The sequence below is a fragment of the Nyctereutes procyonoides genome, unplaced genomic scaffold (genome assembly GCF_905146905.1).
Source record: "Nyctereutes procyonoides isolate TBG_1078 unplaced genomic scaffold, NYPRO_anot_genome, whole genome shotgun sequence".
NCBI lineage: Eukaryota > Metazoa > Chordata > Mammalia > Carnivora > Canidae > Nyctereutes > Nyctereutes procyonoides.
In genome coordinates this window covers 7,826,437-7,898,525 of record NW_026575148.1, presented here as the reverse complement: position 1 = coordinate 7,898,525, position 72,089 = coordinate 7,826,437, and the positions used below count along the sequence as shown (strand labels likewise).

Here is a 72,089-nt window from a genome sequence, read left to right as displayed (position 1 = left end):
TCAAATAGGATCATGACCTAATTGTTCTGCGCATGGCTAGAGTACAAGGGTAGTTAGAGAGCTAGATGTTTTAGGGCAGATAATGCTTAAAACTGAAAAACATCAAGAAAAAAGAAAATATTCTTCAGAGATATGGAAATAACATGAAGGAAAAAATCCTAAAAGCTGAGAACATAGAAAGGGTTGTCTTGGAGGAGAAGGAACGGGGATAGACGGAGGAGGGCTGTTCAGGAAAGCCTAGCAAGCAGAGGTAGTTGATCTACCTATGTACACAACTTGCTACAAATCAGACTTTAGACATTTTTAAAGGCACCATTTTTTTCACTATTTATCTAAAGGGCCTACGTCTAAGGAATAGTTGCATTTTGTAAGTGGTAGATGATTCAGTTAAGCAGCAAAGAGAAAGTCTATGAAGGTCTCTGCTGGCCCACCTTTTCTGATCAGTGATGTGACTGACCTTTGTGTCCCTGTGTCTTAGACCAGAGTTCTCCTTCATGTGTATGTAGTAACTGGGGCAGGCTCTAGATATTGAGAGTTTCTGGGTTGATCCTGCTGGAGGGGATGAATCCACCAGAACTTCAAGAGTTTGCACACTTAGAGAAGCACATCCAAACATTCACAGCTTGTTCTGATGTGAAAAGGTATCAAAGCAGCAGAAGAACCTATAGTTCTAAGAATTCATGTAAAGATGTCACGGTCAATAGGGGACAGGGAACCAGTTTGCATTCCAGCTAGCACAGTGCTTGGTACTTGATTAAAGCATAATAAATGTTTGTTGAATGAATGAAACATAGGCAGTTGCTTTTTGCACAGCTGTCAGGTCTGCATATGCCAGAGTAAAATATTTGGTTATTTGCTTGTCTTTCTTTAAATCTACTAAGGCAAGGAACCAGATACAATCAAAAGCCCAAGAGAAATAATTACAGAGACATTTTGTGCACAAATTCTCCTGTTCCATTTGGAGTTAAACTTAGGCCTTTAAGATTTATAGTCTACACACCCAGTGTCGCAGTAAGTAGAGCAATAGTTTTCAAAATGACTTTCTTTATTAAGGCACTCTTATTCCATGAAAATATTCAGAGAGATGCTCTGGGCTGATTCCTGGCCCTGCACCTCTGCACAGTCAGAATGGCCCTGGGTTGTTTGGGGTTTTTTAATCTTTTTTAATATATGAGTGTTCCATCCAGAACAAAATCTTTACTGCTTAAAATATTCAAAAACCAATGATGCAGGAATGTGCTGCTCTCGTAGAGCAGGGTTCAACTTCTTGTTGAATCTTTTTGGGAGAGATTGGAAAGGATATGGGATCTACCACCCAATGGACAGCATTTGAGCCACTTTAATGAGAATCTCAAAGGACGGAACTCCTCAACTCACACCCAGGTTTTATATACATGTGCACGTTCATACACACACACACACATACATGCACGCACACACACACACACACACACACACAGGCCCCTGAGTAGGCACCTAATAGGTAAAATACAGCTTTATTTAACAAAAAATAATGTAATTTTCTATCATAAATCCACATTTCCTTCTAAAAGCAGAAAAATCTGATCATATTTTCCCAAGTAAACTCAGTAAAATTAAGGCTCCATTATTTTAATTTCAAACTCAGGCAGTTTTTAAGATACTACCCTTCTCCATTTTCTTCCCTAAATCTCATTTAAATTCCAAAGAGGGCTTGTGCAGGTGTGTGTGTGTGGTGGGGGTGTGTCCGTGTGTACTGAGTGTATATGGCCAATAGGCATTCTTTGCTCTCTGCTGGCATCAGCTGCTATTTAAATTGTCTCATCTACCCATTGGAAGTTGGTCCTTATGTCTGCTACCTCCACCGCTGAGATCCTAACAGGGGTTCAAGCTTCTTAGAGCCCACTGGTGCTCTCAACTACTTCCAACCCCCTTGGGGCTGCTTTCAGAAGTCTGAGAGAAACTCAGGGGTATATCATGTTTTCTTATTCCTTGGCTCATTTTATTTAATTCTTCCCTCACCACTGTCCTGTGAAACACATGTACAAGGGTGCCATCACCCTGAATTCTCAAATGGGAACTAGGCATTATTCTCAGTAATACGCAGGTCTGTCCAGGTCTCTGTCCAGGTCTGTTATTCAGCCAACAGGCACCAAAATGATCATTTGGATTGATTGGGTAACTCTTCTTCTTTTTTTTTTTTTTAAGATTTTATTTATCCATTCATGATAGACAGAGAGAGAGGGAGGCAGAGATACAGGCAGAGGGAGATGCAGGCTCCACGCAGGGAGCCCGACGTGGGACTCGATCCCGGGACTCCAGAATCGTGCCTCGGGCCAAAGGCAGATGCTCAACCACTGAGCCACCCAGGGATCCCCAGGGATCTCTTCTAATTGGCCAATATTTGTGCTATTCTGGCTGTTAAGTATTTAGAATGTTGACTCTACTCTTAAGTCCCCAAAATGATGGAAATCTCAGTCACCCATTCTCTCTCCTAGTTGTTAGTCTGATGGGGACAGGAGCTGAAGTCCCATGTCCGTATATTACTGTTGCTCTTTCTTCAGAGTGACCTGTCCCCTCCTAGTCAAGGCAAACTTCACCTGGTCTCCAGAATAAGGCACTGTGACTCTATCTATTCTCTTTCTATTCTACTGTTTATAGTACAAATTTCATGCCTGACTTCCTTTGGGGCTTGGACTCCTGAAGATAAAAACAAAACAAAACAAAACAAAACAAAAACCCTGAATCTTGAATTTCAATACCCTTGACTTCACTGATTACCTTCTCTGCAGTAAGGTTTAAATTTTATTTTATTAATTTCTTTTTTATTTTTTAAGTAATCTCTATGTCCAACATGGGTCTTGAAATCAGACCTTGAGATCAAGAGTCGCACACTCCACCAAGTGAACCATCCAGGACCCCCTAAACTTTATTTCTAAAGATTCCAAAGTTGAGCACTGACTGTTGATTTGTGTGTGTTGTGTTCTTGGTATAAAATCCTACACTCTCTGAAACAATGCTTGTTACAGACTAAGTTGGAGAGGAAGTGAGTATCTCAAAATTTCATCCTGCCACACTCATAAGAGTGATGTGTCTACACAGTCCCTCATTTTTTTTTTCAAATGCAGAAGCAAGCCCAGAAATTATAGAGAAGCAACTGGCCATGGTACCCTTCAAAGTCAGATTAATGATGGAGCAGTTTGTAACGTAACCTATAGTCAATAAGCAGACAGTTCTGGTACCATAATAAAATCAATTTAACAGGGCAGCCCAGGTGGCTCAGCAGTGTAGCGCCGCCTTCAGCCCAGGGTGTGATCCTGGAGACCCAGGATCAAGTCCCATGTTGGGCTCCCTGCATGGAGCCTGCTTCTCCCTCTGCCTGTGTCTCTGCCTCTCTCTCTCCCTCTCTGTGTCTCTCATGAATAAATAAATAAATAAATAAATAAATAAATAAATAAATAAATAAATAAATATTTTTTAAAAAATCAAGTTAACAAGAGGAAGATAGGTTTCTTATGGAGAATCAATGAGAGATTTTGGCAGGAAAGTAAAACTAGCAGTTCTATGATGTCCTTCTGGATACTTAAAATTATTCTGCAATTCCAAATACAATCCCAGCAACTCTTACCCCTACCCTAGCTTCACACACAGCAGTGGGACGTGGGCCCATCATTCCTAGAACCCAGTATCAAAAAAGGCAGAGAAGAGATTGCCTGACACCTGCAAAAAAAAGTCAGGAGCTTGAGGAAGTTTATAAGACAAAGACTGAAATGGTAATGGGAGGATTGCAGAGCAAGAAGATGAATGTTCCCAAAATGGAGAGAAGAGTGGAACTTCAGGTGAGAGGATGGAGTTTACAAGAGGAGTAGACTGTAAGAGGTAGAGAGAAAAGGAGGTGAGGCTGAAGAAATAGGAACAGTTGAAAGCAAAGCCTTTGGAAGTCTAATGAGAATTCAAAAGGGAGCCATGTCTCGTCTGGCAAGGCAGCCAGTTCTCTTCTGCAGGGCAAACAGACAAGGCAACTATATACACCTACATGCAGCCTGTTTTTCAATCCTCCACTAACCTTACTCTGTATGTTTTGAATTAACTACCAGAAATCCATATGTATGTTCAGTCTAGGGACCAGTGGCCAGGGTTACTTAAAAGAGGAAGGGAAGAGTTTCCTTCCTCAGGGGACATTGGTAAATGTGTACATTGTGGAGCTCAAGACTAGAGAGAACAATCCCCAGGAATGAGGAAACTGCTAATACTGTCTCTAGTACCCTAATGCAACCCCCAAGGAGAACTAGTGACATGTTCCTTGGGATTTCAAAGAAGAGAATTTCATATGGGTTATGGATATACACTTTTTATTTTACAGAAATTAAATCATACACTATAAATTTTGCCTATTAACTTTGTAAAATAGGCTGTGGCCAGCCTGCTTGTGGAGACCCACTAAACACGCATAAATGGAAGATTCCCATAATTTAGGTGTAGAATAAAGTAAATTGCATAAGTGTTTCGCAAAAAACATCTCTGGATCCAGAACCTGGACAAAGCCAGACCACAGCCACACCACAGGATTACTAATTTACAGAATTTTTATGTTACATGATGGGAAGATATGTTTCTGGGCTATGAATCAGCTTGAAAAGCAGGAAAGAAAACAAGCCTGACCACTCTTTGCCCTGAGCCTCTCAGACTTGTCAGATTTCTCACCTTCTTAAGCTGCTGACCACTGTGTTGTTCCTGGGGGAAGAGGAGGAGCACCAGAGGCTAAGCTTGATCAGAGGCATCCTTGTCAATATTTGTTCTCATACTGTTTTGATGTATGAGATAGCTTGTGAATAGAAATTATTGGTGCCTATAAGTTCTATTTCTGTCATTTTTGAACCCAATTTTAGTTTCCTCAAATCAAGACCAAAGACATTGTGACCTTGAGGAAATTTCTTAATCTCTCTGAGCCTCAGTTTCCTCATCTATAAAATGTATAAAATAGTAGCTTCCTTACAGATTGTGTGTGTGTGTGTGTGTGTGAGAGAGAGAGAGAGAGAGAGAGAGAGAGAGAGAATATATGGAAAACTCTATTACAGTCCTTAGCAGAATGATGAGGACAGAAAAAGTGCTCTGTTAGCCACTGTGATTAATGTTTATTAACCTGTCACTTTCCACATGGAAATCAAGGTTTCCATGTCAATAACAATATTCATTGGCATCACTTCTAATGATTGAAAAGTTTTCTATTATATGACTGCCTTGTGGTTTATTTAACCAACCAAATATCGGGGGTCATTTAGATTGTGTCTACTTGTTTGGTTGTCATACTTCCAAGTAAAGTGAGCAGATTAAATATATGTGCCGACACTTAATCCCTCCCAAAAGCTCTCAAAAACTACAATAAAGGGATTTCTTAAAAGCATAAACTCAAAAACAGAATAGAAGTGGAAGCAAGAGTGAGAAATTTGTGGAAGCAGAAAAGCAAATAGTTTAGTAGACCTAAGAAAAGGGAATTTTAATTTTAAAGAATAGCTTTAAAAGAAAGCCAGTTTCTGCTAATGAGGGAAAAGCAGCAATGTGAGTGAAGAGCCCAACAGAAGAGTAAGGTTGCAAAGAGTAGCCAGACAGGTGCTGAAGTCACCGTAGACTCAAGGGACCACACATGGAACCGAAACTGTTCTACTTGCCTCCCCTCCGTATCCACCTCAGGCCCCTGATCAATTGTTATAAATGTACCTACTCCTCATGTATCTGACCACACTTGTTTTATACGGTCCCAATAGTGGATGAGCCAGGCTCTATTCTTTTTTCCCCCAAGATAGATAATACATGGGTTCTTACACAACTGAAAATCAATTGCTTTTACATGTGACAAACCATTTGAGACAGGGTGAAACTCTCTTTGTTTTGCTGTTGTTGATTAGTAATGCAACATCTTTATTTATTAATTTTTCCTTTTTACTCCTTTCACACATTTCTCCCACCCTGAACCCCTACTGTTCTCTGTATCTATGTGCTTGTTTTTCATTGCTGTTTATTTTGTAGATTCCATGTATAAGAGAGATCATACAGTACTCGTCTCTGACTTATTTCACTTAGCATAACACGCTCAAGCTTCATCCATGTTGCCACAAATGGCAAGATTTCATTCTTTTTATGGCTAAATAATATTCTAATGTAGACATACCACAATTTCTTTATCCATTCATCCACTGGTGGGCACTTAGACTATTGGGTCCAGTATTACAATATTGTAAATTGTAAATAATTGTACATAATGCTATTGTAAATAATACCACAATAAACATGGGGATGCATATAGATTTTCAAGTTAGTATTTTCATTTTCTTTGGATAAATATCCAGAAGTGGAATTACTAGATCATATGGTTCTATATTTAATTTTTTGAGAAATTTTCACAACGGTTGCATCAATATAGATTCCAATGAACAGTGTGCATGAGGGTTCCCTTTTTTCCACATTATTGCCAACACTTGTTATTTCTTCTCAGTTTGATAACAGCCATTCTAACAGGTATGAGGCAATCTCTCATTGTGGTTTTGATTTACATTTCCCTGACGATTATTATGTCAAGCAAGTGTTCGTATATAGGTCTTCTTTGGAAAAATGTCCTTTTAATTTAAATTTTTTACAAAATGTCTTTTTAGATCCTCTGCCCGTTTTTTAATCAGATTGGTTTTTGCTGTCGTTGTTTGGTTTTGTTATTGAATTGTATTAGTTCTTTACATATTTTGGCTATAACCCATTTATCAGATATATGATTTGCAAATATCTTCTCCCATTTTGCAGATTGCCTTTTTTATTTTGTTAATGGTTTTCTTTGGCTATGCAGCTTTTTAGTATGATGTAGTCCCACTCATTTATTTTTGTTTATGTTGCTTTTGCTTTCGGTGTCAGATTCAAAATATCTTCACTAAGATCTATGTCAAGGAGCTGATTGCCTATGTCTTTATCTAGGAATTTTAAAGTCTCAGGTTTTACATTCATGTCCTTAATCCTTTATTTTTTAAAAGATGGTATTGGATTTATTCAATGATTCATGAATCAAGCAGCATCTCATCTAATAGAAAAGAGTGCTGATGAAGAATATAAAATGAAAGAATTTTATAGGTAGAAGGGGTAAGTCTTTAATTCATTTTGATTAATTTCTGTGTATAGTATAAGATAGTGGTCAAGTTTCATTCTTTTGGATGTGGCCATTCAGTTTTCCAAACATCATTTATTAAAGAGATTGTCCTTTCTCCATTGTGTATTCTTGACTTCTAGGTTGTAAGTTAATTGACCATATATGTATGGGTTTACTCCTGTGGTCTCTATTCTGTTCCACTAATCTTTGTTTCTGTTTTTATTTCAATACCATAGTGTTTTAACTACTATAACTTAGTAATATGGTGTGAAGTCAAGATGTGTGATGCCTCTAGCGCTGTTTTTCTTTATCAAGATTGTTACGGCTATTTGGATTTTTTTGATAGTGCCATACAAATTTTTGGATTCTTCAATTTCCTTGAAAAATTACATTGGAAATTTGATAAAGATTGCATTGAATCTGTAGATTGCTTTCAGTAGTAGGGATATTTTAACAATATTGATTCAATCCATGAGCATGGAGTATCTTTCCATGTATTTAGGTCTTCTTCAATTTTATTCATTGATGTCTTGTAGTTTTCAATAGACAAGTTTTTCATCTCCTTGGTTAAACTTATTCTTAAAATATTTTTCGACACAATTATAAATGGAATTTTTTTATTACCCTAATAGTTCATTATTGGTATATAAAAATGCAACAGATTTTTGTGTGTTGATTTTGTATCAACTTTACTGGATTCATATATTAATCCTAATAGTTTTTTGATGGAGTCTTTAGGGCTTTCCATTATTATTATAAGTAATTTCTGCAAATAGTAATAGTTTAACTTCTTCCTTTCCAAAAGAATGCTCTCTCTCTCTCTCTCCCTTCTGCCTAATTCCTCTGGCTAGAACTTCCAAAACCATGTTGAATTAAAGTTGTGAGAGTGGGTATTCTTGTGTTGTTCCCGATCTTAGAGGAAAGGCTTTAACCTTTCCCCATTGAGAATGATATTAGCTATGGATTTGTCATATATGGCTTTTTTCTCATGTTGAGGTACCTTCCCTCTATATCCACTTTGTTTAGAGATTTTATCATAAATGAATGCTGAATTCTGTCAAATGCTTTTTCTGCATCTATTGAGATGATATGATTTTTATTCTTAATGTTAATATGGCATCATTGGAATAAATCCCACTTGATCATGGTGTATAATCTTTTTCATGTATTATTAAATTTGATTTGCTAATATTTTGTTGAGGACTTTTGCATGGATATTCACCCATCACTTTCTTATGATATCCTTATCTGATTTTGGTATCAAGGTCATGTTGATCTCCTAAAATGACTCTGAAAGAGTTCCCTTCTATATTCTACTGTTTGGAAGAGTATAAGAAAGACTGGTATTAATCATTCTTTGAATGTTTTGTAGAATTCACCAGTGAAGTCATCTGGCCCTGGATTTTTTTTGTCAGGTGATTTTTGATTACTGATTCAATCTCCTTACTAGTAATTAGTCTGTCCAGATGATGTATTTTGTTATGATTTAGTCTTAGAAGATTGTATGTTTCTAGGAATGCATCCATTTCTTCTAGGTTATTCAATTTGTTGGCATGTAATTGTTCACAGTAGTATTATGATCCTTTGTATTTTTGTTGTGTCAGTTGTAACATCTCCCCTTTTATTTCTGACTTAATTATTGGAGTTTTTCTTTTGATCAGTCTGATTAAAGGTTTATCAATTTTATTTATTTTTGCACAGAGCCAGCTATTAGTTTCACTGAGTTTTTTTTTTTTTTTTGTCTCTATTTCATTTATTTCCACTTGGATTTTTTTATTTCCTTCCTTCTACTTACTTTGAACTTTGTTTTTTCTTTTTCTAGTTCCTTAAGCTATAAAGTTAGGTTGTTATTTGAGACTTTTGTTATTTCTTAAGGTAGGCTTTTATTACCACAAACTTCCCTTTTAGAACTACATTTCCCTGCATCCTACAAATTTTGGTATATTTCCATCAATGTATTTTTTATTTCTTTTGGTTTCTTCTTTGACTCACTGGTTTTTTTTAGTAAAATTTTGTTTAATCTCCACATATTTGTGAATTTTCCAGTTTTGTTCATGTAATTAATTCCTTTTTTTTAAGGATTTTATTTATTTACTTATTTTTAGAGAGAGTGAGAGCATGCAGGAGCAAGCATGGGAGGACTAGAGGGAGAGGGAGAGAGAGACTCTCAAGCAGGCTCCACACTGAGTAAAGAGACCAATGCAGGGTTCAATCTCATGACCCTGAGATCATGATCTGAGCTGAAATCCAGAGGCAATTGCCCAATTGACTAAATCACCCAGGTGCCCCCATATAGTTATTTTCTAATTTCATACAATTGTGGTAAAAAAAAATGCTTGATATGATTTCAGTCCTCTTAAATTTATTGAGATTTGTTTTGTGGCCTAACAAATGATCTACCCTGAAAAATCTTTCATGTGCACTTGAGAAGAATGTGTATTCTGTTGTTTTTGAATGCAATGTTCTGTATATATCTAGTAAGTCCATCTGGTCTAATGTATCATTTCAGGCTGATGTCTCCTTGTTGATTTCTGTCTGGATAATCTATCTATTGATATAAGTGGGATATTAAAATCCTCTACTATTATTCGGTTTATTTCTCCTAAATCTGTTAATATTGTTTTATATATTTAGGTCTTCCTATGTTGGATGCATAAATATTTACAAATGTTATAGCCTTTTGTTGGACTGACCTCTTTATTATTATGTAACATGCATCTTTGTCTCTTTTTCCGATCTCTGCTTTAAAGTCTATTTTGTGTGTATAGTTACTCCAGCTTTCTTCTTCCTTCTGCATGGAATATCTTTTCCCGTCCCTTTACTTTCAGTCTGTATGTGTCCTTATGTCTGAATCAAGTCTCTTATAGGCAGCATATAGATGGATCTTTTGGGATGCCTGGGTAGCTCAGCAGTTTATCATCTGCCTTGGGCTTAGCACATGATACCGGGATGTGGGATCGAGTCCCACATCAGGCTACCCTTAGGGAGCCTGCTTCTCCCTCTGCCTATGTTTCTGCATCTCTCCCTATGTCTTTGATGAATAAATAAATAAATCTCAAAAAAAAGACGGATTTTTTTTAAACCATTCACCCACTTTATGCCTTTTGATTGGAGAATTTACTCCCATTTACATTTAAAGTAACTAATGATAGATATGCACTTACTGCCATTTTGTTAACTATTTACTGGCTGTTTTTGTAGTTCCTCTGTTCTTTTTCTCTTGCTCTCGTCTCCTGTGCTTTAATGACTTTCTTTAGTGATATGTTTATATTCCTTTCTCCTTATCTTTTGTGTTTTTACCATAGGTTTTTGCTTTGTGATTACATAGATTATACTTAACAATTTATAACAGTCTAAGTTGGAAGCTGGAACAAAAGAAGATACTAAAATGAAAAGGATTACTTGAAAGTCTGTTTTAGAAGCAACCAGACCCCTACCTCATCAGTCTCCACTGCCAGGAAACCAATAACTCATTACCCCAGCCAAAGATAGAAGGTTTTTTTCCCCAAAGAAAGCGAAACAGGGATTCACAGGCACCGCTAAAGGTGGAGGTTTCATATGGAACTAAGTGAGGTATAATGAATCCTGAGTTCTCCATGGTTTTTTTCCCTCTGGCAGCCAATTCCTCTCCCTTCAGATGGAAGATTTTCAAGTCTCTATAGAACCTGACTGACCCATGAGGAAATAATTAAAGTCTATGACTTCCAAATTTTCTCAATTCAATTATTTGGCTAGACTATTCTACAGCAAAGCTTGCCATTGTCAGTTCTCATGAAAATAATCAGAACTTTTTTTTTTGAAGATTTTATTTATTTATTTGAGAGAGAGAAACAGCACGAGCAGGGTGGGGCAAAGGGCAGAGGGAGAGAGAGAAGCAGACTCCCCACTGAGTAGGGAGCCTGATCCTAGGACCTGATCTAAAGGCAGACGCTTAACCAACTGAGCCACCCAAATGCCCCTGAAATTATCACAATTTCTATTTGGCCTAAGTTTACCTTATTCTTAAACAAGGCCCAGCAATCAAAGATCACCAGAGATCAGAGGAATGACTTTGTTATGATAGAGGGAGCTGAAATCAAACAGGAAAACTTCAAAACAAAACAAAAACCCCAAAACAAGACAAACCCCCCCAAAAAAAACCTGGTATGAATATTCGCAAAGACATGGAAAAAAATATTGCAACCATAAGAGAAAAAACAGGGACAAATACAAAAGAACATTTCTAAAACAAACAAAAAGACTTCTTGGGAATAAACAGTATGATAGCAAAAATGAAAATGAAAAGGTCAGGAGAGAATGGAATATAAATTAAACAAAATTTCCCAGAAATAACTGCAAAAGAAAAAGAACTGTATATGAGAATGAAAAGAGAATTTTTAAGTATTATAGACAATGATTTGATGAACAATATTAGAAAGAAAAAAATTTTAATTACATAATCCAGCAGGTTTTGTAGCATGAGATAAGATCAGAAACGAACTTAATTTCTAAAAGGTCTTAAAAATACAGAAAAGTACTAGAACTCTATTAACAATCTTTCTAAATTAAACAAATTTTATGCCTGACAATAGCAAAATTAAAAAAAAATCTGTTACATAAGGCTTATTGGCAAATCATGACCTCAATGCACCTATTTTTGATGAGAACTGAAAAGGCCTAAGCCAGAAAAGCAGACCAGTACAAAATATATCCTCTTTATGTAACCCCCCCCCCCCCAGTCTTTACAAGCTTCTGAAAAGGTTGGGGGGGCGATAGTGAATAAATTCACAATTCCTCTGGCTTCTCCTATGACTGCTGTGATTCAGCCAAGAGAAATTATTAACCAACAGACTTAACTTTTTTTACCTTCATTTCTTATATTGTTAAGATTCATCTGGAATGTCTGTGAGGTTCTGTATGTTATTAGGTGCTGAGAGTATTTTGACAAGATCAAGTATATTCTAGCAAAATAAAATGGAGAACTGAGGCAATTAGGAAGAAATCCTAGGGGGCACCTGTGTAGTCTTAATCAATGTCTATACATTGCAGAGGGGTGCAGAGAGCAGTAAGAATTGACAACCACTGATAATTGAATCTATAATGGAAGCTAAAAAAACACTTGGAAGCTTGTGCTTTGGAATGGCTCTGTATATTTCGTTAAAAGCTGGTTACTGTCAAATATCTACTTTTTTTTGGAACTTACAGATGTAATGCCCAAATGGGTGACCATACTCTGTTAAAATGGTTTCATATTTGACACTTGGCCCTCTTCCCTACTTCCCTAGCACTTAAGTACAATTAGGTGGGGGTTGGGGTAGGATGTGGGAACTGATAACGTCTTTCTTGGGGTGCCTGATGTAAAGCTAAAGATCTATATATGTAAGATTTCTGTTGAATTGCATGAATAATGATCCTAAATCTAGCTATGCAACTTTATAGGAAAGGCTTTAAAACTTATGGTCAGGGCATTATCTTCAAGTCTAACATTAATAAGCTCTAGAAACAAACGTGGATATTTTCTTCCTTGTGAGAGGGCTGGAGCCCTACAGTGAAGTGTGAGCAAATGATCACTTCAACCTAATGATTGTCTTTCTAATTGGTTCCAGGGAAGTTATATATATATTTTTCCTTTGAGTAATTACTCTGTATTTTTCCCCAGGTTCAGTGGCATTTTCTCTAAAGAGATAATAATAGAGCTAGCCTAATAGTGGAAAATAACCTCAGGCAGTCTATTTCAAATGCAAAGAAAGAAAGAAAGAAAGAAAGAAAGAAGAGAAGGAGGATGAAGAGGTTATGATGACATGACCACAACTGAAGAGGGGGGGAGGCAACACCAGTTCAGAGCCTTTCACGAGTTTCTCATGACCTCTCAGGGTATTTGCTAAAGTCTGCAGATTCTTAGGCCCGACATCATCCCAAAATCATGGTGGAAAGAGGGGTGCATTTTAAACAAACTCCCAGGTGACTTCTATGCATTATAAGCTGATAATTATTGGCTGACCATAAGCTAGGTACTAATGTCAGGGATGCTATCCAACAGAATCCGTTTATCTTTTAAGCTTCCACCCTTCCAAAGCAACAAAGGGCAATAAAATTTCGAGATAATATAAACCCAGGGACATAGTGGTTCTGGGACTAGTTTCAGACCATGGGCAGTTCTCTTTGATGTAAAGCCAATAAAGTAACAAGAGAAGACAGACCAATAATCATGACAATTACCTCTACTGAGAACGTGACATGTGCCCAACCCTGTCCTAAGTGACTTACATGAGTTAGTCACCTTCAGTTCTCATAAGCGGTACTCAGCAATATTTTCCCAACTGTGCAGAGGAGGATGCCGAAGCTTCAGGGTAAGTAAATTATGCTAATTAACAATGCTAGTAAGAAACAGAGGACTCACACCCTCCACTGCTCGAACTATTACATATCAAACTAGTCCATGCAAATGGACAGAGAAGCAACTGCAGACTAGAGTTGTAGCTTGAGCTGTGTCAGAAGAATTATGCAAACTTGGGTGGCCTCCCTGCCTGTGACTTTGGTTATTTGTCTGTGAAATGAGAATAGAAATGATGATGGAGTGAGAACCTAGTCGCTGTGAAATCTTTGTGAAAAGTATAAGGAGCAATATAAATGCCTGTTATCATTATATTCCTGTAATCAGGCTCATGTGAGCTAGATCTAAACCTTCCCACAAAAGTTAGAAAATAAAAATGAAGTAACTGTGTGACTGTTCAATCACACAGATAGAATCACTGGCTGGTTCTAATATCAGGAAGACAAGGTGGTGGGGTAAATATTTTAAGAAGGTCCCCCCTTTGTCTATTTTCTTTGTGTGCCTCGAGGTCTGCTGACTGCTCTTAATGTTGACTGTTGGACACACTGACTCATGTTTTCACACAATACATTTCCAGCATACTTCACCATATTGAGTCTTCTTTTTTTTCAGGTGCCATTTTCACAGAACGTGTTTAGAAGGAGCAAGTCTCTAGGTCTTCCCATTACCTCTAACTCAGTCACTGTTTATCTTCCGCCATGAAATCAAATGCCAAATGTTCAAAGAGGAAGGATCTGTTACCCAAAGTCAGCTGTGTGAGCTGTGGGTAAATTACCTCACTCTTCTGCATTTCAGTGAACTGGAGCTAATCAAATCTGTCCTGCTTCTCTCAGCAGGTTTATGAGAAAAATGAACTGAGAATATGTAAGACTATGATAGAAGGAAATAAAAGAGGAAGGGAAGTGTACTGGAAACTAGTGAGTAGGAAAAGAGAGAGACAGAGGTGGGGCCAGAGTTAGGCAGGTTTAAGCTCTGAAATCATCTCCCTATCAAATGTCCCTTCACAACCCTACAACCTCCTCCTCTCCATTTGAAAAAGTTTTTTTTTTTTTTAACAAACAGATGTTTTCAGGGTGCTGTTTTCTAAGTAAAAAATAACTATTATTTATTTGTACTCGAAAATATCGTAGGTATGTTATACATAATAACTGCATCAAGAAAGTTACTATTGTAGCTCCATTTTACAAATGAGGAAACTAAAGCAAAGGAGGATCAAAAACACATCCCCAGCTCTTAAATGGCAGAACTGGGATTCAAACCCAGGCAGTCTGGCTCTAGGGTCTGCTCTCATTTCTGTGCTTACTGTTTTTTGAAATAGTGTCCATCTAGATTTGGGGCCCAGTTTGTCAAATGCCAGTTTTTCCAGTTAACTCTCAACTAACCTTGCAAATAAAATTAAAGCCACTGCTTCTGCTGTGTCCAGCAACAGAGCACAAGGAGAAGAGAGAGTGGATCTCCAGCCAGGATACCCTACAAAACATTTTCTCAAACCCATTTTGCCACCAGCTTTCCCACTGCCAAATTACCACATTTACCCCTGTGTAGGTGTGGCCTCACCCTAAATCCCTGATTAGTCTGGACTGGAGAGTCAGAAGAATGTAAATAGCCTTAAATTGACCTCTTTGTCTTGCTAACATCCTTCACACCCCCACGTACAAGCTCATCTTTTTCCTAAATTCACAGCCTGGGAAGGAACTCTTGCCACCAGTTAGTTTATCCCTAGAATTTAACAACCCAGATCTGGCTAATTCATGTTTGCTTAAGATATTGGACCCACTGATCTTTGCCTCCTTGCTATGATATGGATACAGTATGGCCAAGTCTGGTATAGGAGAGTCTGTATGTGGCTCTGGGGAAAGAGAGGCAGACACAAATGTTCAGAGACAGGCAAATACCGTAACAATGGAGTAAGTCAGACTTAAGAGAATATTGTCTTCAAACACTTGGTTCCCTCTGTTGTGTGTGTGTGTGTGTGTGTGTGTGTGTGTGTTTCCCCCCCTACTTTTGATAGAGTTAAGGATACCTGAACTCCACCATAAGAAAAAAAGTGGTGAATAAACATAACTGCAGAAATTGACACTTTTTCTCTTCTCTTCAGGAACTGGGAAGTTCCTGTTCCCAGAGACATCATTAGTCAGGTATTCACCGTGTGGAAGAGCCTGAGAAATGAGAGCTACAGAGATGTAGGAACTGAGAAGTGAGGAAGAGAAAGAGAGAATGGAAGAAGGAAAGAGCGAGAGAGATACTCGCTATTGCTATTTAAGTCTCTGGGTACAGTGTCCTTGACCAGCTCTTTTTTCATGCTTCAATTATGCAAACCAATAAATTTCTTTTTTCTTGTTTAAGTTAGTTTCAATTAGACCTACATTCTAATTGCCTTTTGAAACCAAAATAATTTTGATTCATACAAAGTGACTTTTGTTTTGATAGATGAAATTTTTTATGTATCAGATGATACTGTTTATACTACCTGGGGCTGATTCAAGAGGAGATGGGCAATATGGGTAAATTTCAATTCAAGAATAAATTCACTATAAAAGGGAGGCACCTGAACTCAGTGTCAGAGATCATCACTGAGGAATATTAGAAAGCAGAAGAAGGACCATTGAAAGACTGGAGATGGTCAAAAATTCTGTTTCAAGAATAATAAGGTAAATTCCATGAACCAGATCAGTGGACTACTATTAATTTCAGAACGAATCATTAAAATTTTGGCTTCATTACTAACAAAATAAATAATTGATCAGTGGCACCTAGCATGACATAGAGCAAGTCATACTAATGCTAGCGAAAGTTAGTCCTATAGTCTCTGTGTATCTAGACTTCAGCATGTCATGTGACAAGGTCTTTCTGCTATCCTTTTGAACAGTTACTAGAAAGGTAAATTAGTAACTGTTTTTAATGCATAGTAATTATTAAGTCAGTTAACTTGTAGGGAAGTTTCTTGTGGCTCTGTCTTCTGTCCTGTTTTTGCAAATCTTTTTGTTAATAGTCTGAATGAAGACATCAATGGAAAACTGACTACATTTGTATATAGCATAAAGCTAGGGAGAATAATTGGATGATGAGATCAAGATTCAAAATATCTTGAGAGGCTGAAATGAGTCTTACACTTCGACCCCTGCCGGTATATACATAGATAACAAAAAACTGTACAAGTCTGGGTGAAAATGTGACTTAACAGCACCTGTGACTATAAATAGAGATTCTAGTGGACTCTAAGTTGAATAAGAAAAAAATTAAGCTAACTCAATTTTAGGCTATAGTGGCAGAAAGATAGTTTCCAAAAAGAGGTGAAATTCTTGCCCTAATCAGCTGGAGTTAGCCAACAATACTATATTACATTTTATATGACATATTTTTAGAAGTATATACAAAGAGATCCTGTCCAGACAAGACCAATCAGCATGCAAAATCATTAAAAAGACTGAGGATGTTTAACCTAGAGTAGAAAAATGTTAGGTGAGATGTAATAACCTATCTTCAAAGTCTGAAGAGCTATCATATATAAAAGAGATTGAGACTTATCAGTGTGGTGCTCTAGGGCAATAATAGCATGCTTGAGTGGAAGTACGTAATGAGGGAAGATTTATGTCATTATAAGGAAGGACTCTGTAACCACTGGACCCAATTCAAGCTAAAGAAAGGACTGTTTTGGGAGACCATAAATTACCTCACTCTTGACAAGAATATTCCCAAGAAATGTTATATATTTGGGGACGTGGGGGTTGGGGGGCTTAACTAGATCAATGCTTCTCAAACTTTAATTGCATATGAATCACCAGGGACTTTTAAAAATGCAAATTATGAATCAGTAGTTCTGGAATGGGGGCTCAGGGATGACTTTCTAACAAGCTCCAAGTAACAGCTATCACACTGGTATGTAGACCACACTGACAATCAAGGAACTAGATAACTTTTAAGATCACTTTTCACTACTGAGAGTCTACAGTTCTCATAGAAAAATGCACTTCAGGAACCTAGAAAGCAGTTATATCTTAAACTTTCCATATGAAAATGTCAGTGTTTGAGAGCATAAAGGAAGCAGGAGAATGCTTGGAAACAGAAGCAGGAATACTCCAAAACTCTCTCAGTAAATGCATGTGTTCAAAGAACTTGCTCTAAAGAAAGAAAAATTGTTAATAAATACTTGTATAAGACTACATTTAATTATCTACTTTCATAAGAAACAACCAATCATTTTTGGTCGTTAAAAAGCAATTGGAATTAATAGCACTTATTTCAATTTTAATAATTCAATATTAAAGCTGAAATTTTGCCTAGTTTATTCAACAAAGTCCTACATAATTATTCATCCACCTCAAAGTCTTTCAATGTACAGACTTTGCTTTATTATTCTCTTACTTCCATTTCTGTAGATCAGAGCTTTCCAAATGGTGGGATTATAGATGTCCCTTTAGATATTTGTCTTCTCAACCATTGGGAAGGCCAAGCAAATAGCTTTATCCTAGGCTCCTGAGAAGAAGATCCAACTAGATTGGCATTTAAGCATTTATGATTATCACTCATTGGCCGGGCCTCAAGGCAGTGAGCTCAACCTAGCTGAATGTCTATCACCTTGATATCTACTTCAGCAACTTGCTGCAAGCATATCCCTTTTTGTCTCTACTTGTGCAAATAAAATTTTGTGTTGACAGCAGCTATAAATAAATTTGAAAAGATCATTGTTTAAAATTTTTGATTAGCAATGATATATAAGCTTTCAAACACAAAAACTGAGACAAAAGGTTATATCGATGGAAATATACTCGTATTTCTAAACTTAAATTTATTTGAATTCAATATTATATCTTTCCTTAAATATTGTATTTTATTTTCTTATCAAAGTTGTATCATATAAAGGCAATGTGATGAATCTCTTGCCATATGATCTCAAATCTCATACATATGTCCCCAAATTTCTTCCAATTTACACCAGTTTGCCATACAAATACTGATATTTTCTTTGTTGAGAAATATTACAATAGGTAGATTCACTACTCTAATATGTTCTTTTACCAAATATTTTCTACTTAAATTACAGACTAGTTATTTACAGATTTTTCTTAATATATAGTTACTGTTACTCAAAGGAAACAAGTAAGCTTACATGACCACTTAAAAATCTTTAACCTAAGTTATTTCCTTACTCCTCCTATGCCTCTTGAAAATATTGAGATATGGTTCTGAAAGGCTAGCAATGTTCTTTTTCTTGACCTGAATGGTTATATAGTGTTTACCTTGTCATAAATCATTGCACACATGGTTTTGTGCACTATACTGTACATATTTTATGTCACAGTAACAAAAATTTATTTTTTCATTTTTTAACCCTTTATTTTTTTACTATTTTTAATAATAAATTTATTTTTTATTGGTGTTCAATTTACCAACATACAGAATAACACCCAGTGCTCATCCCGACAAGTGCCCCCCTCAGTTCCCGTCACCCATTCACCCCCACCTCCCGCCCTCCTCCCCTTCCATCACCCCTAGTTCGTTTCCCAGAGTTAGGAGTCTTTATGTTCTGTCTCCCTTTCTGATATTTCTTCTCCCTTCCCTTATATTCCCTTTCACTATTATTTATATGCCCCAAATGAATGAGAACATACAATGTTTGTCCTTCTCCGATTGACTTACTTCACTCAGCATAATACCCTCCAGTTCCATCCACGTTGAAGCAAATGGTGGGTATTTGTCGTTTCTAATGGCTGAGTAGTATTCCATTGTATACATAGACCACATCTTCTTTATCCAGTCATCTTTCCATGGACACCGAGGCTCCTTCCACAGTTTGGCTATTGTGGACATTGCTGCTAGAAACATCGGGGTGCAGGTGCCCCGGCGTTTCACTGCATCTGAATCTTTGGGGTAAATCCCCAACAGTGCAATTGCTGGGTCGTAGGGCAGGTCTATTTTTAACTCGTTGAGGAACCTCCACACAGTTTTCCAGAGTGGCTGCACCAGTTCACATTCCCACCAACAGTGCAAGAGGGTTCCCTTTTCTCCGCATCCTCTCCAACATTTGTGGTTTCCTGCCTTGTTAATGTTCCCCATTCTCACTGGTGTGAGGTGGTAACTCATTGTGGTTTTGATTTGTATTTCCCTGATGGCAAGTGATGCAGAGCATTTTCTCATGTGCGTGTTGGCCATGTCTATGTCTTCGTCTGTGAGATTTCACAGTAACAAACATTTTTTAAAATTTGTTTTCTAACACTAAGAGATATGGTGCTTATAGATCTCTGCGTATATTCTTACTTCCTGCTTATACTAGCCTTGCTTTTATTACTTGCCAAGAAAACTTAATAAATGATTAACTGTATCACTCGGCAGTTGGGAGCAGTCAAGAAAGGCATAACACTCACTTGATAATTCATAATAGAAACACTGTTCTCTTTAGTTTCTCGATTATCCTGTTTTCCATATAAATTAATCAGATGAATCAAATGCTGTTCAAAGCAACTTAAGTGTGATAATTGGCTCTTTTAATTCATGGTATAAAATACAACACTGATGGGCCTGGAGGTTATTACCATTATGCACATAACAGAATAGGGCTAGCCCTTGATATGACAAAGATGAATTCTATACCTATTTGCCTCTTTTGCTTTGGCAAACGTTCATTTCTTCTGCATCCCAGAAATTGTAGCAAATCAGGTCCGTAAGATAAATTGAGACAATTTCCAAATAAGTTACTGAGATTATATATATAATAGTTTGGATGGCAATATTCTGCTTTTGCTATGAGAATTTAGTTTATCCTAGGAGGCATATCAATCAAATATTTCCTCCAGGTTTGTACAGTGCGTCATTTAACACAAATGCTTCACTAATGAGACACTCATTGCCCTACACTCTGCCAACCCAACTTACTTGAACAATAATAAGAAAGAGGCAAATATATCCCTTCTCTAACCAAACTTACCTTTATTAAATATGTGCCAGGAATTTCTTTTGCCTTGCCAGCACACAGTTAGCTGTGAGAATAAATATCCTAGAGAGCTTGAGAGCTTGAGGCCACAACTCAAGCTGAAACGTGAAGGGGAAAAAAAAAGAAAGCTCACCCAGCCATCAACACTCACACAGGTGAATCTACAGGATAGAAGAGCTATTAATCTGAGCCCATTCCACAACACCTTAAGTGAGAGTTACACATTATATTATTATTATTATTATTATATTATACACTTAACTGGATCACGTGGCTTATTAACATTGACATTTATTTTTTAAGAAGCTTTATGTTTAAAGAAATTATTAACCTAGTCTACATTTCTGAGAACATGAAAGCAAATGAAGAATTAGCACTACTCAGTCTCATCCTCCACCTAGTCTGATCGCTTCCTTTCTCCTCAATCTCATATGCCCTCTTTCCAATCTTATGCTTTTTCTTCTTTCTCTTATAATAGGCTGCGCCCCCCGGTGGTTGGGAGCTTTAAAAAAAAAAGAAGAAGAAGAGAAAAGAAAAGAGAAGAAAAGAGAAGAGAAGAAAAACCTTTCACAGACAAGACATTTAACGCTTCACAATTCTACTTTTGGGATGAGTCCATCACGCTCCTGGGAGCTTGAGGTAAGTAGTCACGATCAGGAACCGAACCACACTTCCCCCCTGCAGTCAGTTTCCTATTTTTTTCTATTTAAAGAGGGGAAGACAGATCAAATGAGAAACAGCTTGGTTCTGGAGAGCTGCACAAGGACCTCAATACGTCGAGGCTCAGCAGGAAGGGCCGCCCTGGCCGCCGCCGCGCGGGGCGCTGTCCACTCCGCGGTGCTGAACACTACGCCCGGGGCTTTGCCAGGCAGGTTAAATCCCTCAGGACCCAGAGAGGCTCAGCCAGCCAACGCAGACTGAATTCATTTCTGGGGTCCATGTGGGGGTGGGTAAGAGGTGCGGGGGGGGGCATTTAGACTCTCGCTTATTCTCTTTCCATGGGAAAAAAAAAAACTCTCCCACAAAGTGACACTGAGCATTTCATGGAAAAGTAATGGCACAACAACTTCAGTTTAAAACCAAAGTGAAGAGCCCTACTGAGAAAAAATAGAAAGTTCAGAGTTCACCTGCTCTTTCTCTCCCTGAGTTTACACAACAGTGTATGGGTCCCTAGACCCCACTGTTGACAGTTAAAGAAAATAACTTTCTATTAAAACGTATGTGATTAATCATTTTTCTGATAAGCACAGCAAAGAAGGGGTGAATCTAGGCTTTGCAATATCTGGAATAGAATTTTATTTTATTTTATTTTAAATTTATTTATTTATGATAGTCAGAGAGAGAGAGAGAGAGAGAGAGAGGCAGAGACACAGGCAAAGGGAGAAGCAGGTTCCATGCACCGGGAGCCCGATATAGGATTCGATCCCGGGTCTCCAGGATCGTGCCCTGAGCCAAAGGCAGGCGCCAAACCGCTGCGCCACCCAGGGATCCCTGGAATAGAATTTTAGATATTGTTTTACTGAGTGGAGAAACTCAGGAGAGGATGAACTAAACTTGTTTTCTTTAAGGTGGTTTCTTTTAAGATTTTATTTATTTATTCATGAGAGACAGAGAGAGAGAGAGAGAGAGAGAGAGAGGCAGAGTCACAGGCAGAGGGAAAAGCAGGCTCCATGCAGGAAGCCCGACGTGGGACTTGATCCTGGGTCTCCAGTATCATGCCCTGGGCTGAAGGCGGGCACTAAACGGCTGAGGCACCCAGGCATCCCCTTTAAGGGGGTTTCAAATGTTAGTTAAGAATACATTTTTAAAAGTATGGCTTTAACAATGCCTTCCTCATGTGCTTATGTTCTTAGGCAATTTCGATCAGAATCTGGTCAACAGAAGCTTCCCTCCTCTCTGCTCTACCAACCTCTGTCCGATTTCAGACTTAAGACCCCTGCTCTTCATAGCAGGTGCTGATATCCACAGGGCTCTTATAAGAACTCACCTCCTTCCTTTCCTGCCCCCCCCAACCCGTGAGATAATTAAGTAAATATATTTTTTTAAAAAACGGACAGAAGGGAGGCAAAGTGTACTGTAACTCCCAGCCTTTGCTTCTTGGTAGTAACATTCAAATAGGGGCACTTCTCTTTGAGAAGTGAAGGTGTTTCTCATGACTACAGAATTTACAGTCAGGGAGCAGACTTAACTGATCCCAGCAAACGGTTCCTTCCTTTCCCTAATCCTTCCCTGCTTATTTTAGCCGATTCTCCAACCCCCCGGGAATACCATCCAGATCTTAGTCCAGGTAGATCTGACGTCAAGAGATGGCTTTCGTCGATTTGACGTGTAAACACTCATTTCCATTCCGGCTTGGAAGGGCTGGGGCTCCACTCAGCCGGGAGACCAAAGAGCGCTCGCCACCGCCCAGCCTCTCCTCGCGCGCCTCCTATCTCTTTGCAGAGCCACCGGGAGCGAGAAGTGGTCCAGAGTCCGAGGGTGAAGAGGGCTAGTGCTTCTAGCTTTTCTCCTTGCTTGCTTCTTTCTCTTGCTTCTTTTCCCTCATCTCCTTCTGACTTGTGTGCAAGCGAGCGTGAGAGCCATGGAGCGAAGAGCCTGGACTCTGCAGTGTACTGCTTTCGCTCTCTTTTGCGCTTGGTGTGCATTGAACAGTGTAAAAGCCAAGAGGCAGTTTGTGAATGAATGGGCGGCAGAGATCCCCGGGGGACCGGAGGCAGCTTCGGCCATAGCCGAGGAGCTGGGCTATGACCTTTTGGGTCAGGTAAGAGTTTGCACTTTCCAGAAACTTTCTGGGGCCCACGGGGACCGGCGGGACTGAAGCGCGATCTCCCAAGTGGGAGCCCCAGGTCGCACTCTCCTGAGCCCAGTGGGCGAAGAGCAGGAGCTTCTGCAGCTCTCGCCCCTGGCGCGCTTGGAGAAAGAAGGCTTGCATTATTTATTGTTTGGGCTGGAAGCAGCCAGGCAGAACGAAGCCGCTGCAGCTGGGGAGAGCTTATTCTTGCTGTCGTCCGCTTTGGCATTTAAATCCATTCCCGCGTGGTTTGGGAGGGAAAAAAAAAAATCCCTCCACGCTTGTTCACCGAACTTGAGATGCACGCAGCTCTTACCAACCGAGCGCCCCCGGGAGAGGCATTGCGCTCTGTCCCCTGGGACTCAGCTGGGCTCTGCGTCAGGAGGCGGCTGTTTCCTTTTTTTTTTTTTTTTTTTTTTTTCAATATGGCAGCATCAGATCCAAGTCCTGATGCAAAGGGGTCAAACGGGCTTGGCGATGTGCGCCCGCAGCCTTTCGGGCACGCCCAGGGCATGGGAAGAGCGCCCGAGGCCGGGACTCGGGACCCAGAGGCTGGGGGCCCGCGGAGCAGCCTGGGGAGCCGGCGGGAGCAGAGGTGGGTGAGACACGCGGGACCAACTCTGCTCACCTCAGCCGGGAGGTTCAGGTCTTCCCGGGGAACTTGCAAAGTCCGAGCTTCCCAACTTCGCTGGGTCAGTCCGCCTGAAGGGTCAAGCTGCAGAAATGACTGTGGGGGGCAAGGTTTTCTTTCTTTCCTGTCCTTCAGCCAAATGCCTAATAGCTTCCCCAAGGCGAGGGTTTCAGTTTCTGATAAGAACTTGCCTGTCCTAGGGAGAGCTGGTTTAATAGATAGTTGGGGGGGGGGGGCGGGAGGGGGGTAAGGCTTTACTAGAGTGACAGCTTAGGTGTGCGATTCCGGGAGAAACCCCAGGGGGTATGATTTTTAATCTAAGCTTTCCTTTCCCTTGGCTCAGAATCAAGCCCTCGCCCCTTGCCTTGGAAGTGTGCCTCAAAGCGGGGGAGGAGGGAGTTGTAAAACATTTTGGCGCGGTTTTTTTTTTTTTTTTTTTTTCTGGAGGTGGTTGGAGAGATGCCGCTGAAGTCACGGATGAGTAATCGGCGTGGGCGTTGGCGATTCCATAGATCGAATCCGCTTGGGGAATACGCCTCTCCTTGCCAGAGGCTTCATTCTCTAATTTTATGAGCCAAATTGTCTTTAAAATGCCCAGCAGAAAAGCCGGTCCCCGCGTCCCAGTAGCAGACCAAGACTTTTTGTTTTTGCCTAGATTTTGTTCTGTACCAAGGCTCTGTTTTGGGGGCTGAGGAATAATAGGAGGAAAAGAAACTTTCAAGGAATCAAGAAGCTAAAGGAGAGATTTTTAGTAACAAATAACTGGAATTGCATGTAATTGGTGTAATAGAAGTTGCACCTGGATCTCACTATTTGTTGATTGAGGGATTTAAGAGGGACAAGAATTGGAGAGGAGTGAAAAAAGAGCGCAGTGGAGGAAACATTTGCACAGGGTTCAGGAAGAAGAGTCAAAGGTTGCCAGGAGAACACTGTGAGAGTAGAAGGCACTCAAGGCATAGAAAACAGATTGTGGGACAGGTGGAAGATTCAAAGAGAGCAGCTTAGAAGAAACTGCAGCGAATTGTTGGGATCTAAGGAGAGTGTGAGCAGTAGGTGGAATTGTACTGGTAGCTACTGTGGGCATCAAGGAAATCTTGCACATCCTATACGGGAATAACTGGGGACTTGATCCTACGTCTTTTGGGCAGCTGAATGGCACTGGTAACTGTGTGGAAAAAGACTGGGTAAGAGAGCAAAAATATCCCTTTTTCCTCTTCTTACCTGTTAGCCCCAGACATATATCCAAACCTGCACCATTCGTTATGGGAATTACTTTCAAAAATCACACATCCCAAACCAAAAAATAAATTAGTATTCTTGGTAGGCTCTTCAAAGAAGGGATGGAATGATCACAGGAATCTTTAAGAAATAATGGGGGGAAATCTATATCTACATATGATTTGCACGTGATAGATTTTTTCTAGCCATTTCCAGCTAAAATGACATTACTAACAAACATTTTTTAAATAAAAATTCTTTGGAAAAGACTGATAGTGCTTTCTTGATTCCGTTTATCTCTCCCGTTGTTTACAGTAATTTAGCATCATTACCCTGAGCTCCCAAAGGCCTCGGGATAAAGATAGAATTAGAGAAGTGACCAGAAGCAAAACCAGTTGATAACAGAGAAAGAGCTAAGCATTGGTGATGTTTTCTTATGGCTACTCTTCCCTCTCCCCAACTCCGTGTATAGAACGCCTTGAACTAGTGGAAAGTCAAATGGTCTCTACTGGTAGCTTATAACAATTATCACTATATTTCAATGACTATATTTTATAACAACAAGAAGTTATTTTAGCTGAAGGTAACACTGACCATATATAGTACCCAAAGGGTTTGCCAGCTTTCCACAAATTATTCTCTGATAGGATAAATTTGATAAAGAGAGTTTTTTTTTTTTAAGAAATGTACCCACACAGTATTGTTACACAGGAAAACCAATGTAGTTCCTCTGAAATGTGTGAAAAAGAGGTATCACTAACCCCCAAGTATACCATTAGCAAAAGTGATGATATTGTAAGCTCATCTCACACAACACAGTCATGAGAGAGTGAAGGCGTCTATCAGTGTCTTCCTCCTAAAGAATGGGCTTAATAAAAATTGCCTGTCTCTAAGTTACTCGGGTTACAATCTAATCCATATATACTTATTTTGGAAAGTGGATTTTTATTTTAATATTTTTCTTTTATAGATTGGATCACTTGAAAATCACTACTTATTCAAACATAAAAACCATCCCCGAAGGTCTCGAAGGAGTGCCCTTCATATTACTAAGAGGTTATCTGATGATGATCGTGTAAGTGTGTGCATTTGTCTTCAAACATCTGCTTTATGATTTCCAAAAAGAGCAAAAAGCAGTTTGCAAATATGATTATGTTTTAGCGGTCACAATTATCTGTAGTGTTTGTTATTTCTACAGGGTTATCACTGCACATAATAATAACTGGATTGGATTGGATAGGCTGAGTTAAACATTTTATATATAATATATATATAATATGTTTAAAATACTAGCTCACAAATCCAGTCTAAAAGCATGAAAATGAATATTGAAAACTAATGGCAGCTCTAATAAAATGTTTACCAATATAATCAATTAACAACCTTTTATTATATGCCTATTATTTACTGAGCACTTTAATGTCCAATGGGGGATGCCAAAGAAATTTAACATATGAACATGGATTTTAAAAACATTTCAGAATAACTGAAAACATATCTTGCCATTTTGGTTTGGTTTCATTATATGGGGAACTAGTGTTTATGAGCAAGTTTTAAATCCATGTCTTCATGAGCCAAGTGTTTCCATAAGTATTGTATTGCTTCACTGAAAGCATATGATATCTTTTTATCCTGATTTGTATTTATATTCAATGATTAGGCAAGAGCAGGAAATGTCTAGAATGAATATAGCTAAATAGTGTGAGGACAATTTGAACGTACATCTAGCGTACCTATTGATTTTTGAAGTCTGTTTTCAAGATCAGCATACATAACAATAGAAATGGTGACCATATTGGGAGTATTGAAATTTGTGTACGCATGTTGCCTTTTCTCAAGAATGTGCCATACTGGTAGAAATTTATCCTGGCTGGCCTGTTTTCTGTTATCATGATTTCTGTTGCCTAGGACACTCCAGAGAATTATGGAAGCTTTGTGAGAGATAGAATACATCCTTTCAACTTGCTAGAAAGAAACTATAAGTGACAGAAAGGTGATAAAACTATTGAAAGGACATGGAATTTATAAACCCTGTGAAATAATTTGCAATTTTATTTGTTCTGAAACTGATGGAATTTTAAAAGAAAGAATAAAAAGGCAAAGTATCAGGGTAGGGAATGACCAGGCCTGGGTAAACAACAACCACACCTAGGCAAAGAAGGCTGTGTCAGGACCACGGACAGCGAACCAGAGCTGCTGTGCACCCATGGCTTTTACTCAAGTTCATGGCTAGATACGTGAGACTGAATCAGAGGCTCAACATTGGTTGAAAAGTTTCCTGTCCAGTGAAGTCTTCCTTTTGCCATCCCAAAGCAGATGACTCATTGCATGGGCTCTGAAAAAGTAGGACAACTTCCAAGATTCTGGCTAGGCTTAGTCCTTGAGCAAAACAAGAAAGAGATTTCCTTGTCTGCCTAAATGTATGCCTGACATTGATGCACAAGGAAGTCAAACTGACTTCCCTTCTCATCTTCACAGAAGAAAATTGGTCACAGTGGAGCCATACCTGTGATTATTACTACAAATATCTCACTAAAGTGAACAGATGGCCCAGTTCTATTCTTTAGCTATTTCTTTAATAGTTGATTTTGGGGCAAAAATCTCAAATGATAATGAATAAAGACTAAGAATTTAATCTCCAAATTAACTTCATAAGAAAAGGAGTCTATACAATCTTATGAAAAATTATCCCCACGATAACTTTTTTTAAGGAAAAATCCTAGAAACCATAGAAGCTAGCAGTTGAAAGTTGGACTAGTTGATCTTTACTGCTCTTCCCAAATTGAAAGAATTATTTACAATTAAGAACATGGTACCTATTTTATGTATAATAGAAAGATACCACTAATTTCCTCTATTCCATTTGGTCTGCTCTTATAGAGATTAGCATGGGATTTGGAGTTAATGACATGAATCAGAACACTGTTTCCAACAACTGAATGTTTATCTGATCAGATGGAAGAGTGCCTCTTCTTCTATTCCATTTTTTAAAAATTGCTTTTGATATTCACTTTATTGCTCTTTTTTAAATGGGGGATAATATTCTTTCAAAATAGCCTTCTGAAATGCAGCAATAGGCTATCTTTACAAGTCTGTTAATGAAATCTCCAACTGTAAAAGACTCTCTATCAAAGATTAGTACTTGTTCCCTAGCAGCCAGTTTCCAAAGACTAACTCAGATGACAGGCAGTATATTCCAAGCATTGAGGTATTTTAAGCCAAAACAATTAAGCTTGAACATATAGGTTCTTTAAAAATAAATTATAGCAATTAATGTCTAGCTTTCAAGTCCCTCCCAATATTTATATTAGGTTTCCCATAGACATTCTGATTGAAAATTCAGGAGAGTCTTAGTGGATGGTTTTATCCTTTAGCAACAAATTATTTTTTAGTTTTTATTTTTGGATCTGACTCATGAGTATTCTCACAATTAACTAACCCCACCAGACACTGAACTGTCATGAAGTGTACAACAGAGAGAATATGTTTTGGGTAGGAAACAGTCATGTTGCCCAGCAAAATGAAAGCATGGTATTGTTTCATAATGAATATAACGACAAGGTAGACCCTCACCCTCTCAGGATCTCGAGTATAATAGGATTATGCCATAAATGTTGGAAAGGTAATTTTTGTACTGTCAGATCTCTTTGCATAATACATAAGACTAAATTAATGGTAAGTGTGCATGGTCAGTAGTACTCATTCATCACCCTGGATCTGTTTCTTATATTAAATACTCTTAAGCAGGAGCTTGAAGCACAGAGGAGCAGGTTTTCCGATCTGCAAAGACACAGCACCTTTCTTGTCTTGCATAACATTTGCAATTTTTACCTTTTGCAAGTGAATAAAAAGAAATTAAACTGTAAGAGCACCATAACAGTAGTCTCTTGAATCTCTTAGCTTGTTGACTCATTCCATGAAAATGGACAAATTTTCAGCTACAAAACCTTAAGACCTCAATAAAAAATCAGTATTATGGTCCATTTGCTGATGAAAGGAGGCTAACTTTTACTTCCACTGGAATCATAGTGTAAATAATTTGAGGGAATCATCACTTCACTGACTCCTTCTCCTCCCCCTAAAGGTACAGTTTACTATAATAGACGGAATATTCATCTCCCCAGTGAGCAATGCCTTCTCACTGAGCTGCCAGTTTGTCTGCAAACGAAAACATTTTTGAGCTGCCTCAACTCTGATGGGTAGGGTACTAGAGCCAGTTAGAGGGAAGACGGTTACACAGAAGTGACTATTGCTGATTTTCTGGCCATAAAATTCCTTGTAGGTGATATGGGCTGAACAACAGTATGAAAAGGAGAGAAGTAAACGTTCAGTTTTAAGAGACTCAGCACTAAATCTCTTCAATGATCCAATGTGGAATCAGCAGTGGTACTTGGTAAGTACTTACAGAAGGATTGTATACGACCTGAGCTATTTATTTTGTTATATCTGGAAAATAGATTTTTTTAATGATAAGCAATTTAATAGAGGGCTATGTTACCTGGAGATTAGGGCTGATGGGAACTTCCATGATCTGGATCTCCTGTTTTACTAGGTGGAAGTGTCTGAACCACAGATCTTTAGTTGCTATGAGAGGAAAGATTGTTACTTTCTTCTCTTAAGCTTATCTGAGGTAAATGCAGAAGAATCATGTCTTGCAAGTTAAGAGTTCCACAACAGCAATCATGGAAAAAATCACATTTGGTCAAAGTTACTCTTGAGAACCTTTAAATCACCCAAAGGGTACAGTGAACATGATTCAGTATGTCTGTGTGTGTGTATTCATGAATATATATATATATAATGAATGGCAATTTTTACATGCTAAGAAGTGAGAATTTCTGAACTAAGCTAAAGGAAGGAACACAAGGAGAGACAAAAGACATCTACATGCAGATATCTAGACTTGCAAACTATTTTACTTTTAAGATACCAAATCCTCATTGGTCTGTGGGCATTGAGTAGAGAAATTTTAAGTGCTCTTTCTGGCCTGCGGAGTGTTTTCCCTTCTATTTTAATATTAAGCCTCATGGCAGTAATACCTGTTGATAGAAGTGGGTTTTGTTCATAACATAACAAAAGATAAGTTTTCATGACAATCCTAAACTAAGGCTTAGAAATCTTTGTTGTATAAAGGATGGGAAAAGGGATCAATTCCTCTTGATATTCTCTTAACCTAGGCAATACTTGCTCATTGCAGTGGAAGAGACTCATTAACATTTGTGTATTGACTATATGTCAAATACTATTCTACGTGTTTGACATAAATTAACTCCTTTATTTCTCACATTATATTGTAGATACAATAATTATACCCATTTAGAAGCTGAAGAAACAGAGACATAGGCAAGTTTAGTAACTTGCCAGAGTTATCTGTTTACGGGTGGTGGGGCCATTATTTATGGCTCTGGAGGTCATACTCTTAACCATCACACTGTGTGATTGAGTGTTCTTGCAATTGACACGGGAATCTTCTCTGGCTTTGTCCAAATATCTATGTGTAGTTCCAACCTCCTGTGATTTAGCTTCATGTTGCGCTAGTAAGTTTTTTTTAAGAGTTTTCCCCTACTGGGGCACCTTGATAGCTCAGTAGGTTGAGCATCCAACTTTTGATTTCAGCTGAGGTCAAGATCTCATGGGTTGTGGAATGGGCCCCAGGTTGGGCTCTGCATTCAGTGGGGAGTCTGCTTGGAGATTCTCTGTCTCTGTACCTTCCCCTACTCACATGTACACACACACTCTCTCTCTCTCTTTATATATATATATATATATATATATATATATATATATATATAGTGAATAAATACAACTTTTTTAAACTTTTTTTAAAAGTTTTATTTCTTTGAGAGTGTGTGTGAGCAGGAGCAGGGGGAGGGGCAGAGGGAAAGGAAGAAGCAGGCTCCCTGCTGCCCAGGGAGCCTGACTTGGGGACATGGGGCTCCATCCCAGGACCCTGGGATCTTGACCTGAGCCCAAGGTAGAGGCTCAACTGATTGAGCCACCTAGGGGCCCCGAATGCCGAATGAAGACATCTTAAAAAAAAAAAAAAAAAAAAAAAACAAGAACAGTTTCCCCCTACTTCTTTCTGAGGAGAATCAGCCATGGGGAAATTTATTCATTGATACTTTTGACTGTTATTATTTATAAATTTCTTACTGTTCCTTTCTCCAGAAACCTGGCAATTTTCTAAGGCATCTCTTTCACATGCTTGGAAATGTGTTCATCTCTCTATTCCCTTGCTATCCAGCTCTTCTCCCTTATAGTCCCATACACTTTAACTATCAGAAAATTCATCTGAAAAAAGAAACCTCCAGGTCTCCTCTCATAGATACCTGCTCTCTAAGTCACCCATACTTGAAAAAAAAAATCACTCATACTTAGAAATAGGCAATTAAATTTCAAGTTCTAGTGAGACAGCCTCCTGGGCATTCTAGTTTCTGCATTTTTTTTTAGAAAAGTTATTAAAACATCCATGAATGACTGGGAACCAGACATTATTAAGTGAGTTCTGTATGGCAAGGGAGGCTCAGGATTTGGGGAGAGATGGGAACATGGAACATCAAATAGAACTTTGGTAGATAAAAAGCTTGAGCATGTCATTACAAATGAATGAAACTTATGGATAAACTTCTTAGAAGCTATGTAGCTCAATGAGAAGGGGCACAGAGTGATTCATCCTTTCAAGTGATTTTCCAGTAGAACAACTGGGAAAAGAACAGTACTTTGATGATTCACTTGGCCCTACCATCAACTTTGTTTTTTATTTCACCTAATCACCTTCTTCTAAAAAGTAGAGTGACCTAGGGGGAAAAAAGATGGGTCTTCAGACTAGAGTTTCAGTTCTCATTTTGCACAAGTAAATCATGATTTTGTCAATTCTTTGTTTTTTATTTACCAGCAAGATACTAGGATAACTGCAGCCCTGCCCAAGCTGGATCTTCATGTGATACCTGTTTGGCAAAAAGGCATCACAGGCAAAGGAGTTGTTATCACAGTACTGGATGATGGCTTGGAGTGGAATCACACAGACATCTATGCCAATTATGTGAGTCTGGGCCCTCCCATGACTACAACTTAGGGAGATGTCTACACAGACACGTAGACAAGGATTTCCTTTGCTCAAATGGAACAGTGCTCTAATTCCGGCCCTGAGAATCATGGGCTAAGGTTTTGCTCTTCCCTCACCTTCCTGCCAGCATATATGAGCTTTTTTGAATCAGTGGGTACTGAAAGCATTCAGTGGAGCCAAGGATTTTACAAAAGCATTTGTGTTGAGGAAGTGGGGAGGCACCTATACCATCTAAATTATTAAAAGCCATTCAGACTGTACATCACTCAGTATTTGGGGCATTAAAGCCATCAAATCAGGAATAATGCCTGAGATCATTTTTACAGTTTTCTGCCTCACATCCTTTATAGGTGACATCGTGCAAATTCAAAATGTATACCACATAGTGCAACAATGGCAAGCTGAGAAAAGAAAACAAGTAAATGAAAACTACTTACTTGTCTGTTAATTTGCACATGATTATCTTAGGTCTTTGGATCAGTGTTTCATCTTTAAGATTGTCCCTTGTCTTTCATCCTTTCCATTCATTCAAAGTTCCCCAGCTAAAGAGCAAAGGAAAAGAGAAGAAAAAAAAAGATTAAAAGATTATCTTTCAATAATCTTACTGAAAGATATGGAAAATGTAGAGAGGAGGCAATAGTGGTAATAGAATTCCTAAGTGGGAAATGTTTAAGTGTAGCAATCTGTTTGGAAAAGGAGGTGGGACCTAGAAACTTGTCTTAAATTTCAAGCACACTCTCTTTAATAAAATTACATGTTTATTTAGTGTAACTGGGAAGGCTGAAGGAGATCACTGTGGATCTGAGCCCCACCCCACAGTCACCTATTTGCTCCTATAATCGTAAGAGAGTTGAGTATCTGTCAGTAACTATCTCTATAACTTAGTTAAGTCATTCAACCTCTCTGAGTCTGTTTTCTCACTTAAAAAAAAAAAACATTGTTGAACTAAGTAGACTCTGATTCCTTCTGGTTCTAATATCCTATGAGTTTCAAAGAGTTATATAGGTTTGGTAACATTCACTGAGAATTGGATGCTTGCTCACTTTTCTGTGTACATCATTTATGCCTGGTTTATAGGTATAATAAATGATCAGCAACTGGGCCAGACACTCTGAAATGCAGACTTTTGAGCTATCAGCCAGGATAGAGGGGGTAGGGGTAGAAGGCTTGGGAAGTGCTACTTTTTTAAAAAATGATGCTACAGGGTTATTTCTATTGTCTCTTTAGGATCCAGAGGCTAGTTATGATTTTAACGATAATGACCATGATCCATTTCCCCGTTATGATCCGACAAATGAGAACAAGTGAGTAACTGTGGATTTGGGGGGGAATATGTACTTTAAAATGCTTTTATCTTATTTGAGAAAATTACACTATAAATATGATCCGCATTTCAGCTCTTAGAAAAGTTTTCATGCACACCATCCATACCACAATATTTTGTTGCTTTTAAAACAGAATCCAACGCTTCTCTTTTTATGTTTCTTTTGGCTTATAGAGCCATATTTCAATTAAACTTTCTTCTTATAATAAGAAATGCTCTCCTCAAATGATACTGAATAGTTATAGCTTTAGAAAGAATGTTTAGGTCATAAAGAGTAAAATCTCCAGCCCATCCTCTCTAACCCCAATTCCTCTATGAATCCTTACTATTAGCACTTATTTGATGTTAGTTATGAAAATAAAAATAGATGACGATGACAAATCCTCATGACTTCTTTTGGTGGCCACAGCCATGCTTACCAGTTCCCTCAGAAAATTATGGCCAGATACCAGACAACAGAGATGTACTCTGAGGCCCGGTCCTCAAATCCAAAACATTTTCTGGGCACAATGGACTAGTCAGCAATCTCTCTCAGAGTTTCTGCTCAGTATTGTAAGGCTAAAGGGAGGAGAAAAAGAATATCTTCTTACTCCTAAAATAATTCTCCCTAGCAACCACAATGTGATGAGGAAGCCCAAGAGCCAGAACTGGCAAAGCAAAAGGCCAAATAAAGAGCCAGAGGCAAGAGACTTTAACCTTTTTTTCCCAGCCACATGTTCTCAAGTGCCCATATCCAGGTGAGAAGTCATCTTTTGCGATGTGTCTCATAACTTCAAGAAGACTTTCATATTTTCTTCTTCATTTGCTCAACCCAGAGGAGACTTGCACCAAAATAGATCAAAGCCAAGGCAAAATTAGGGCTTGTTGCTACAATTGGTATGGAAAGATTCTATATGAAATGCTTTCATTTTCTCTCTGTATGGCTTTCTCTCTTGGACTATTATCCAACTTGGATTAATTGAATTTTTTTTCATTTGCTCTCTTTCCCCTCTTTCCCTCTTCCTTCTCACTATTCTCACTCAAAATTCCCATGTGGCTGGTGCAGTAATGTTGACCTAACATTTGTGTCTTTGGATGGTTCACTCCACCAAAGGTCCAACAAACACCAGAAAGAGGGCTGAAGCTCATACACTTAGCCTCAACTTCTGGGTGTATATTTCCTCCTTGTGGAGATATGGAGGCTTGAGGAGGATTCCAAGGTACTGCTTATTTCAGTGCCATTTACTTCTCAGGCTTATTTTTTAAAGGGGTTGACTACAAACACTGCTTAGGAGTTAGAATATTCTAGTAACAATACAATGGAAACCACTTGGGGGGCCCTTGGAGGAAAGTGGGAAGTCTCAGGAATTTATGGCAGGAAACCCAGACACATTTTCAGCCCTATTTCTGAGTCAGTGCACTGCAGGACCAGGAGCAATATATGCTCTTTTGGAGCATGACCCTGTAATGTTAGCCTGGCTCGTGGTCATAGCTTTGTCAATTATCAGTATAGAAGGTGACCTTGAGGAAATCACTTACCTCTCTCCGCCTCTATTTTTCATTTTGTCTCCTAAAATGGGTGACGAGGCACTTGCCCTTCTGAACAGAACTTCCTAAGGAAATGGGCAATAAGTTCTTGGAAGAAAAGGGCCTTTATTCTAAGAAGTTAGAATAAAGTAAAAATGACAACTCTCATTCCACTCCCTTGGTCGAGACCAAAAGGGAAATCTGCTCTCAGCTGTATGGGTGCATGTGAGGAGACTGTTAGCTGGAGGTGTCAGCCTTCTTCCTAGGCGGTGTCCTCTAGGTCTGGCCCCAGGATCCAATGTAGGTGATAAATTGTGTTGTGGTTGCATAATAGCTGAATACTTGGTGAAATTATATTCTCTAGAGTTTCTGCACTCATGAGATGAAGGACTCAGATATCCCTTTTCCTTCCCTCCAAAGGGAACAGTCTTTTTTATCCTGTATTCATAATACTGGATAGCCAATTGAATAGCCACATTTCCCCCAATTCACAGAGCTCCAAAGCCTTCAAAGAAGTAGCCCATATATTAGTACTTATTTTGTGCCTGCCATAGACCTCCCACATAGCAGAGAGTTAGTGTGAAGAGCCAAACAGTTAAGAGGATGGGCTTTGCAGTTAGATTTAGATTAAATATTAGATCTGCCACTTAATAGCGGGTGACCTTGAACAAATTATTTAACTTCTTTTGTGCCTCAGTTTTATCATCTATTAAAAAGGGGTAATAATAGTAGCTACTTTGTTGGGTTATTATGGGGATTAAATGAGTTTATATATGTAATTAGTTTGTATGGTGTCTGGTACATAGAAAAAGTTGTGTTTGCTATGATGATGATGATGATGATGATGATGAAGAACAACTAAGACTTCCTTTGAGTAAGAAATCAACATGACAAGAATAATATCATCAGAGAGGAGCAGAGTCAGAGACAAGTCCATTTTCTAAGCCAATTTAGAACCTGCTTTTTGAAAATTACACAATAAATAACTACCTCTCTGGGTCCTCTTGAGTATCAACCAAAAAGTTAGCACCCCTATCATTTATCTAAAGGCATAATAAAGAGTAGTTACTCTTCTAGCATGTTGTCAGAAATAAATACCTTAGGTTTAGAAAATGAATGGCTCCATTTTGTTTTGGACTTTATAGCAGTTAGAGACCTATTATCTCCCAATTCCAAGGGCATTATCTCTCCAAACTATCTGTGTTGCTGCTGTTCTTTATTACTATGTAAATGAGATTATTAGAGCTGCATTTGAATTTCCTCTGCAAATCAAAAGAGGAATCGCTAAATAATAAAATCTCAAAAGTGCAGGTAACTCTTACTATTAAGCTGGCATGAATCTATATTCAGAATTTCAATACCACTTACAGATTATTTTTCTAGTTAAATAACATGTGTCACAAGGATATTTTAACCAGGATAATAGTAGTCTTTAAACTATCTTGTAGAATAATTTTTAAAAAATCAATTTGTTTAAACGCCAGTTACTACCATTGTTCTAAGATAATAAATGGTTCTTTTATCTCAGAGCCTAATTTAAGGAAAGAAAAAAAACTGCAGGTCTACAAAGAATGACATAGTACCACTTTGATAAAGCCTTCTGTTTTTCTCAAGGAGTGGAGGTGGGAAGTGAGGGTAAGAGGAGGAAAAAATATCAATCCTTTTTTTTTTTTTTGTACCGTGATCCTACTGCACCTTTCAAGAAAATAATTTTCAGTATGTAAGGAGAGATAAATAATAGGTGGTGTCACATTGCATCATTTTTAGGACAGAGGTGCTGTGCTGGGGATGTCTGCCAACAGTTTGATTCTGTTGGCTCAGGCTGCAGATTCTGCTATCCTGGCCCTATCTCCTATCCTGTGTAAAAGGAAATACTGGTAGTGGAGACTTCTAGGAACTACTTCCCAGAGGGTGACATCTCAGTTTCTCCTTCTACAAAAGCAAAGAGGGCTAATCTATCAAAGAAGCATAAGAGTCCTTTTAATGCGTTCAGTGTGCACCCATTTCTCAAGAGAATGAGTCTGTTGGTCAGGGTAGCTTCAGTTTCAAATGAGAAAATCCTAACTCAAAGATTCCGTAAAATGAGGATTTAAAAAAAAAAATTACCTAAGATATAGTCTAGCTTCAGGCATTCCAACATCAGGCGCTCAAATATGCTACTAGGACCCCAATCATTTCTATCTCTTAGCTGCTTGCTCCCAATTAGCTTTATTCTAAAAAAAAAAAAAAAAAAAAAAAAAAAAAAAAAAAAAAAAAAAAAAAAAACCTTGCCTGGCAGCAAGATCCACATGGCTCATATGGAGCTTAAAACTGAAGATTCTAGAGAAAGAATAGAATTCTCTTCCCCAGAATATGCAACAATCCTTGAAAGCTGTCTGGGAAGAGGAGCCTCATGATAGAATCACAAGGAGTGAGGGAGAGCTACTTCCCTAAAAGAGAAAATGCTTGGAGAAAAAAAAAAAAAAGGCGGCAGATGTCTGCTGCATTAGGAAAGACCATGAATTAAAGATAATAATATTGTTTTGACTTAGGATTCCTCTCCAGTATTAACATGAAGAAACAGAAACATCATTTAGTAAAAGGAGACCAAAAAATCATCTTTGGTACTTTAGGAAAAAAAAAGTGAAACAGGATTATTTTGGATAGTCAATTTAGAATATTTATTCTAGATTGGGCTAGAGTAATAGAGGTCCAGTGTAGTAATGCCTAAAAGTAGCTGGCTGACCGTGTTGCTCAGAACTAACTCTTCCCCTTTCCTATGTGAGCTCCACCAAAGCACCAACAGCTTTTACCCTGCTCCCATGTACTTCTACAATGGAATGAACTCATGAAATAAATTCAAACTAAAGTTCTTTTGACTTATTGACTCTCCTGAGGTCAGGGGAGGGGGCTGCGGTGGTGGTGGTGTGGGAAAAGATGCTTATTATTCCCAGATTTTCAGAAATGATGCTTTAATGGTGGACTCTGCTCTGTTTTAGAGATGGACTTTTCCCTCCAGATACTCTGAAATCATAAATTGCTCTCTTTGCCTGATTGCACAACCAGTCTTATTCAGGCTTCTGGCCCTGATCAGAGTTGCAGGAGGGCCTGGTTTCCCAATTAGCCAGTAGTGTCCTGTTAAAATCTCAAACTCCCCTTGGCATCAGAAAACTTCAGTCGCTTTAGTTTGGTGGAGTATGGTTAGAGGAGAGGAAGAGGGCTTGAGAGGAGAATTCTGTTCTACTTATCCTACTAGGACTGGTCCAGGATAACCTACTGCAAAGGAAGTCACTAGACAGGGAGTGAGGAGCCACTTCACTGAAAAGTATGGAGCAGAAGCCATTTCAAAGAAAAGTGTCAGAGTTGCTCATGATAGTATTCATAGCTAGCACTTCCTGAGTTCTTACATTATGCCAGCCGCTATTCTAAATGCTCTACATGCAATATCTAATGGTTTTGCCACAAAATCCCTGAGGACAAATAACTTACTCAAGGTCACACCGCTAGTCAGTGGCAGAAGGTGGAATCTGAATCACGTACTTTGGCTCCAGTACCTGTATCATCTGATACATACACTTCATCTAATACTGATGGGAAGGAAACGGCAACAGGCTAACAAAAAGTTAGTATGGCCATGTACCATGGGTTCATGTGCAAACAACAGTTTGCCCTCATTTATGTTTTATAATTCCTATTTTTAAATCTTCAGACATGGGACCAGATGTGCAGGAGAAATTGCCATGCAAGCAAATAATCACAAGTGTGGGGTCGGAGTTGCATACAATTCCAAAGTTGGAGGTAAAGCAGAGAGTTGTTCCCAGAGTTTTGCACTTCAATTTTGGAGTCTTGCATCACTTGGTGTGAATGAGGGGGGAAGGGGGCTTTCAATAATCAGAGGAAGAAATGAATTCCATGTAAAATATGCTGTAGGATTTAAGTGTGATTTGCAAACAAATCAATGAATCTGGATTTCTAAAAAGTGATAGCTGAATATAGCCTACACATTTTTTTGTGGGGAGAAAAACAGTAATGTTGAAAAACTTTTTTTTTTTTGGTTGAAAGACTTTTGAACCAAATCTAATTTTCTCTGTGTGCTAATTTACAAGGATTTGTTATTGAGTGCTTGCTAAGGGAACAGAAGGAGGAGGTAAATTTAGGCAAAGACTTTCCCTGCCTCTCAATTCTGTCCTTTTTCATTTCATAGCAAATAACTGTCTTTAAAAAAAATACATACTTGTTACATGAAGAAGTGAAAGGTTGTCTCTAACAGCACGGATTTAGAATTTCTAGTTGTTTCAGTCAGGGTCTTTGTGGGGAAACATGGTAAGTTCCATCAGGGCAATCTAATAAAGGAACTAGTTACAAGACTTAAGGGAAATCATCACTAGATTGCACACCTGACTAATAGAACACTGTAGGTTAACTAACAGGAAGTAAAATAAAAGCCTAAAAAAATAGTAAAGGAAAACAAATAAAGGTTAACGAATGAAAACAGATGTTACCACCCCAGACCTAAAGGAGCAAGGGGAAGGAGAGGGTCAGTGGCAACTAGAGCAAGTTGTGGTTCTAGGAGAGAACCACTGGACAGGAGATGTGGCTCCGAATCCAACAACAGGGCTTCTTCTAGGCAGAGGATCCCAGGGAATGAGTACCTCACTTTCCTCTCATCCCCCAACTCTTGCTACTGTTCTGCCTGACTGATTTCCAACAGGAAGGCAAGAGAACCCACTGATGCATTCCATGTGAAGATGGGTGGACAGTGGACATGCAGGGACTCCCAGAGAACATAATTGCCTCTCCTCCTTTCATATCTCTCTACCTTGGGTTTTCACAGTTAGGCTATAAGCTTTGAGTTTAGTTTGTTTTTGAAACTACATAAAAAAGATCAACTGTAGAATATGCCAATGACCGAAAAACTCCTTTAAACTCCGCATAAGTACACCTTGAATTTGATTATGACTTCCTTTTAAGAAATCAAGTAAACACACGTCGTGGTACATATAATGAATCTCTAATACAACAGACTATTAAATTGTGTGTCATTCCCGATCCCTTTGATACCAGCATTGTCAAAATGCTCTTCGTTTTTCCCTTTTACAAGTAATGTTAATTAAAAAAAAATGAAAGCAGAAGCACAAATTGGATAATCACCTAGAGAAATAATTCACTTTTTAAGTCATGATGAAGTGTCTCACTATAGTTTGTGAGAGAATCTTCTGATCCCTTCATTTTAGAGAGGAGTAATCAGAAGTTAAGATTCTCAAGGTGACAGCTAGTTTGTGGCGATGCAGAACTAAAACACAAGACTTCTGATTCCAAGTCTACTGAGATTTTTTTTTTCATTATTCCACCTTTGACGGTCTAGCCCAAAATGTATTTTCAATAATACTTTTCACTTATAAGGCACCACTTCAACACATTAGAGGTGCTGTACTCCGTAAGTTCACAGGTTGGATTTGGGTGCCAAATTTCTGGGATTCAAGTCCCAACTCCCCAGTTTCAAGTTGTGTGGCCCTGAGCAAGTCATTGTCCCTCTCTGGACTTATAATCCACCTGTAAAATGGGGAAAATTATGGCATCCCCTCATATGGGCATCATAAAGATAAAGGAGTCCGTACGTTTAGACCTGTATGGTAGCTGCATAGAGTATATCCTCAATGCACATAGCTGTTATCATCCCCATTTTAAAATTGAGGAAACTGAGGCACAGGAGGTTAAGTGGTTTGCCCAAGATCACACAACTAGTAAGTAGAGCTGGGATTTTCTTTTCCTCAAATAAATTTTTAGCCAATTTTATTTTAATCAATACGACTTTCACTAATTGTGTTAATTACATGTTCTTTTACCTATGCTCCATAGTAAATAGCAGTGTGCAAATATAAGGCTGTGCACTTCATTATCAGCCTGAAGCCAGGAATAACCAGGTAGCTAGCTGCCTGTATCTGTCTAATTTGCCTTTGCCTTCCTGGCTCTTGAATGCATGAGTCTGATGACGGGTGACAGCCTGTTAGAAAGTACAAAGAGCTACTACATCTGCCTTCTCCTAATGAAAAATGATTCCCCCTCAGGAGCAAAATCCATGGCAATGATTTCATCCTTGAGATTATTCACAAGAAAAGGAAGCATGTTCCTTGAAAATGTTTCTCGACAAACACATAAAAGAATGGCCTCTGGGTTATTTTTAATCAGTGCTTAGAAACAAGAGTTCTTTCCCTATTTGTTAGTTTCCTATTGTGGGTAGATCTTTTCAAGCTACACAGTGTCCCATATAGAATCCTTCATATGGCACACGCTGGGCAATAGTCATTCATGGTATAGTCATGGACTGGTCAGGGGACGGCTGTTTGATGCCTCTTTCTGAAAGCTGTCCTGTCATTTTCAGGTTATTGGGGTAGCAAAGGAGGGGACACATTTTGCAATCATTAACAATCATGGCCACTGCTTAGTGCATACAGTTATCTCTAACGGGCAGATAACAAAGTGTATGGAGGCAGTGACTTGTATCTTCCTTCTGTGCTCGTAGCAGCCTGGTCACGGGCACTTGAGGCATCCAGTGGTTACCTGGTTTTTAACTCTTTCGAGTGTCTTTTATAAAATGAATGTTAAAAAATAAAAATAAAATGAATATTAAGAGCATGATGCCATTCTACATGTACATGCTCACATCAACTTCTGTGTTTTTTTTTTGGTTTGCTATTCAGGCATAAGAATGCTGGATGGCATTGTGACTGATGCTATTGAAGCCAGTTCAATTGGATTCAATCCCGGACATGTGGATATTTACAGTGCCAGCTGGGGCCCAAATGATGATGGAAAAACTGTGGAGGGGCCTGGCCGACTAGCCCAGAAGGCTTTTGAATATGGTGTCAAGCAGGTAAGATATTTAATATAGACCCACCTGAAATAAAACCTGACCATTTGGATAGGAAGGACCTGGAAGGACATGTAATTTATATGTAAAGAAATGGCTTTGAATTTCTTGTCATTGCTTACAATTTGAAATGCATTTAGAAAGCCAAATCATTCTTCAGAGGGATGGAAGTTAAGGGTTAAGAGTTTTTCCCCATTTGGGTCTGACATCCAACAGAGATTCTTTACTCTTAGAATATTTACCTTAAAAATACTCTGAATATGTCCTTTCTCATTTTACTGCTGCTTTTGGATTTTTTATACTAGGTCAACAACTACCCAGATTTCTTTCAAATCTCTGGAAACACATCCTTAAATATAGCTACGTGCTACTTCCCATTTTGTAAAGGCCTGCTGCAGACTTGTGCCTTGATGGTGTTGCTCTGTTTATACTGCATTCCTACCAGGATTCTAAGGCCTTGTTCTGCCTGGGATAAAACAAAAGTAGAAACTTTGCAAAGCACAAATTCAGAAGTCATAGGCAGAGTAGCCTTGGCTCTTCATTCATTTGAAGAATCTCTTTTAATGCAGCTGCAAAACAGATCTGAATAATGCCTGATTTTGTCATTCTATCAGTCAGCCAGAAGATTCAAGCAGAAAGAAAGAGAGGAAGTTCAAAGATTCAAACACAGTGACATAAGCCAAGGGATGAGTGCAAAAATATGAGCAAGTGGTAAAGGCCAAATTATGAATCTGCACAGTAACGAAAAGAAAGAAAAGCACTCACACAGACCATCCCAGGGAGGGTCCAGGTGAAGGAAGACTATCAGAGTCACAGCTCAGGGGCTTCTAATATGCAGTCTTGTGAGATTTCCAACCAGATGCTGGAGGACTTAGAGTGGAAACAGACTCCAAATAACTATATCTGAGAACTTACATGCATGTATTCGTGGGGGATTTCACTGGGATGTGACAGCGGTCCCAGTACATGATAGATCTGATATGGTCTGGCTTTTCCTTTAGGGGAGACAAGGAAAGGGCTCCATCTTTGTGTGGGCTTCTGGGAACGGGGGGCGTCAAGGGGATGACTGTGACTGCGATGGCTACACGGACAGCATCTACACCATCTCCATCAGCAGCGCCTCGCAGCAAGGCCTGTCGCCCTGGTACGCCGAGAAGTGCTCCTCCACCCTGGCCACCTCATACAGCAGCGGGGATTACACCGACCAGCGAATCGTATGTTGCTTTTGTTTAACTCCTCTGCTTGGGTAGGAGAGCGTGGCTTGTGTTCAACAAGATCCTTTGGTCAGTATCTTTGGTAAAATTGATTTGCTTAAGCTTGATGACTCAGAAAGGCTCACACTGTACTCAACCTGAAAGGCTGGCATACGTTGGGAAGGCTTCTCTCTCAAGGATAATGACGCCTCTGCCAAGAAGATGTTGCGCCTCTGTCATTTTTAAACTCAGCCCTGAGAAGCCACTAAGTTGTCATTACACACAGCCAAGAATCCAGAAGTCTCTCCCGCTTGTGTGATGCCTCCCTGAAAATAGCCTTAACGGAGATTTCAGGGTTTACCACCCTTGTAACTTGTTGATCCTTTAATAGCAGGGATATGGTCTGACTTGCCCTTTAGCAGATGATAAAAATACAGAGCATATACTAGCTACATCTCCTAAGAACGGATGACCTGCAGGAAAATAACCATCTCAATTTTCCCCGAGATGGACTTCTCAGCGTCTGAATAAACAGCTCAGGAAGGTTATGTGCTCACAGAGAATCTCCAGCCCACACTTGGCTGTGCCTTCACTTACGTGAGTCAGACTGCCAAGGGCAATTATTGGATTTCCCTTCAAGGGCACAATGATGAAGGGCCATTCGGGGCCCCTGAGAACAAAGAGAGGTACTCTTAATTTTAAAACGTATAGCCCCCAATTTAACTCCTGATACAGAAAGAACCAACTGGCTAAAGTATGCAGACTGTAATCTCAGCAGAATAATAATAGGTCATGATCCAATTAGAGTGTGGGTGAACCCCATAATAGATATTGGGATGTGTGTAAAATTCCTATTAATGGCACGTCAAAACAAAAAAAAAAGGTCAGTACTCCTTTTTATACGAGATCACTATACTGGAACACTGCCTGTTTCTGCAACTAACACCAGTTTAAACGTTAAAACCCTAGGCTCAGCTTAAAAGCACTGGCCTCCCTCTCAGGCCCTTATATTCAATTACTCAAATAATAGTGTTCCCCCCAGGAATTCTTTAGGGCAGGCCTATTTGAGAGCCTTTGAAAGAGGCCTATCAGGCATGTGTCCCCCTTGCATTCAGAGTCCCAGGTTGCTCTTGTCCCTGGGGGTATCCAGAGTCGTTTTCCAGAAAAAGGCCCGTTTGGCATCTCGGTCAGCATTTCTGTCCCTCTTGTGAGCTGCCATGGATGAAGAGTTTCCATCCTTGTGAAGATCCCTCCCTAGGTACACCAGCCACAGGAGAGCCAGCTGGCAGATTCTATTTGAGACGTTTGCAATAACATAGCTTTTGTCTTACGCAAACCTCGGCTCAGGCAGCTCTGGGGCTTAGTGCGTCAGTAGGGAGAAAGGGCAGCCTGGCTTCCGCAACCCTCTAAGGAGCCGTGCCACCGTAACTTGCGAAATTCAGCGACTCCAAGTGGGAAGCCAAAGGAGGTGATAATAGAACAAATTATTTTTTTACACCTCCCTCCCACACATTGAAATCTCTAGCTAAAAATGATCATGCGGGAACCTGGGTGGGTGTCTTGTTAGAAATCCTCTGGCCCGACTGCTTGCTCAACCAGCACCGCGGGGGTCCTTAAGGCAGCCTGATTGGAAGTCTTTTTGGTTTCCTCCCTTCAGTCTTGGCAACCTCCTCATTAAGCTAAAATTAGCCTGGGTAATTCCTTATGTGCAGTAATATTGCATAAGAATGCTTTTTCACAGATAGGATCTCATTTTGGCCTCAGAATACGAGTCAGGAAATGTCAACCTCATTCTACAGATGGGGAAACCAAGTGGCATGTCCATGGGACACATTTACTGAGGAGTTTTTACAATTTGAAACCAGATCAGAATCTAGCACACTTTTTATTTGAAAAAACAAAAAACAAAACAAAACAAAAAACATACCATTCTCACCCAAGTGCAAATATGGACACTAACCCATGGCCATCAAATTATGTCAACAGCAAGTGCAAAATACACACTGAACACATTTTGTGCGAGTACTCCTCATCAGATGGTGTTACATCCTTGTGCTGAGGAGGCAGTCAAATGTTAATCCGAAGGTGAAAGGGAATTTTGCATGAGGCAGGATTTCTAAATATGCCAGACTAAACACAATGGACCTGATGATTAATGGGCCAGCATGATTCACAGTGATTTTGAAACTGTCCCTTCTTCACAGACAGCATTTCGTTTGGGAATCTCAGAAGAGAAAATATTCATAGTGGGAGTACTTCATCCCCAGAAAAGGCAGCCTGATGCCAGAATTATAGACAAGTTGCATGTAGAGGAGAGTGAACTAAAATATCAGCAGATGGCAAACATCCGCCTGGGTTTTAGAGGAGGAAGTAGGGAAGGGAATCAGCTGAGATTCCTGACCGGAGCAGATGCGGCCCCTGGTTAACCCCCAGGGACAGGGGCACACTCCTCACACGTTCTCCTGCATTTCTTTCCTTCCGTTTGCCACCCAGACAAGCGCCGACCTGCACAATGACTGCACCGAGACCCACACGGGCACGTCGGCCTCTGCACCCCTGGCTGCTGGCATCTTCGCCCTGGCTCTGGAAGCAAAGTAAGGCCCAGGAAATTTCTAATCACCTTGACTGCCTCTCCTGCTTCCTATTAACATCTATTGTCTTCTGAATTGTGGTTACAATAGAAAACTTAGGAAACTACAAAAAAAAACCAAAAAAACAAAAATAAGCTCTCTTCCTATTAACATCTCAATGTAGATCTAACACACATGCAAAATTTTACAAAATTGGAAACTTAGCATAACCATTATCTTGCAATTTTTAAAATATACCCTATAATCTATTAAGAGCACTTTCTCTTGGCTAAATCAATGTTCCCTGACCTTTACAAATTCATGCTTTCCTCCCAACTTCCCTCCCACTCAGCTGCAAGGCCTCTTCACTTCTGTTTATTCCCAGCAGGAAAGACTTCATCCAGATAACTTCCTGTGGGTAGTATTGGGAACAAGTTTATAGAACTTCCTTCTTTTCCCCACCCCCCTCAGATTATATAAGCCCAGTCCCAGAGCTGATCTAACATATCAGAGGGCATGAGAACTAAAAAGAGAATTTTTATCCTTTTGTAGTATCCCATTATATAAATGCAAATTATATTAAAGTCATTGAATCATGTTTAAATACCCATTCTGTCCATAAATATCAATTGTCATCTCTCATAATTTCCTGAGGATAAACACCCCTGATTAGAATTTCTGAGTCAAAGAGTGCATGTTTTAATGATTTTGGTACATATTGACAAGTTACTGTTTAGCAAGATTATATCATTTTCCCATCAACACTGAATGTGTGAAAGTGCCAGTTTCCTTACCAAAGTTACTTTTATCATCTTCTAAATGTTTGCTATTTTGATAGGGGAAAATGGCATCTCAATTTTATATGCTTTCATTTCACTACTAATGAAGCTCAGTATCTGATATTCTTTGGCCATTTGTCATCTATGATTGCTCGTTTATGACCTTGATTTTGTTTTATGGCCTTAGTATAGAGAAGCTATTAATGCTTGGTTAGTTTGACATTTACCTTTTCATTTTATTTATATGTAATTTTTATTGTGGTGAAGTTAGTACGTATATGGTTATATTCGTTGTGCTTTTCTTTAAGGCGTTTTCCTTTGCTTTCACACTCAGAATAATATTTACAACCCCAAATTCGATAAACACTTATTTTTATGTCTTTTGTTATGTTTACTTTATGATGTTTAAGTTCTAAATCCCCCTGGAATTTTAGTGTATAATGTTAAAAAGGGTTTTTACAATATTTTTCCCTCATATGGGTTACCCAATAGTCTCTTAACACAGAGGGAAAAAAATCTAACTGCTGCACATTGTGTATCCACAGCTTTTTATTTGTCCTGCTTTTTATTTGCTTCTGCTTTCTGGTGGTAAGAAAACTTTAAACATCAAGTTAGGTGCTGTAGTTGCGAGATAGAGAAGGTGGTTAAATTTGTAAGTTACTATTATCTTTCTTAAGAAGAAGATTATCCTAGAAGACCATCTATATTCTCTAGAGAGAGAGAACAAAGCATTCCCCTCATGCAATATTCAGTAGACAAGGTTCATGATAGTAGAAAAGTAGAACACCTTGGCCTGTGCCACCACTGGAAAACCCCTGAAGTTGCTAAGTCTTTGTTCTGGAGAGTCCAATGTAGGTCCAAGAGCCCCTGGGGCTGCCTGTGGAGTTGTAGTTTGGTCCTGGTATTTCAGCTATGGGATGGCCACAGTGGCTAAGAAAGATAGGCCCAGAGGTTTGTACCAAGAATTTACCTACTTGGAGGGGCTGGGAGGATATCTGGTAAGCCCTGGGGCTCAGCAAAAGAGCTACGTTCAGAATCTGAGTTCACTTGTAACAGGAAGAGAATGGACAGGGGGCAGAGTCTAGGAACAAAAGGTGAGAATGGCATCAGCAGATCCTTGAATTTGGATTAGAAAATTGCTTTTAAAAATGTTTAGAAAAATAATCTAAACACTCAAAAGTGCAAGTAACATAGGGCTCCAAGTTCTAGGCATATCACTAGCTAGGTGACCTTAGGCAAATTAATCTCCAACTGAGGGCTTAATTTACCATTTATAAAATTGAGGGGTCAGATCATTTTTTTCCCCAAACTTCTTCCCTTTATAAGACTGATTGGAAATTGAAGGTATCAGCAAATAAAAGTAATCCAAGATGAATTGTTGAGTTTGGTGGTGCAGAGTCCAGAGTAGAAGAAAATAAGGTTCAACGAAGGCAAGCAGTTTCACACAAGTAGTACAACAGTCCTATGATATTTATGATTTGAGGATATAACTGTTAGTTCTAGGAAGCTGAAAAAAATCCTTAAAATTTTAAGTTTTGTCTACCCAACACCTATCAGATGCACGTAAATAAAACTAGTCAGGCCTAAGCCATCCTTGTCTAGTGACCAGTATAATAGAAAAACCTGTCTCACTGAATAGATGTGATATCAACTTCATGTAAGAGCTGAAAATTTAAAATTGTAACCTCTGATTTCTAAAATTTCAAGCTTTTTTCTGTGCAAGGAGAAAATGACAGAAGAATGATCTAGCCTCATCAACGTCAGTTAATTTTTAATAGGTTAGTTTTAAAGCAGGAGCTTCACAGATTGCTATGAAATAACATAGATGAGTTTCCAGAAGTTTGTGAGCATCGTTGAAACTAGATGCAGAATTGCTGGTGTTTGTGTGACATTTTTCTGAAGGAATGTTTTGTTGGGTCTATCAGATTCTCACACTGTTCATGATTTAAGAGATACCAAGAATCCATGATCTCCCTAGTACATATAAAAAGAATTTAATTCCTTTCCTTTTGATTCAATCATCAGTAAGATAGACATAATCTAGCTTACATTTTATATACTTCCTGCCAAAGTACATGGAAATTCTTGAAGTGTCTGTTCTCAAAGAGACAGTTTTCTGAACTCTATTCAATTGTCTATACCGAGATGGTTATTTCAAACTCTGAATGCCAGTATTTCTAAAAGTGCCCCTAGATAATCAAGATTGGGAGAAATCATTGAACCAAATGCTGCTCAAAAAACAACTATGGAGACTGAAGAACAACTGTGGGCTAAATTTATCAAGAATAATAACATTCAGTATTTGTCAGGTTCTTACTATGACTGACATGGCGCTAACCTCTTTGTGTACAATACTAATTCAAACCCTTACAGCAGTCTTGTGACAAAGAAGTTTCTAGTTGCATTTTACAAAAGAAAGTGAGGCTTAGAGAGGTTGAGAAATGTAACCAAGATCCCACAAAGATGCAAATTTAGATCCGTCTGACCTCAAAGCTGTGCTATCAGCTACTATAACTATACTATACTATACTATACTATACTATACTATACCATACCATACCATACCATACCATACCATACCATACCATACCATACCGCCTCCCACAGCCCTGCAAGGGAGAGGAGATGTTCAGTGGCAGTCTGTCATCCCCTCCAAGACAGGGGGGTTAAGAAGATTGATGCTGATAGAGGACCACCATAACTCATGTGCCCCTGAGTTTTTCATAAAAGGTTCCTTGTACAGCAGGTTACTTATGCTACGTTAAATAAGACATAGCTGGGGGATGCCTGGGTAGTTCAGCGGTTGAATATCTGCCTTTGGTTCAGGGCTTGATCCTACATCGGGCTTCCTGCATGGAGTCTGCTTCTCCATCTGCCTTTATCTCTGCCCTCCCCGCTCTGTCTCTCATGAATAAACAAATAATAATAATAATAATAAAAAGACATAGCTGGAATACCAGGGAATGGGAAGAGGAGAAGGAAAGAGAAAGAATGGTTTCTGGCTCAAATATGTATAGAGGAATACTTTCCCTTCCCCTGATTATGCATAATCACCTTAGGAGTTTAATTAGTAGACAGATTCCCAAATTCTAATGTCAGCAACTCAGATTCATAAGTATCTGGTATTTGGCCTAGAAAACCCTGTTTTTAATAAGTAGCCCAGCTAGTACCTTTAAATTTTGAGAAACAACTGCCATAAAGAGGTTTTCCTATAACCTCATCCAGTTGTGTTTGTAAAGATACTCAATAGTATCAATAGATACTTAATAGTCATTAAACACACACACATATAAAATAATGAGAGACAGGAATTCCTTGGACTAATGCCTCTGGCACCATTATTGTCAAGCAGTCAGTATACCTAAGAAAGACAGCAAGCAATTACCTCAGTCTTCTGAGGAGAAGAAAAAGAATTAGAGTACGTACTAAGAGAACAAAATATCTGAAGTAAAACATTGAATTCCTTTACATCTCTGGAAGTATTAAACATACAGATGAACCAATCTTCTGTTTTCGTGAAAGGCTAGAGGAAGGGAAATAGGACTTCAATGCTGCATAAAACCTTTGGATAAAGCATATCAAAGAAATCCCTGACTCAGAGTTGGAAAGTGAAATGTTGGAAAGTCTCCTGGTTACAAAGTCTTTAATATCTAGGCTTACTTACATATATTTAGAGGCCGAACCAGATAGCCTATAAAGTTTTTCACTTTAGAATTTTGTCTCCAGATTACTTTACCTTCACTAATTAGAAGCAATGCTTAATTTCAACATTTAATTCCATAACCCTTATTTTCTATAAACATATCCTTGATTAACAACCTGATGCAGTTTTTAAAAATTTAATTATTGTGAATGCTGTTGAGCACTAATTAACAAAGGAAGGCTGTCAGGAATGAGATGCGCTATTGTTAGCGGCTCCTTTTCATTTATGAAATGCAATCTCACAAATGAAGAATAACTCTGTTAGGAAAACAAGCTTAATTTTCCTAATTGCGTGACAATGAAGCTCCATTGAATATTTTGCAAAGAATAGGTAAAAGAAAATAAAAATAAAAAAACCTACAACTAAATATAAATGTTCTGCTATAGAAAATCTATGCTTAGTGTTTATTATAACCCTGAGTTATACCACTTCCTCTTTCCAGCTTCCATATATACACCTGCTTACAGTGATGGTTCAAATGGGAAATTGGTGTATTTCCCATTGGCTACATCGATAAGAGGCTTTTACCTAAAACTTGATTTAAAAAAACTAGAAGGAAGCAAGGATTTCAGTAAAATGCTTTATAGAACAGAATTAGTTTCTGCAATGAGAAAATAGCCATTTCTGCTAAGCTAGTTAATTATTCCCTAATGTGGGTTGGCCAATATAGAAACACAATCTAAATGAGGTATTTATGATATTGGGCAGATAGAAGGTCTGAATTGTAAAGAATTCTGAAGATTATCATACTCGACCCTTTCAACTTACAGAGGAGTTACCCCAGGCCCAAGGAAATGAAGTGACTTGCTGAAGATCACATAGGTCTTTGGTAGTAGAATAGGGTTTGTTGTGCTTTCTGTTTATTACTCCCTATTCTGACTTCATGATCTGAAATAACTTCTAATTATCTGAATTGGTTATTTGCTTGTATGCCTTATTCCAACTTCTACTATTATTTTTAAAGATTTATTTATTTATTTATTTTAGACAGAGAGAGAGAGAGAGAGAGAGAGAGAGAGAGAGGCAGAGACACAGGCAGAGGGAGAAGCAGGCTCCATGCCGGGAGCCCGATGCGGGACTCGATCCTGGGCCTCAATTCTGGGACTCCAGGATCGCGCCCTGGGCCAAAGGCAGGCACTAAACTGCTGAGACACCCAGGGATCCCCAACTTCTACTATTTTAGCTATGGCAGAGAATTGGCTAGACAGTCTGTTGAAATATAAATATAAAATTCATGCCCCGCCCTCATTTTGATACAATAGATTTAGGGTGGGATTTAGGAATTTTCACTAAATTATGAGGCAGGCTGTCTGGGACCCATAAGAATCACTGACTTATAGTCTTTCTGTGCACTCCATCAGTCACTCACCGGCGTTGTTATGTTTGTCAGGAGCTGAGATGAAAGAGAGAACTAAGCTGCCAGATATCAGAATAGCTAGTTAAAGCAATAAATTAAAAAATCAATTTAATTGTTTACTACAATGTTTTAAGCAAGAGTCAAAAATCAGAGAAAATGCGATTTCTCCATTCCACTTTCCCCGGGTGAAAGAACTGTTGGTGCACAACTGGAAGAGTGCACCAGTTGAAGGGGAGTGAAGTAGCACAGACATGGGGCGTCACATCACTGTTGAAGGAAACTCAACCTAAGGCCCTGCTAGTTTTATTGACTCTGGGGTGGGGGTGGGGCAAGAATGTAGGTTGAGAGGAAGGTACTCTGTACTGAATCAGAGTGGGTAAAACTGTCTTCAAGGTTTCCTCCTTTTCCCCCTATAAGGCAGCCATGGGCAGAGGCCAGAGGCTTAAAGAAGACCTCTGCCCACCATCTCAGATAGGAGACCTAGGAATGAAAGCACAAGGGATGGGAACATAAACATGGGAAGAGCTTGCCCAGGTAGGGGACCTGAGACCTTAATGATAACTCCTTCCAGAGATCACAATGTATGTGCTCGGCACCCAGGTTGGTGTGGGTAGGGCAGTTTCCCTTATGGGAAACTACTTGCCTGCCAGGTAGACACTTTGTCATGCCTCTAAAGAGATCTGAAAATCACATGTGGGATTTTAACCAGGGACCAGATTCCTCAATGTTTAAGAATGTATGCTGCCTCTTTCTTGTCACAAGGGGATTGTTTAACCAGTACATTCTGGGCTCTGGGGAAAGATAGCAAATTGAGCCAGATTCCCCTGATGGTTGTTACACAACTTAGTGCTAAGATGGAAAACCCGAAGACTAAACACTTGAGTATTTATCTATTAAAAAAATGCTTGATTGGCTTGATAGAAACAATACATGTCTCAAAGCTAAGGGAAAACTTGTGATCTTGAAAGAATCTAATGACTAATAGCAGTAAGTTTTAAAATTATTGGGGCCATTTAATACTTAGGCACATTCAATTATTCAACCAACCAATGTTTAACTTAGCATATACCCTGTGCCTGGCATTCTTCTCAATGGTACACATCAGAGAATTAGATAAATAACAATCTCAGCCCATCTTACAGCTAATTCTAGCAGGGGAGGCAGACATTAATAATATACAAAACAAGTGAGTTGCACAGTATGTTAGAAGGTGATAAGGACTATAAAAGAAAAAAGCAAAACAGGATAAGGGAGCTCAGGAGTTCACAAGGAGAATTGAAATTTTAAATAGAGTGATCTGGGAAGGCTGCATCTTCATTTTAATAGACCCAACAATCCCGTGTATCTCTGATATATCTTACATTGCTGATAAACTAATCTTACCAAGACTTCTGATTGTACCATTTCTTTGCTCAAAAATCCTTGATTCCCCATTTGCCAAGGGATAAAGTATAAGCTCCTTTCCCTGGTGTGCCAAGTCCTCACCATCTGGCTCAGTACTCTCTCACCTTTTCCCTGCTCCCACAAACTAGACGCCTCACTGTACTCTCTGGCTACATCCTATCCTTTACCCCTTGTAGGTTTTGTTCTCTTGCCCTCTCCTTTTTCCATCTCTCTCTACTTCCTGACATTCAACCCAATCTTCAAAGTTCAGACAGAAATTTCCTTCCAGCAAAGCTTTCTTCCTACATCTTCCATCTCCAGAGTTCTCCTTCCTCTAAATTCCTGTAATACATTACTCCCTGAATGTAGCATTCAACAGATACACCGTAGTTATAAAAAGCTTTAGTTCCTTTGCTGGATTGTAAACCTCTTAAAGACAAGAACCATTTCCTTCCATGTCCCCAAAGTATTCAGCATTGTACCTTGTAAGAGTGATCTCAAGTAGCTAAGAGCTTCTTGATAAGTTGTTTGCTTCAAATTTTAATTCCAGTGTTGTTAACATACAATGTTACATGAGCTTCCGGGGTAAAAGGTAGTGATTCAATCGTTTCATATATTGCTCGTGTTCATCAAGATAAGTGTACTCTTAATTTTATTTATAAGGAAAAGAGGCAAAAGTATTTAAGAATAGGCAACCAGATTGTGTCTTTAAAATCTGAGTCTCTCTAAGAAAAATTGAAAGCCTCATCTGTGGGCACATAATGTTCAAAGTGCCAAGGCTGTTAACAGACAGTTGGAAGACTAAAGACACAAAGGAAGTGTTATCATTTAAACTTTTTGTTCCACTTAAATTTAAATAATTAAAAATCAGGGACCAACTCTCACATTTCTACAATATTGAAGAGCAAATTTTACTCAGAGTAGGAGCTTACATGGGAGAAGTTTTCAGTACTGTATTTTAAATTCTGAATAAAAAGACATTCTGAAAGAAATACATACTAGAATTACATAAGTATACTTACAAAAGGCACTGCATAATCTATAAATAGAAGATGCTTGTTTTTATCACTTACTTTTACAAGGAAACATCATTTTGTCTCTGAAAAAACATTTTGGGCCACTTCCCCTCCAGTCCAAATCTCACGTGGCGAGACATGCAGCACTTGGTTGTCTGGACCTCTGAGTATGATCCATTGGCCAATAACCCTGGATGGAAAAAGAATGGAGCAGGCTTGATGGTGAATAGTCGATTCGGATTTGGGTTGCTAAATGCCAAAGCTCTGGTGGATTTAGCTGATCCCAGGACCTGGACCAGTGTGCCTGAGAAGAAAGAGTGTGTTGTTAAGGACAATAACTTTGAGCCCAGGTAAGTGTCTTCAGGAACTTTAAAGGTGTGTGTGCCCATGGCAGTATTTGATCATAACATGTGTCACTCTGCCTTATTTTTTTCTCAATTACCCTTCTGAAGTAGATGGAATAGCATTTACCATCGTTCCCTGTGAGTCCATGGGAATCACTGAGAGATCAAAAATCTGCAAATCATGTTAGCATATTTCCATTTTTCCATTTCCTAGCCTACCTGTATTCACTTTAAGATGTATCGTTTTATATGTTAGTAAGAAAATCACTGCCAATTACACTATTACCATCAGTTTTAAGATTAATCCCAAATTCAAAGGTGTTATTTTTTAAAATGCATCTTAGAATTGATTAAATGTAGTACTTGCCAACCAGTATTATCCAAAATTATTTCTAGAAGGGCCTCACTGGGGCAGCCCAGGTGGTTCAGCAGTTTAGCACCGCCTTCAGTCCAGGGTGTGATCCTGGAGACCCGGGATCGAGTCCCACGTCGGGCTCCCTGCATGGAGCCTGCTTCTCCCTCTGCCTGTGTCTCTGCCTCTCTCTGTGTCTCTCGTGAATAAATAAATAAAATCTTTTTTAAAAAAATAGAAAGGCCTCACTTCATGCTACAGTACTATGTGATTCATGATTTCTCTTCTGTGAAGTACCCTCTGCATATTGCTTTTACATAGACCACATCCAGCCTACCAGATCAGGCCACAGAAGCAGAATATGGTATAACTGTTTTTGTCATTCTATCAAGGAAACCATGATTTTACTAAAGACCCTCTCACAAAATATCTAAGGGTGGGAGCCCTGGGGAATATTCATTATGGAGATAATATCATTTCTTAAGAGATTTGATTGGAGTAATGGTCCACTTTTTAATGGCTCCAAGGCCAACCTGCTTGAATTCAATTCCTTAGCAATAAGCATTATATTCTTATATCTGTTTTCCTTACCATTTTCTTTTCTATTTTATTTTATTGTGGTAAAAATACTTAACATGAGATCTATCCTCTTTAATATTTAAGTGTACAATATATTATTGTTGATTCTAAGTATAGTTGTTGTACAGTTGATTTTCAGAATTTATTCATCTTGCTTAACTGAAATTTTATGCCCATTGATTAGTAACTCTCCATTTGCCCTTTCCTCTAGCCCCACATAATTCTTCTTTTTGAATCTATTAATTTGACTATTTTAGATATCTTTTGTAAGTGGAATTATGCAGTATTTCTCTCTGTGATTTATTTATTTCACTTAGCATGTCTTCAAGGTTTATCCATATTGTTGCATATTTCAGAATATCCTTTTAAAAAAAAAGAAAAAGAAGCTAATATTCCATCATGTGTATATACCACATTTTCTTTTATCCTTTCATCTGTTGATAGACATTTAAGTTGCTTCCCCATCTTGGCTATTGTGAATAGTGTTGCAATGAACATGAGATCTCTTCAAGATCCTGTTTTCAATTATTTTGGATAAATATCTGAAGGTGGGATTGCTAGATCATATGGTAGTTCTCTTATTAATTTTTTGAGAAACCTCTATACTGTTTTCCATAGTGGCTGTACCACTTTGCATTCCCACCAATTATGCAAGGGTTCAAGTTTCTCCACGTCTTCTCCAACACTTGTCTTTGGCTTCTTTGGTAACAGCCATCCTGACGGGTGTTTGGATTTGCATTTTCCTGATGATTAGTGAAGTTGAACATTTTTTCATATACCTGTTGGCCATGGGTATGTCTTTTTTAGAGAAATGTCTATTTAAGTATTTGGCTCATTTTTTAGTCGTTCTTAATTTTTTTTTTTTGTTACTGAGTTGTAGAAGTTCCTTACATATTTTATAGATTAACCCTTTATCAGATACATGGTTTGCAATATTTTCTCCTGTTTTGTAGGTTGTCTTTTAATTTGATTGATGGTTTCCTTTGCTATGCTGAAGATTTTTAGCTTGATGTATTCCCATTTGTTTTGGTTACCTATGCTTTTGGTGTCTTAACCGTAAAATCACTGCAAGACCAATGTCATGAAGCTTCTTCTCTATGTTTTCTTGTAGACTTACAATTTCAGGTCTTATATTGAAGTCTTTACTCCATTTTGAGTTGATTTTCATGTCTGGCATTAGATATGGGTCCAGTTTCATTATTTTGAATGTGGATATCAGTTTTCCCAGCACTCTTTGCTAAAGAGACTCCTCTTCCCCTATTGAGTACTGTTAGCATCCTTGTTGAAAATCAGTTGATCATATATGCATGAGTTTAATTCTGAGTTCTCTATTCTGTTGCATTGGTCTATATGTCTCTTTATGCCAGTACCATACGGTTTTGATTACTGTAGTTTTGAAAAATATTTTGAAATGAAGAAGTATAATACCTCCAGCTTTGTTCCTCTTTCTCAGGGTTGTTTCGGCTATTTGTAGTATTTTTGTGATCCATAAAAATTGTAGAACTTTTTATTTGTATTTCTGTGAAAGTCTTACCATTTTTTACACTTTAAGATTTATTTATAGCTTCTGAATTGGGTTCTACTCATTAAGAGGGAGCAACAACAAGCTTACTTAAGTATCTAGTCAAAACTAATGTGTGTATATTTGCATAGAATGCAAAGAAGAAAAGACATACTTTATCCAGTGATTTTTAAAAATGTATTTAGAGCTCTGAAAGGTAATGGAGAAGTTATCATTGAAATTCCAACAAGAGCTTGTGAAGAACAAGAAAATGCCATCAAGTCCCTGGAACATGTGCAATTTGAAGCAACAATTGAATACTCCCGAAGAGGAGACCTTCATGTTACACTCACTTCTGCTGCTGGTAAGATTTCACAAACTTCAAAAGTTTATTTTAAATCATTTGTTTAAATTTTTAAGAGTATATTGACTGACTTTAAATCAATGATTTTTAAAAAAAATTTATGACTGAGTTTCCCAATAGATATTTTTCAGGACTTAAAAGATAGGCTTATTTTTTCTCGGCCCACTCATTCCCATTGGTTCTTAGATAAGCAGAGAATGAAGTCTATTTAAATAATATCAATTAAGAAACCTTTCTGGAGATACACAGTTTCAAACTGTATTCATTTTCCCAGATCACTGATCTATCATCGATTTCTTAAGTAACGCATTAGTGAAAGTTACTCTGATAATAACACTGACAGATATATCAGACACATCCAAGGAATCAGTGAAAAATTAGAATTCTGATACATGAAAGAGGATTGGGAAAACTTAACAAATATTCCATGATGATATTGTAAAGTCCATATGGTATGATAGACAGTCAATTGGCCTTTCCTGAGAAAGCACTAACTCAGAGGAGATCATGCATGGGGAAGGGCTTGTGAACCATAAACTATAATCCAACCAGGAAATGATTCCTAATACTCCTTCATGTTTTAGTAGAATTCACCTGACTAAGTTCAATTTTTATAGGTGATCATGAGGAAAGATGAGCTCTATCATCTTCCAGGATATAAACTTCCTAGAGGTTTGGACTGAACTCTGTTAATTTTGGAGTTATGCTTTCTAGATATCTTGGAGTTGGTCTGAAATAAGGGGGGAATGTTTTCTCATTGGTGGCCCTAGTGTTCACTTGACCCTTTCACTTAGATCTATAGAGAGCTTGAATTTGAAACTTTAGAGTTAACAACTACTACTAGTCTCTATGACAAAAGATTATTAAATTGATATAGCTTTATTTTTTTTTATGTCTACACTAAATTATAGGCTCAGGCACCAGTTAAATTGTAAAGACTTCCACTTAAATTTCAAATGATAGTTGCGCTAAAATGTATTTTAGGTCTTTGACTCTATAGTTTGTAAATGTGGTTCTAGGAGTTCTCCTTATTCAGATAAACCTTAATATATTCATCTAATATTTTGCCAAAATATTTAGTGAGAAATTATATGCCAGGCAATATGCTAATTGCTATGGGTAACAACATTTTTTTTATGAATGTCTCTATCCTGGTCTTATATAAAAATCGTAAATTAGAAAGGCTAATCTCTCTCATTTTTCATTTTCAGTTAGTAGATGCTAGAGTATATCATATTCTCAGAGTTGTTAGGACATTCATTAACTGGTATGTTTCGCATGAAAATAGGGACCACCACTGTACTGTTGGCTGAAAGAGAGAGGGATACATCTCCTAATGGCTTCAAAAACTGGGATTTTATGTCCGTTCACACCTGGGGAGAGAATCCCATAGGCACCTGGACCTTGCGAATTACAGACGTGGTAAGTATAAATGAAAAGATATAGGAACAAAAAGCAAAAAAAAAAAAAAAGAAAAAAGAAAAAAGAAAGAAAGAAAAAGAAAAGATATAGGAACACAGGCTCACTTTTAAGCATTTTGAAGCACTTTTAAGGTGTATGGTATGGTATGGTATGGTATCATCATTAATAAAGGACCTAAGGAACTCTGGTTATTCCCTAGTAAAAGTAAGGAAAAAATGTAGTGTTTCAATCTCTGCCCACTTGGCTTTATAAATTAATTGAATTGACTGAATGAATAAATAAATAAGCCATACTATAAGAAAACTAGGAAATGGTACTAGTAAACCAAGAAAAGAGGACACACTGGTTAATAATATTATAGTGTGGTAAGTCCAAGTGTTCTAATGTCAGAATGCAGCCAGCCACATGACCTGCTTAGCCACCAGAATCCCCTGTAGCCACAAAGATAAATACTACAACAGCTTTGCTATGACCTTCTGATGGGGTCACACAAACTCTTACCAATGTTTACTGCAGTGGCTATTTACTTATTAGACAAGCTATCTCCTTTAACATGACTTTTTTGTTTTGTTTCAGTTATGCAACAAACTGAAAAGCATTTTTCATTTCTCTTTCACTCTGTTTACTAACACTCTTTTTGATATCTTTCTAAAATTGTAACTCACAGTCATAAAAATAGAGTAGGGAGTGTCTGAACAAAAAGCCAAAAGCATCTGAATTATCTACTTTTTCATCTTTTCTCCAGCATTTTCTCCAGGCTGAGCACATAAATGAATAGGGCTCTGGGTTTGAGCTTTCCCAAGATAGAAATGTTACAAATATCAGCACCAGATTCAAAGTCTGGATAACTATTCTAAAAGAATTTAAATTCCTGAAGATTTCTATTGAGTTAATACAAACTGTTTAGTCATTGTTCCCTTTTTTCTTTGAGAATAGCTTTCTCCTAAAGACTACTAAAATTGGGGATCCCTGGGTGGCTCAGCAGTTTTGTGCCTGCCTTCAGCCCAGAGAGTGATCCTGGAGTCCCGGGATCGAGTCCCATGTCGGGCTCCCTGCATGGAGCCTGCTTCTCCTTCTGCCTATGTCTCTGCCTCTCTGTGTGTGTGTGTGTGTGTGTGTGTGTGTGTCTCTAATGAATAAATAAACAAAATCTTATATACATATAAAAAAAAGACTACTAAAATTGTGATTTAGAACCAGAATCTAAAATTCCAACTTCCACAGGGAAAGCAAGAAAATATTCTTAGGAAGTGGTTCTATTCTTGAACTTGGCCTCTGATCTTTAACTCGGATTTTTAAAGGTTTATTTATTCATTTGAGAGAGAGAGAGAGAGAGAGAGAGAGAAAGAACAAGCAGGAACAGGAGGGGCAGAGGGAGAGGAAAGAATCTCAAGCACACTCCTCACAGAGTGTGGAGCCCATCACAGAGCTAAATCTCACCACCCTGAGATCATGACCTAAGCCCAAACCAAGAGTCAAATGCTTAACTAACTGTGCCACCCAGGCACTCTAACTCAATTTTTAAAGAAACTAAGAAAATCTGTTTATCAAGATGAGACTATTTTATATCAGGTTTGTAAAATCTGACTCTACACTTTATATATTTTTTAGATATTTTAATTTCAGCATATTATTTTTAGCATAATTGTTGAGCCTTTAAAAATTATTGCTCTTTCCATAAATACATAGGTTTTAAGGGCTGATTAATACTGAAGGCTATTCATAATACTCAACAGAGGCTTTTCCCCTCCCCTACCGGAATGTTTCTATAACTTGATAATTATTAAGTATAATTCTGTTTGTAGAAAGTGCAGTCAACTTTCCAAGAACAGAATAGAAAAGAACATTCTTTTTTTTTTTAAAGATTTTATTTATTCATGAGAGACACACACAGAGAGAGAGGCAGAGACACAGGCAGAGGGAGAGGCAGGCTCCATGCAGGGAGCCTGATGTGGGACTCGATCCCAGGACTCCAGGATCACGCCCTGGGCTGAAGGCAGATGCTCAACTGCTGAGCCACCCAGGCTGCCCAGAAAAGAACATTCTTATAAAGAGTTTTCCTTTTTTAATCAAATGAAGCAAATATTCAGTCTTTAAATCCTTGAACCTATAAAATGTCCATTTTCATGGCCACAGTGACTCCAGTGATTTGCTTCTTTGTACATGGTGCTCTACTCATGGAATGCACTGGATTTTTAAGTTAAATTTTATAGATATTTCTAAGGAGCTCGATGTTTCTCAAAACACACCCTAAAATTATGTGTATGCTTATTCATCAGTCTGGAAGAATGCAGAATGAAGGAAGAATTGTTAACTGGAAGCTGATTTTGCATGGGACTTCTTCTCAGCCAGAACATATGAAACAGCCTCGTGTATACACATCCTACAACACCGTTCAGAATGACAGAAGAGGAGTGGAGAAGATGGTCGATCCGGGGGAGGTCTGTGTGGCTCTGTTTTTGATGCACCTTTCTTTGAACCTTAGTAGACAATGTAGTGAGGGGAACTATATCTAACTTTCAGGCAGGGACGGAGTCAAACATGGTTGGGGAGGACAGGGAAGGGGAGTGCTAAACTGTTTTCTGTAAAATAAAACGCTATTATTTTTTAAGTTTATTCTTTTGTCCAGAATTTAGAAGTTAAAATTAATGAATTCAAAATTATGAAATTCTCTAACATGACTTTTCACCATTTATGACATAACAAATTGTAAAGACAGCTCTCTTTATGCATGATCACACATGCCTAACGTCTGTAATACACTGAGTTTTTAAGTGTTTTTCTTCCTTGTCTCATTTAATCAGTAATTCTTGTAACCTAGAGAGGACAGACATTAGTATTTTTGCTTTCCAGAAAGAAAACCAAAGCTCAAATGACCAAGGCCTCTAGACTTCTCTTTACTAATTCCTTAACTGACGTTTTTTTGGCAGCTCCAAGGGAAGCTACTGAATCACGATTCCTCTGAGAAAATGTCATAGGATACTAGTCAGTCATTCCCATTCCTGTGTCTCAGCCTACTGAGGCTGCTGGCTTCTCCCTTATCGGACAAAGGACAGGCACCCCATTTTCTTTATCTCTTAATCCCCCAGCATTAGGACAGTGCCTCAGATGTAATAGGTTATCAGAATTCCCAGAATGAGATTTCCTGAAGTCTGGCTCAGTGATAGATATTTTAGAAGATACAAAGACATAATATTTGTTTAAGAAATTTATTTAAAAAAAAGAAATTTATAAACTAGCTGTGTGAAGTCATCAGCTCAGATTCTGACTCCATTTATATTCTGCAAAGTAGCTTCCCCCCAGGTCCCCACCTCAAGGGCCTTCTCTTCACAATCCCAGAGGCAAGTTGACTTTGGGTATTTCTCCCTCCAAGATTCCTTAAGGGGTATTAATAAGCCCTGGTAGTTGTGAAAATGTTGAGATACTTCCACAATGGTTGACAAAGAGCTGCCTCTCTGATATCTCTGGTTCTGCTCTACCCAGTTCATCCATCTCTCCCAAGACCTTTTTCAAAACCTCAGTGGCTGAAAGAGTAGCTCCTGACAGAACAAGGGGCTTCCAGAAAACCTCTTCCACATGCAGCATTGTTTCTGCCTTCTATAGGAGTTATTAAATATTTTAACATCAGCTTTTTCCCAAAACATGGGCAGGGAGAAAGGGAGTAGGAGTTGGAAACTATTTACTTTCCATAGGACAAAACCATATTATTTTTTTTCCAGAATTTATAAATTAAAATTAATGAATTTAAGTTTATTAAAGTCCCTAAAATGAACTCTACTGTAGTAGGCCGACAAGTGAAGGAAAGCAATAGGTATGAGCACTTATATCCATCATCTCATTCAGTCTTCAGAACCACCAGAAATAGAGATTTCTTGTTGCCATTTTACAGGTGAAGTTCGGGGAGATTAAACAGGTGTCAGGGGTACATCAGTTAGTACAAAAATGAAGACTGAAACCCAAATTAGTATGTTTTCTAAGCCCCATGCTCTCTCTGCTTCTCAAACCATCTCCTTAGGAGTAAGCAGAAGGCATGTGCTGCAGCTGACTTGCTTGGCTCTAAATACTAATCTCCTTCCTTTTGTCGGTGGCATTTTGTGTTTTAGGAGCAGCCCACGCAAGATAACCTGAAAAAGAACCCCCTCGAGTCAAAAAGCCCCAGTGGCAGCAGTTCAGGGGGCAGAAGGGATGAGCTGGTGGAGGCAGCCCCATCTGAGGCTATGCTCAGACTCCTACAAAGTGCTTTCAGCAAAAACTCACCCCCAAAGCAATCACCAAAGAAGTCTCCCAGTGCAAAGCTCAACATCCCTTATGAAAATTTCTATGAAGCCCTGGAAAAGCTGAACAAGCCTTCCCAACTTAAAGACTCTGAGGACAATCTATATAGCGACTATGTTGATGTTTTCTATAACACGAAACCTTATAAGCACAGAGACGACCGGCTGCTGCAAGCTCTGGTGGACATTCTGAGAGAAGAAAATTGAAATAAGTGTGTGGTCCTGAGTTGGAAATATTCATGCTTCCTCCTTCCCCTTAGATTTTGCCTGTGTCTGAAGTGGTTGTTTTTGCCATTGGTTCTTATGCTTCTAATATCCTTTGTGGTACTTTTGCTTTTCCTCCCTAAATTAGACATATGAAAGGGATGAGCTCAAGTAGAGAACCCAACTTCCTGAGTTGATCGTGACTCTTTCAAATCACATCTTCCCTGCCTGCACAAGTGACATGTTTAGTTCTTTCTGGAGCCGTAGTTCATTTTGCTTAAGGTCCTCACACCATATTAGAATGCCTCCTTGGGCCCTCCCATTTCATTTCTCAAAAGAAAAGGCATCATCTGGACAAGAGATTCATTCGAAGAAGTAATCTGCAAATGGAACCGCTCCTCTAACTTTAACCCTGTGTTTGCCATGGTTCTCTGAACTGTGATGCCCAAAAGGGTTTGGAAAGTTTCTAATGAAAGAGTTCAGAAAAGAAAAAAAAGAAAAGAAAAGAAGAGAAGAGAAAAGAAAGAAAAGAAAAGAAAAGAAAAAAGAAAAGAAAAGAAAAGAAAAAAAGAAAAAAAAAAAGTTCACAATTAGACCCATACACTTGGCTATCCTACCCCACCATACTACTCATTCAGGGAGTGGCCATTTGGTCCTTTAGGGGAGAAGCTGAGTAATTTAGATCCAGAAACAGTCCTTGAAATCTGTGTTACCCAGTTTGAGTAGTTTTAGAACATTTTTCTTTGCTTGGTGTGCCATGCAGAGGCCTCCATGGCTCTAAAGGTGCCCAGGACTTGTGTATGTTCTGGTCTTCCTCTGTTTCCCCTAATGAAAGTTCTCATTACCTATGTCCTTTCTCAGTCACAAACTGAATTCTGAGAACTAATTCATATTACTTTCTTAGAATAAAACTTAGACTTGGGACTTGGCAAATTCCTAGTCATATTTTTTTTTAACAATACTAACAGGAAACCACTCATGACACAGAGAACCAATATAAACAGGAAAATAATTATAATGGGAAGAGCCAAGGGGAGGTTTTGTTTGTTTTTAAAATTGTATTCATTCAAACAGGTTTTTCTGGATCTTTAAAACTGAGTGTTCATTCCTTGCCACTAAAGGTTTTTCTCCAATCTCACAGCTGATAGTATTCAAATATTTACCAAATTGCTTCCAATAGTCAGTTCAAGAGGACACAGACTGGCGGTTCACAGGCCTCATATGTCCCTCAGGTAGACTTTGTTTGGCATGTCAAATGATTTAAAAATGTGAGTGATAACTGAAAATAAGAAATTTCACGTAAAACTTGATTCTCAGACCCTTTTTCCCTCATGGCAATAGTTGGCCAGAGTTGAATAGTAGCTGCCCAGCTAGATTTGAGTCCCAGGCCCCTGAGGTACCCTGTTCCATGTTGCTTACAGAGGCTACCTTACTGATCAGCACCCAACAAGCATTTATTTTTCCCACTGCTGCACTAAACAAATACATACAAAGTATAACTGTATTGAGAAAAAAAAATCCTCTATTTCTTCCAGGTAGGATATGATCAATAACTATGAGGACTTGCAATGATCTGGTTAACTTATGGGTTGGGAAAAATGATATTTTAGACCCTTGAAAGTACCTCTGAAATCTTGATATACTCATTTAATCTCATCTCCCCTGGATGCTCATTTATATTAAATTTGTTAACTGCCAACCCCCAGCTTCCCATTTTCTATGTGCTCACAAAGGCTCCAGTCATCCACCTATAATGCTGGCATTTCCCCATTTCATTTGCTGTTTGTAATTCTTCCATCAAGTTAGAACTTCATAATGCCACACATGAACTAGACCAAGAGGATAACTACACTGAACTAGACCAGGAAGGAACACTAGAGTCTTTCACTTGCTAAGGTTTGAAGTGTGGTGGGTAAGTTTCACCAAGTTTCACCTCCTAGCCTACCATTTGTATTTGTGCACAATGAAAGTATTTGCAGAGCAATCCCCATGATGCTTCAAGAATGTTCTCTAAAAGAGCTGTAGTATCACTCTACCCTTGAAAGTTTCACATGTTGTTTGATACAGAGTGTTGGACGGAATTTTGAAAATTGTAGCACATCAAAAAGTATTAAAGCCAAAAAGGACCAGAGAATTATTAGGTAAGTTTTCAATTAAATAACAAAGCTTAGGCCCAAAGAGGCCAAGAAATAGTAATGAAAAAAAACTCATCTTTTCCCCTTTCCTACTTTCATGTTCACTGTAAGAAGCTTTCTTTTTTTATGCTTCTAACAGTATCTTTTCCTGGGTAAAACCCCAACCAATTCATTGGATTGTAGCCAAAGGTTCACTCTAGAAAAGCTTTAATATTTAAATAAAGTCATGTTTGAATGTTTCCAACCTGGAGTATATTGTTCAGGCATAAAATATTTTTGTCAGTCTTTCTTAGTGCCTGTGTGGATTTTTGTGAAAATGTAAAAGAGGAAACTTATATAATATTTCCCTCGGAATTTTAAACTCTATTTTCTTTACAGGTATTTATAATGTACCAATGCTTTTATCAGAATTTTAAAAAGCATAATAAATTATATTAAAGAACCAAAAATTTCCTGAGAATAAGAAAGTTTCATCCAATAAAATATTTTTGAAAGGCATGTTCCTCTGTCGGTGAAAAAAAAAGTATAATATGTATGTATTGTGATATTAAAAGTGGCATTTGTCTAATAGCTTACTACAATGCATAGCTGAGTTTAACATGTGTGGTCTTAGCATTCTTAAGGGAATTCCCACATTATACACTTGATGTATTAACCAGAATATGTAAAATATGCTTATACTTCAGAAGAATAAATGGTTTCTCACTAAGTCAAAAAGGAAAAAAGCTCATGTTTCCAACAAAAACAAGATCTTCTCTTACCATGTTTCCCAAATGAACTGTAAAAAAAGATAAGTTGAAGGTTTATATTAAGATGCTAATTCCTTTTGAGAAAAATGGGCTTTCTCATAGGTAATTTAAAAATTTACTTCAGTATGTTTCATTTTCCTCTATAGCTCAATCTTTTACTTTTTTCACAACATCCAAAGTTGTATGACTAAGCCCTCACTGAAGTGTTGAGGGCAAAAAGAAAAACAAAAGCTAAAGGGACTATGTGTGAGAGAAAGGACTTGCAACAGTTCATCAAAAATGACTTCTTCATAGGCCAGATACAGTAGCTTAATCTTCAACTCTCCCCAGAGGCCATTTCATTAGAAATTTCCAGCTTCCAACTTTGATCCCCCATCCTCAGGCCCACATTCCTCTCCTGCTTCAAACCTCCATTGCTGGAATGTCCACCCCGCCACTTCAGAATCTGACTTCTTCCTTGTAGAGGGGTTGCTTTTTCCCCTTTTCCCCTCAGACTCCTTTCCATTCTCCTGAGTCATAAATGATGATATTATTATTATCTCCACTAGGAGGGCCTTGTGATAATTAGGAGGTAGTTAGGGAGATATTACTTTTCTTCCTTATGGATTTGAAATTCTTACATTAAATGTAAGAATTAATGTTTATCCTAGTATGTATTTGGATTTATATTTGCAGCCTGCACATGGTTAATCTAAAAGTTACCAAATGGGCATTTAAAAAAAAATAGAGAGCTATCTTCAGCTCTCCTAGTGGGTAGACTTTGAAGATGGCTGGATTTCAAGGACAAAAGCCAGATAGAACAGTTCTTCTGGAATTCTTGAAAAATTATTTTAGTTTGACCATTTATGATGATATCATTTACCCCACTCCCTCAGCCCCTGCGGACCGAGTGGTTTCTTGGGCCATATATGTTGAGCTTGACCCTGTGATTTGTTTTGGCCAATGGATGTGAGGCAAACAAAGACCTTCAATGTGCTTGTACAGTTTGGCTTGGCTCTTGCTTCACAGTGATGTAGTGCTAGGAGAAGAGTATGCCCCAGGGAACTATTGCCCTTACAGCCTATTTTCAGAACAAATTATATGAAACAGATCTACTTCTGGAACACAATCCAGCCAACTCATAGCATGAAACAGAGCTGTCCAGAAGAGGGCTGCCTAAATAAGTTGAACTTGTCACCATGGCAACTTAGAAAAAAGAGAATAAGTACTTGTAAGCAACTGAGTCTTGAGGTAGTTTGTCATGCAGCCAACAAAACTGACCAATACAATAAATTTCCATTTGTTCATTCCACTACCAATACGATCCATCCCTTTCATATTGTGCCTTCTTGAGCCTAAAGCACACACACAAAAAAAGAGCTAATATTAAATCATAACCTCTTAATGCTGATCCTATAGCTAAACAAAGACCTTGCCCAAACTTTGATATTTTCATTTTTAAAGATATGCCTTAGCTTAGTTCTTCCTGAAATCAGAGCTAAGATAATGAATGACTTTTATACAGGTAATTTATTCAGTAGGTAATAGTAGAGAGCAGAACCAACTCACACATGCCTAAGAGTAGCATGGACTGACACCGATCAGAGCAAGACTTTCCAAAGACTAGAACTGATGTTTCAGTTGATAATGGCATTGGTAGAAGATAATTCACAACAGACATCTATGCTCCCCTCATTTTCCCCATCCCTACCCCATCCAATGTCTTGATACTTCCAACATCCTCTCTCAGAAGTTCGATGCAATCTTAGGGCAAGGAAAGAAAACTTGATTGGCTCAGATCAAGTTCATACTACATATTGGAAACACAACCCTTAATAGAAACAAAGTTCTTCAAAAAAAATGAAGCGATTTTTGCTCACCTGGGTTTGGGCATACAATCTGCGTATTTGTACAGTCTGCATTACCTGTATATTGCTACATATAGATATTATGAAAGCATTACTCTATCATCAGTGTACGACGAGGAAGTGAGTATAGTTATTAGTCATGGCTTGTTGAGAGAAGCAGAAATCACTTTCCTGGTTTCTGTGCTGAGCCTCTACTAGGTGTGCTACTTTCACGCAATCTGCAGCCTATAACTCCGCAAAGCACTTTCACTCTTCTCCATACCTGCATACCCTCCATGCCACCTAAGCCAATATTGCAAGTATCTTCACTGAATATTTGCCTGAGGAGGAGGCCACAAGCTCATAAGGAGTTCTTGTTCATTGAAAAGGATAGGGGACATTCCCAGATTTCTTTCTGCTGGGTTGTTGTGATTGCTCCCTTCCACCCTCTGTTCCTTTATCCCTGTCCCTAGGAGCCCCAATGACAGGTGATTTAGAAATCCAGATGTTTTGAAGTGTGCAAAGTAGTCTTTAGGCTTTTCCTTAAATCCTTTACTGTTACTTCTTTAAAAAAAAAAAAAAAAAAACATTTGGGCAGCAGCAGCGGTTTAGCGTCGCCTGCAGCCCAGGGTGTGATCCTGGAGACCCAGGATCGAGTCCCACATCGGGCTCCCTGCATGGAGCCTGCTTCTCCCTCTGCCTGTGTCTCTGCCTCTCTCTTTGCTCTCTCTGAACGAATAAATAAATAAATCTTTAAAAAATATATTTTACTTATTTATTCATGAGAGATACACAGAGAGAGGCAGAGACATAGGTAGAGAAATACACAGAGAGAGGCAGAGACATAGGCTCCCCTGGGGAGCCTGATGTGGGATTGGATCCCAGGACCCCAGGATCATGCCCTGAACCAAAGGCAGGTGCTCAACTACTGAGCCACCCAGGTACCCCCTTTACTGTTACTTCTTGCATCATCACTTCTCCTTTTCCAGACACAACCAGGGCCTAGCCCAAAACTCATTCTTGGAGAGGGTCAACACTCTCCTATTTCATGCACAGTTTTCAGTTTATAGTAAGTGTCACTTGGGTGTTCCACAGTAGCATGCCAGTTTGTTTTTGGAAGATGTACCACTACACTTCTTGGATAGTACAAATTTCAAACCAAAATTTTTTAAGAGGGGCTTGAAGTGAAAAAGAAATGTATGGGCTATTTTCAAGTTATCTTGCCAGAACCAGGATAAAGAAAATCCACCTGGGAGATCTTATCTTTTCCAACAGAGCTCTCATAAGTAGATCAAGCCCATCTTGTTTATCTGACCATCCACCCCATGGCTCTGGTCATTCCTTACCAACATCTACTAAAACATAAATAAATGGTCCTGGATCTGCTGCCACTTTGTTAACTATTTTTACTTACAGAAACCAAAAGGCCCTAAGCCTTAAGCTTATCAGTTAGTCTCTGTAAATGATAGTGTTCTAATCATTAAAGGGCCCCCAAAAAGTCTGAAAATGATGCCAACACAAAGTGGCTAGGGGTGTGGGCTCTAGAGCCAGCTTCAAGTGAATCTGAATCCTGGCTCTCCTATCTCATACTTGTGTGCCCTTGAGCAGGAATAGGAGATAAATAATGTTATCGTCCCTACATTGTAAATAAGAAAGTTGAGGCAGTGAGAGGTAATGTGTTTTGTTCAAGTCACACAGATACTCGGTAGTAGAGCTTAGATTTTTAACCTGGCAGTTATTTCAGAATCCAGGTTATATACCTTACATTAGCAAGATAAAAAAAGTGACATATACTTTAAAAGATAGTTATAGTATGAGAATCAAATGAGTACGATGTATTTTATACTATCAATTCTGCTGTTTGAAATATAATAGTATTTATTACTACATTATTACTATATTAAATACATACATTGTATATTTTCATAAGGCTAAGTTAATTCATGAGAATAATATATACTATTTCTAATGTTTGCATTATTCTGCAAATGAAGTGCTTTTACAGATAAAGAAACTGAGATCCAGGGAGGTAAAGTCACCGGCCCAAAGTCACACAGCTATGCCAGGATCTTAAAACTAGTCCATCTGGCCCTATCATTTCACTATGCTAATCTGTTTTACTTTTTAACTTTATGTCTAAATTGTTTATTTTTTTTACAATTTTTTAAATTGTTTAAACTGATGTCTTAATAGGCAATCTTGTACCTCCAGAAATAACTAGATAGATTTTATACGGCTTCTTTACTTCCAATTTTAGAAACCCCAATAAATTTGAAAGTGATACAGGGAGTTGTCCTTGACAGTCATCACTTCTTGACCTATCTGGAAATAAACCAAAGCTCTTCTCTTAGGGGAGCAAGAGGCCAGCCCAATAGCTTAGGCATCCTTTGAATAATAATAAAAAAAAAAATCAACCTCATATGAATTTATGTGTAGTATAGACCCAGAGCTACAAAACCATATTGGAATTAGGACATTAAAGTCTGGGCACAAACTCTCATAGTTTTCTACTATGTTGGGGTATTTTATTTCCCTTCCCATTCCTTGGCCTTCCTACATTGATGATAATTTACGCCTCCCCTGCTTTTTTTTTTTTTTACCCCAAAGTACGTTTTGTACCATATTGATCAGCAGAGTCTGTGCGCGTGTATGTGTGAGTGTGTGTATGTATGTGTTGAAAAAGGACTTCCTGGTCATGTACATTTGTCAAACACTGAGTTAAAAACTGTGATTTTTCTATTTTTTTCATTGCATTTTTCAGAAGTCTTTTAATATACTAGAGTGCATTGTAACTCTCCAAGATGTGGATGCATTTCTCCAGACAGAGTCCCTTCTTCCTGGACCATCTTCCAGGATCAGCATTAGCTCACCTGGGTAGACATTATCTTCTAGCTTCCTCTAGTTAACAGTTTCCCAGTTTGATTGGGGGTTCTATCAGGAGTAAGGCTTCTGGTCACCACGTGCCTCATCATTTCTGAGAGCTTACAGCTCATGCCTTCTCTTCTCCTCAAAGCAGAATGCTGCAGTGACAGTCAGCTGACAGAAAACAGGTGCCAACTGTTGGAAAGAAATGAGTCAGAGCCCATCAACTGGTAACTGAGGGACAGCTGGAACTCATCTTCTTGAGGGAAGACTATTGAGACGTGGGGGGCGGGGGAGAGGGAAACTACCATTTACTCATGTCCATAATACATAGAGTGGCCACTGTCCCAAATCTGGTGAGGGCAGCTCTCTGTGCCTGAGCATAAATTAGTATTTCAAAAGTGTCTTGTTGGACAATAATATATCCTGTTAGCAGTGCATAGGTATGGATGGCCTTCCTGACTTGTAAATGATAATGGATTTATCTAAATTGTTTTCTACTCACCATAATCAGAGAGTCTCCAAAACTAGCAAGCAGTTACCTATTTTTCTACTTAATGTCCTACACTTGAGAGTGAATACTGGGAAGAATTCTAGACAAAGTATTGCCCCTTTGTAAAAAGAGATGCAGACAAGGAAGCCTTTCCTTCTTCATCCAGACCTCGTGCATTCTGCGTGCATTGTCTTGGATCTCACCAGCTATCTAGTTACCTTCCCTTACACAGTAAATCATTTCTAGAGGAGGTCCCTAATTCCACAAGCTTCAGGTCTCATAAAACCTGGATCTATCTCCTGCTCACCTTCCTGATCTAAGTCACTAAGTCTATAAACCCTATATTTACCCACTTGTCTCCACCTCCAATGCCACTATCCTGGTCTACACTACCAGCTTCTTTCAACAAAGTTCTCACTGGTCTCCTTTCATGCTGTGTTGTTTCTAAATTGTGTATCTTACCACATCACTCTCTTCTTTAAAACCCATTGCACTTAGGAAAAGACCAAATTGACCTGGTTTGTAAGCCCTGGAGTGTTAGTCCTACCCTAATCTATAGTTTCGCGTCATCTTACCGCCTAACTCACTCTTTGGGTATAACATACTGGCCCTTCTTCTTTTACTGCAGTCCCCCAAAGGAGTCTTGGGAACATGCTATTCTGTAAGAAAGGATTTTTCTCCACATCCTTTCTAGTTATTCCTTTTCGATGTGCCCTTAAGAGCTCAATTTTAAAAATCCCTTCATTGGGGAAGCCTTCCTGACCAGTGTGCCAGATTAAGTCAGAACCTCTGACATATGCTCCTGTATAGCATTCATCACAAGGGTGATCACATATCTAATTATTTAGTGTCTGTCCTTCTGGTAGGAATTTAAGTTCTACTAACGGCTCTCAATTTTAACTGCTATATCCTTAAAGTGTCTTAAAGAAGAAGATGGATACTCAAATACTTAGGGTAAGTTTTACTGAACATTTGGTTTCTCTGCAGGGCAATGGTACGTTTTGAAAATTAGCAACTAAGGAGCCAAATTCACACTTCTCAAGCCTCATGGATAACTAGCGTTAGCATTCCCTTTTGGAGATGCAGCAGATAGTAGCTCCAACATGAATCAAACAGAGATGGTTTCAGTTGTGATTCTGTGACTTACTACCAGGGGGACACTGGATCATTCTTCCTTCCCAAGTCTCAGTTTATTCATCCATAAGATGGTGAGAGTAATTACACCCCATAATATTGGTTGTTTGC

The 72,089-nt window shown here is 38.6% G+C and overlaps 1 protein-coding gene across 1 annotated transcript; it reads left to right on the top strand.

Annotated features, from left to right (window-relative positions):
- Positions 1-22,933: 22,933 nt before the first annotated feature.
- PCSK1 (proprotein convertase subtilisin/kexin type 1) lies at positions 22,934-65,612 on the top strand. The gene is made up of 14 exons (XM_055312760.1): positions 22,934-23,113; positions 25,963-26,067; positions 29,275-29,385; positions 31,888-32,034; positions 33,286-33,362; positions 38,577-38,665; positions 41,569-41,741; positions 42,740-42,952; positions 45,425-45,525; positions 53,856-54,089; positions 56,722-56,879; positions 58,168-58,301; positions 60,581-60,742; positions 62,405-65,612. Exons 1-14 carry the CDS (start codon positions 22,934-22,936, stop codon positions 62,780-62,782), a joined length of 2,262 nt encoding a protein of 753 aa, XP_055168735.1. The 3' UTR covers positions 62,783-65,612.
- Positions 65,613-72,089: the final 6,477 nt, after the last annotated feature.

Bases quoted from the DNA above. Each gene is read 5' to 3' on its own strand.
- PCSK1 (XM_055312760.1), top strand. From the start codon at position 22,934: ATGGAGCGAAGAGCCTGGACTCTGCAGTGTACTGCTTTCGCTCTCTTT. The intron at 41,742-42,739 runs GTAAGATATTTA...CTTTTCCTTTAG, and splicing joins TTGAATATGGTGTCAAGCAG to GGGAGACAAGGAAAGGGCTC. The intron at 60,743-62,404 runs GTCTGTGTGGCT...TTTGTGTTTTAG, and splicing joins AGATGGTCGATCCGGGGGAG to GAGCAGCCCACGCAAGATAA.